Consider the following 72,089-nt stretch of genomic DNA (forward strand, 5'->3'; position numbering starts at 1 on the left):
GTTTCAGCAAAATGCACCAAAAGACCCTTTTTATTTTATTTTATTAAGTTTTAGTCATAATGTGTTCATATTTTAAACAACTAAACATGTTCCTTTTTTTTTAAATAATAAAATAAGGTAAAACTCGAAATAAATTTCAAAACGAGTCGGATTTTGGGAATTTAATTTGACGGATGTTACATTAACAGTCATACAGGTTCAGGGTTTTTGTGTTTATTGATTTACATATGGTGGCTGATGGTTTGTAATCTGAAGATCACCTTTTTTTTAGATATTGAATGATGTGTTTTAACTTTCATATTTGTAGTTTTATGTTTTGTTTATTTAAAATCTTTATGAGAAAACATCAGCCTGTTATATGTGATGTGTTTTAACAGAATGATGTGTGTTAACAGTGATTTGTTTTACCTGTTATGTGTTTTAACAGATATTGAGGTTGTACTCAACGTTTTTTATAGTTTCATTGAATGGTGTGTTTTAACTTGCATTATTTTGTTCTTTCCCATGGCTATTAGTTTTGTAGCATTCAGGTCAGATTTTTTTGTTTTGGTGTGTTATATAAGTTCAATTTTTGTTATTGGTGTTGTGTTTTAACAGTCATATAGGTTCAAGGTTTTTGTGTTTATTGATTTACATATGGTGGCTGATGGTTTGTAATCTGAAGATCACCTTTTTTTTAGATATTGAATGGTGTGTTTTAACTTCCATATTTGTAGTTTTATGTTTTGTTTATTTAAAATCTTTATGAGAAAACATCAGCCTATTATATGTGATGTGTTTTAACAGAATGATGTGTGTTTGTTGGGATTGAACCCTGCCAAAGGAACAGATAATAAAAGCCAAAACTGGATCAGAGCAGTGGATCCAGAATAAGTAGATGTTATGCATGCAAGTCTCTCCCCTTGAAAGTGGTTTCAACATCTGCTGACCTCCTATCCACTGATCATACAAACTGCTGACCTACAACTGCTGATCAAGTCAAAGACTGTTGAAGAACTAAAGCTCTGCTGCTCAATCTACTGCCTTGTTTCAAGCACTGCTGATCATGACAAATACTGCTGGGTTCACAGCAGTGGAAGGATGCAACAGTTGTTTATTTACTTTATGAAATGTATTGTAACATCAGTAGTTAGCATAGCAGTATTTGTATAGGTCAGTTGTTAGAGTTTGTTAGGAGGTTAGATGTCACTTTCATGGTGACGTCAGCTTAGATGCTCAGTGGTTTGTTGCGTGCCTATAAATAGAACAGTGCTCTGTACTGTTCTGTTTAGCTCTTTCACCATCTTCTTCCTGCACGAACAAATCCTGTGAGCTCGGGCTGAGGGGGAGTTTGCAAAGCATACATGCAATTGTAATCAAAGTTTGAAATAAATTTAAGCATTTGGTTCTTTGTTGAAAATGTATGTTTGAAAGCATTTCTTCTGTTTGATTGTGAAAAGTTTGCTTCCACTTAATTTCCGCTACACTACTCTTTCATTATTCATCTTAAATCAAACACAAATCACAATCAATCCAAACTCAGATCCTAACAATTGGTATCAGAGCTTCGACAGTCAAATTTGATTTAACAATCATTTTGTCATAAATAGTTCAGATCGCAATCGTTGATACTGATAGTTTGTTCGTTTCATTGAAAAACAGAGCAAGGTTTAATCACCATTAAAGTTGATTAATCAGTGCCTGTAAAACAACCAGGATGACGTCACAATCACAAGATGATAAAAATAACATTGGCTCTCTTTTCAAACCACCCATTCTTAAACGTAATGAATACAACATCTGGGAGAGAAGGATGGTTCACATCCTTGCTCAATAGAATACTGGATGTTGGAGGTCTGTTGTTTTTGGTCCTCATGTTCCTATGGTGCCAAGTGCTGAGGATGCAAAGAAGTTCGTTCCGAAACCAACTGAAAACTATACTGAAACTGATTTTCAAAAGTTCGAACTCGATGCCAAAGCATTTAGCATCATAGCATCTTGTTAGTGCATGCATCTGTCGACTTCGTCTTGTACCCAGTCTTGTACGAGATAGGATAGATCAGGGCACGTTGTACGAGATAATAGGAAAGTTTTAGGTTGAATTGAAGCTGTTATATCAAAAATCATTTAGATTAGATCTAATGTTTGGAATGTAATGGTTTGTGCCCACTGTTTAGGATTGACGTTGATGTTTATGAAATCCAGATGATGTGTAACTGAAATATTTTGGCATGATTAGGGTTATGCTAGATGTTGTGTGCCCTGATGAATGAGTAGGAATGATCTCTGTATGATTGTATGATTTCCGTATGATGATCGGCGATTTAGGTCTCTGTGTGTAACTGATACACGACGTAACTGACATCTTACAGAATCAGAGAAACAAGATAAGGTGTGAATGGATAAAAAAGATATGCAGATCTGTCAACGAATTGATTGTTGATCGGTGGAAACTGGTGCCTGAATTTAATAACAGCTTTTTTGGTGATTTGTTTGTTATGGGATTTTCTTTGGGTTGAGTAAATAAACACATCACATACATGCCCCTTCTTATTTTTTGTTTTTTGTTTACCAGTGAAATGGTGTTTAGTTGTAATTTGATTTATAGTGAATTGATGCTAATTTGATGTGCCTTGAGTTTGAATTGGTTTATTATTGTTGTTGATGATTTGTGTGTATTTGCTTATGAGAAATAATGAGTTAGGTATTGTTTTAGAACTAATCAGTTAGGTATTTAGTTTTGTTTAGAGGGGTAAAAATGTCATTTTACACAGTCATTCAGAGGTGCAACCAAACAACATTTTACTGGTTCAGCTCTTACTGGTTTAGAGCCTCTTACCTCTTATTCATTTAGAGCCTCTTATTCATTCAGCATTTATTGGTTCAGATGTTACCAAACAGCCCCTAAGTAATGAAGAAGAGTAGAGATGGTATACCTAGATTTTGAATAGTATGGGTCAACATATCACATCAACCTTCATTAAATTAAAACAACTTTAATATATATAAATTTTGCACAAGGAGCCTCCCAACATTTTCTTGCCTCTATTATCTTATACTCCGTAGGTAGGTAGTCAGGATCTCAATCTCCCCCACAAAAGCGTGAGACAAACATGAAAATAATTCTCACCAGAAAAGCACTACTATTATTCTCTCTAATATTCATGTACCTAATAAACTTTCTCATCAATGCCTAACCGCCATACCCATTCATAAAGTGTCAAAACGAGACTACTTATATCGCCAATAGCGCGTACAGTAGGAATCTTGATGCGGCTTTGTCCTCTCTCCAGACCACCAACTCAGGCTTCGATTATTATAACTCTTCAGCCGGTCAAGGAACCGATAGAGCCAACGCAATCTGCCTTTGCCGAGCGAAACATGTGCCAAAGTTGTTTACCGGACGCTATTTTTCGGCTAAGAGTAGTTTGTCATAACCAAACAGAAGCTGTTATATATTATGAATATGAATTTTGTTTATTGAAGTACTCTAATGCCACTATACTTACTGGGAAACAATGATATGGCTAGAGATATATACCGCATGCAAAACATTAATACCTTTTCTGATAAGGAACAATTCAAAGGTGTTCTCCAACCGTTTATGAGATAGTTGAGAGGCGAAGCGGCTGCTGGAAATTCGTTGCTGAAGTTTGCTATGAAGGACACAAGCGGGCCTGGTTCGAACACGCTTTATGGCCTTACGCAGTGTGTTCCAAGTTTGTCGGAGCCCGAGTGCAATGATTGTTTGGAATATGCAATTAATCAGATGTCATTGTGTTGTGTCGGGAGATATGGTGTACTAGTTCTTATGCAGTGGCGGATCCAGGGGTGTTTTGGGGGTTCCCGGGAACCCCCTTAGTTTGGAAAAAAAATGAAAAAATAGTGGAAATTTTGTATGATTTAAAAAAAAATAGTGAGAATTAGTGAAAATATACCAAAAGGAACTTGGTGAGAAAAATTCCTGGATCCGCCACTGTTCTTATGGCAGGTTGTAATGTAAGGTATGAGATTTATGAATTTTCAATTAACTCAGCGGTTCTTCCGCCACCACCAAATTCACAGCCATCTCCGCGGCGTGTTACATCGCAACCAGGTACCGATGTTCAGTTGAAGTTGATATCGGTTTAGTTCGTTTGCGTCCTATGTTTATTTTTTCACCATTGCCATATATATAAACTTTTTTGAAAACTACTATTGTGCCGCTATCGTACCAAACCAACTGAACAATATTTGTATCGGTATTGGTATTTATTTTTATTGTTTTGCTTTCAATAAGCTAAGATCATATCGCAACCATACCGCACCGAACCGAATAATATCAGTATCGTTATTTATTACTTTTTATGGTTTCTTGTATGATAATAGATATCGTAGTGAACCGAATCGAAACCGAATGAACAACATCAGTTCGGTACCTGTATTCATTTTTATTGTTTTTTCTTTCGATGAACTGGCGTACCATCCCAAATCGAAATCGAATGAACAACATCAGTTCGGTACCAATATTTATCTTTATTGTTTTTTCTTTCGATGAACTGATGGCGTACCATCCCAAACAACATTGGAACTGATACGTATATTCATTTTATCGTTTCCGTTTTCAAAATATTTTCATTTTTACAACTCTGTCTGTGACGATAAATGAATATCGGTACCAGTATCATGACAATCTAAATCGATTGATACCGTTCGAACAACACATGTTGATTTCTATACCGAGCACATAAAGCTTACCGGTACTGTAACGAATCAAACCGATACCGATCCAACGCCCGCGGTAAGGTACCATCACAATGCGCTGGCAAATAACTTGCAATCTTAAAAAATAAATAAACATAGATGTAGATTTGCAATTTTACAAAAAGTTAAGGAATAATCAAGTTAACGATGGCGTACCGTCCCAAACAACATTGGGACCGATACCTGTATTCATTTTTATCGTTTCCGTTTTCAAAAGATTTTCATTTTTACAACTCTGTCTGTGACGATAAGTGAATATCGGTACTAGTATCGTGACAATCTGAATCAATTGATACAGTTAGAACAACACATGTTCATTTCTATACCGAGTATATAAATCGTACCGGTACTGCAACAAATCAAACCGATACCGACCCAACGCCTACAGTAACGTACCGTCACAATGCACGGGTAAATAACTTGGAACCTTAAAAAATAAATAGGCATATATGTAGATTTACAATTTTACAAAATGTTAACAAATAATCATATTTAATGCTAAATAAATAAAATACTACCATTTTTTTTTTGAATGGCAAATTTGGATCACTGACGGATAGGGGTGTTCAAAAAAATCCAAATCCGAAACCGAATCCGAAATATCCGAAAACCCGTATCCGAAATATCCGAATTTTCGGATATCCGAATTTTCGGATATCCGAAAATCGGATAATCCGAAAATTCGGATTCGGATTCGGATAGTGATTATGAGAATTTTCGGATAATCGGATTATCCGAAAATATCCGAAAATTTAATTTTTATTTTTTTCGGATATGAATATCCGAAAATATCCGAAGTATCCGAAAAATATCCGAAATATCTGAAAAATATCCGAAGTATCCGAAAAATATCCGAAATATCCGAAAAAAATATCCGAAATATCCGAAATATATATTCGGATATCCGAAACTATCCGAAAAATCTGGTTCCAAATATTAAAAAATAATAAAAATTAAAAATTAAATAAAAAATTAGATATTCGGATATCCGATTAGATATCCGAACCCGAATCCGAATTTCGGATATCCGATCCAAAATTTCGGATTCGGGTTCAGATGTCAATATTTCACTATCCGAAATTTCGGATATCCGATTTTCGGATATCCGAAAACCGGATTATCCGATCTTGAACACCCCTACTGACGGACCACTAGAGTATCATCGTGCCACCAGCGGAACCACCCGATCATACCCATCTCCACTAGGCATAATGTCTATACACCAATTCAGGAGGAAACCCAATAAATATATAAATATGGGAAAACCCCCTTGTGGGAATCGACCTACCTATTGGTCCCAAAGCCTTATCCCATCCCAAAGATGCAACTAGACTATAAAGCAATGAGCTAAAATACTACAATAAAAAACAACTACAAGAATTATAAATTACTATTTATAACTAAAAAATAAATGAATAAGAAATAAATATCACTAAAAAAATACTTAAAAATTAACAATCAGTGTTTATCAAGACTTTGTATTCATATAGATAATAGAACTTTTTATTCGTTCAAATTCAAATGTTTTTAAAAGTTACCTAACTGAAACGTAAATCCACAATATATACTTTGTAATGTTTGATTCCCTAAAAAATACTTGATCATTATTTTAAATAAATATATTAAAATTTAATTACTTACATATTTACACATACGTGAATAACTAAAATGACATGCATTAAACTCATTGAAGACCAAACTACTGTTTAGGTATACTGTTTTTTTTATCGGCGACTGCATCGAACCTAACCATCAAGAACAAGCATCCACTTTTGCAGACGCATAACCATCGAGTATACCGTCATTCCCATCAACCCTCCTCCCCGATCAAGTCCCGGAAAATTTGTTTAGGTGAAACTTCACACTTCCACTGCAAATTTGTTGGTGATTCAACGGTGACCGGCGATCAGCTGCTCGCTCCTCCGCTCGACCTTACCAGGTAACTATAAATAATATCCACCGTCCGTTCTCTTGTTCATTCAAGTCCCGCATACCACCATCGCTTCCCATCTTCATTCATCTCCTCATTCCCGGTTACACCTAATGGCAGATTACCACCACCTAAATCGTCCAATATTTTACTTGGCGATGATTTTCGAGCCAAAGTTTCGGACTTTGGACTGGTGAAACTCGTCCCGGATGGTGGGAAGTCAATTATGACTCGGGTAGCTGGGACTTTTGGATACATTGCCCCTGAATATGCTGGTAACTATCTTTTTTTTTTTTGTTAGTCTTACTTAGTATAGGTTCATGAATTCAGGATTTTGTTTCCATCTCTAGTCAGTGATTCTAGATCTTATTTTCATCTGTGTTATCAGTGACAGGTAAATTGACAACAAAGGTCGATGTCTTCAGCTACGGTGTCATTCTTATGGAGCTACTAACCGGCTTAATGGTGTTAGACAATGACAGACCTGAAGAAAAACGATACCTGGTAGAATGGTTTTCGAGCATTAGAGCCGACAAAGAGAAAGTAATGGCTGCTGTGGATTTCTCTCTTAACGCGAACGAAGAAATATTCGAAACCATCTCCGTCGTAGCTGAGTTGGCAGGCCATTGTACAGCCCGAGAGCCAAGTCAGCGGCCCGATATGGGGCACGCAGTCAACGTGCTGGCTCCACTTGTGGAGAAATGGAAACCCATGGAGAGTGAAGCTGAAGTATCTTGTGGTGGTGTTGATCATAGTCTGCCGTTGACTCAAATGGTCAAAAGGTGGCAAGAAGCAGAAGCAGAAGGGAAAGATTACGTTAGCTATATGGATCTTGATGATGGTAAGAGTATCATTCCTGCTGGATCTGCTAATTCCTTTACATCTGTTGATGATGGTCGATAAATCACTTTTCGGGATTCTGTTGGCTGGCCGGGTCACTAGTGTTCTCAGGCGTGGGTGGCCTTTTGCCATTGGATGATCTGGTTTTGTTTGTAAGCGACTGATTGCGATGTAGAAAATGAAATCGGAGCAGTTTTGTAAGCTGCTGATTTGTGATGTAAAAATAAAAGTTCTATGTGTTAAATTTGTAACCGGCTGATTGTGATGTAAAAAAATAAATGTTTTACATGTTAAATCGGATCAATTTTGTAAGTCGGTTATTGCGTTGTATGGATTTACTTCACCCTATTTATTTAGCTTACCGGTTTAATTACACAATTATTTCAGCTTGATATTGTGTTTTTTTCCCTAAAATTTGTGCGTATATTGTTTGTTTGTTTGTTTTTTTTTATTTAGGAGAAAGAACATGGTTCCAAGAGGATTGATGAAGGCCTTCTGATGGTGATCAGGTTTGAAATTGACTTGTGTTTGTGCATTTGTAATCATGATCTATGTTTTTGTTATTCAGTTTTTTTAGTGCATAGATAGTCCAACTCTTAATTGATAGCTTTAGATGACAATTCTACCAATTTTCGATGCACACCTGTAGTACGTACTGGGATGAATAACTAGTTAAATTCATGTATGCATAGTTTCCTTTTCGGGATGAACAGCTGGTATTCTGTTTCATCGTTGTTATTTGTAGAACGAATAAACTCAAGTTCGAACCATGAAGTTGTCAATTTTGTTAGTCATTTTCTCAATGCTTAACCTAATTGAATGTAATATATATGTTTTAGAAATTGGCGCGAAGCGATCTCAGGTGATGGATGTTGCTGTGGCAGGCGAGCAATGTGTGAAACGAAAAAAATATTTGATATGGACCTAGAAAAGCCCTTAAGGTTCTTATCTTATTAAGTTTTGTATGGCTTGACATACAAAACCATTTTCATTTGTGTATAAGACTTATTTCCTTAAAAAACAATGATGGCTTTTTTATTTGTAATTTGATTCCTTTGTTTCTAAACCTGTTGTCCTAACCTAACAGTTGTTTTATTGTGTCTTAGTCATTCCTTTTAAATTGACCAAAAGGCAATCATGATTAACCAAAAGAATAAAAAATCGTGGTGGTCAAACAAAGAAATTCAATTTCAGTAGCAATGAAATTGGAAGGAAATTTTACTATTCGAATGGGCGGTTTCTGATTTATTACATATGGTAAAAGATTAGTGTTAAGGACTAGTGATTGTTCAGATTCAAATCAAAGTGAATTTTCAAAAGCTATAAAGATGGTAATTTTGACTTTTTGAGGTCAAATACAGAGACATTCAACTCCATTGTTATACTAAGGTCATGAAATATCAAGAAAATCTTTTTGATCACAATCACCTTACAAACATAATAATACGGCTAGGAAAAATATTTCTGTGAGGAACTTGTAACAAAATCTGCATAAATTTGAACTTTTGGAAGTAAAGGTTTGACCTCAGAGTCAAACTGTGACTAATGTGCCCCCTGGAAAAATAACTTTGAATTGTATATTTACCCAAGTCTAATTTAAAATTGCATATTTCCCCTTTCTTCTTATAATGACTAAATTACCCTTTGAAAAGGGAACTCCACTTTTTCAGTTTCTTCTCTTCTCTAGGCGTCTCTCTCAGGCAGCCAGGCTCTTCCACGACCGCCGCCGATTCCAATTTCGGGTAAAGAAGTTTCTATCGTTTGGGGAGCACGTTCATCATTTGGCAAATGCAACATTTTAATTCAGTGACGGAATCGTCGCTGGCTGGACGGTGTACTCATTGAGCTCCATTTGACGCTGAGTGTTAACGAGCTCAAATATGGAATCTTTGGAGATTTCTATGAAGGCTCCTTCAATCGCATTAGTGGGTATTTTTATCAATTCAAGTTTTGATTGGATTGAATGTTAGGTTGAACTTTATCTGCATTGCATTGCATTTGGATTTACAGACTGTTATCGTTAGCACTACTCCGCATTAATTTTAAGTTTAACATTCCGGTTAGGCTTTTGTGGCTTTGCTAGGGTGCTTTACATTTTTAATTAATAATTTTATTATAAGTAATCTGTTTTTATTAAGGGTGTGTTTGTGATTGCTTATCTGATTATTCTCTTTTTTTTTTTAGTATTTTAGCGAACAAGGTTGGGAAGCCCGAAAGCGAAGAAGGTGCAGCATGCAAGTTGAATAATGACAACTTAACAAGTAGGTCGTTGAACTATTTAATGTAAAAACCTTAAGCTTTGTGCAGTAGATATTCTTTTTTTTTTTTTTTTTTTTTTGAAAGGCTTGTGCAGTAAATTATTCATTCATGGGTGGATGCTTCATGTTGTTACAAAGGTGATCTGATATATGACTTATGAAGTTAGGCTCAAAAACCTTATCTTTATTAAGATAGTGTAGCTGATAGTTTTTGATGTGGAACCAATTGTATAAACTGAACGGGTTGAGTTTATTGAAACACAGCACCAACAAAACTAAATATTGTGAAAAAGACACAAAAACTAGTAAAATATGGGTAAATATGCAGTTCTTTTAAATTTTGAGGGTAAAAGAGTCATTATATAATTTACTCTTGTTAAAATAAATCAAAATGGGTATATATGCAATATTAATATTAATTTGGGTAAATATGCAATTAATAAGTTTTACAAGGGGAAATATGCAATTGCCATAAATTTGAAAGTCTATTTATCCATGCATCTCTGGTTCCCTTCGAATTCATCTTCTGCTTTCTTTTTCATCTTCTTCTGCACTAACAATTTACACCCCAAACCAAAATCATTTGTTCTGTTTTTTGCTCAATCTTGTTAAAATGTCATCATTTTGGACTGAAAATTATTTCGGTAATCGCTATTCTAACGACACATGGGGAGCAAATGATGCCAATGAGGAGGAGGAGGTTGTGTCTGGAGTCCCTGTTGATCAAAAAACACAGTTGCCAGGCTTGAACAAGACTCCCACTCCACCAGTTGATGAACCAAATTACCCGGCGCATCAAGTGTATCCGGATTACGGATACGGGTATGAATCTCCGTACGTGCAACAAAGTGGATACGGTGCTGAGAATGCACCTGTTGATGAACCATATTACCCGACGCAGCAATCGTATCCGGGTTACGGGGTATACGGGGGTGAAGGTGGATAAGGAAGTTACAGTGGATACGGGGGTGAAGGTGGATATAGTGGATACGGGGGTGAAGGTGGATACGATAGATATGGGGGTGAAGGTGGTTACAGTGGATACGGGGGTGAAGGTGGATACGATAGATCTGGGTGAAGGTGGATACGGTGGATACGGAGGCTACGGTGGATACGAAGAACATGGTGGATATGGTTATGAGCCCCGTAACACATCACTTTATGAACCATCTACCCCGGGCAATCCGTTTCAAATAAATGAGGTATAACATTAAAATAATTATTATTATTATTGTTAAAAATATCATAATTATAATTATAGTTATTGTTATTATTGTTAAAAATATTATTATTATTATTATTATTATTATTATTGTTATTATTGTTAAAATACTATAATTATAATTGTTATTATTATTATTATTATTATTATTATTATTACTACTATTGTTATTATTGTTGTTGTTGTTGTTGTTGTTGTTGTTGTTGTTGTTGTTGTTGTTGTTGTTGTTGTTGTTGTTGTTGTTATTGTTGTTGTTGTTGTTGTTGTTGTTGTTATTGTTGTTGTTAAAAACTATATTTCAATTTAGTTATTGAACTTGAATATCACTGATTTAAAATAATTATAATAATTATTATTATTATTGTTAAAAACTATATTTCAATTTAATTATGGAATCATTTTAAATAAATAAAATGAATTAAAGTGGTTAAAATAACAATAAATAAGTTTATAACACATCCCAACTGGTAGCCCAGTTTGTTTGTGCGCCTGTTTTGTTTGCGGGAAGGCGCGGGTTCGAGTCCCGTCCTTGTCCGGTTCGATTGGGTTTAAAACCCTTTTTGTTTTCTAAATTTAATCTATACTATATAATAAAAGAAACCTGTTTTGGAACACTTGTCATTCTCTCATTTAATTGATTAAAGTTATTAATAATACTAATCTACTACTGACTTGTGCTTTAAACCAGGTCATTGTGGGCATAATATTGGGGCTTAAGTTTCGTAAATACAAAGAACTATCGGAGACCGATTCAATTGTGGTAGTAGTTGTCATTTGTCTTTTCATGGCGACGTTTGGGTGGTCTTGGGGACCGCTTGGTTGGACGGTGCCGAGTGAGATATTCGTGTTAGAAACACGGTCAGCATGTCAAAGCATTACGGTTGCGATCAACCTCTTTTTCACTTTCATCATAGCACAAAACACATATCTATATATTAGGGGTGTTCAAGATCGGATAATCCGGTTTTCGGATATCCGAAAATCGTATATCCGAAATTTCGGATAGTGAAATATTGACATCCGAACCCGAATCCGAAATTTCGGATATCCGATTTACGGATTTCGGATATCCGAAATTTCGGATTCGGGTTCGGATATCTAATCGGATATCCGAATATCTAATTTTTTATTTAATTTTTATTTTTTTATTATTTTTTAATATTTGGAACCAGATTTTTCGGATAGTTTCGGATATCCGAATATAAATTTCGGATATTTTTCGGATATTTCGGATATTTCGGATATTTTTCGGATACTTCGGATATTTTTCGATTCGGATATTTTTCGGATATTTTCGGATATTCGGATATCGAAAAAAATAAAAATTAAATTTTCGGATATTTTCGGATAATCCGATTATCCGAAAATTCTCAAAATCACTATCCGAATCCGAATCCGAATTTTCGGATTATCCGATTTTCGGATATCCGAAAATTCGGATATCCGAAAATTAGGATATTTTGGATACGGGTTTTCGGATATACAAACATATTCTACAAGCCTACATCCTCCTAAATTAGGATATCCGAAAATTAGGATATTAGGATATTATGTAGTCGTTAAAAGACTATACAAACATATTCTACAAGCCTACATCCTCCTAAATCGTTTTATAAAAATGTTAAATTATTATTATAGTAATATTGTTTTGTGTGATTAAAATCATTGACTTCATTATTACAACAAGAATGGATATGCAATTAATAAGTTTTACAAGGGGAAATATGCAATTGCCCCTTTTATATTTTTTGAATGAATATGTCTAATATGCTTAAACCATATTTTCACTTTTTTGAAAAAAAAAAGTTTTTGAACGATTTGTCCAATCTACCCAATACAACCAGTTTGGCTTGCCGATCTCTGAAAACACAGTTAAAGATTTGGTCCAGGATTTCCCTCAAACCCCGGCCTAACCAGACCATGAACACCTCTAACTTCAATCACTTTTGAGATATGGCACATGTTTTCCCTTTTGAGGTTCAGGAAAGGTAGCATGAACAAAAAAAAAACAAAAATTTATTTAATGGTTTAAGGCAATGTATGCAATCCCGTTATCCCCCTTGAAGTTAAACCATTTGTCTCTCACACCATCTCTCATGCATTGTAATCAAGTCTTCTCTTTTTTTAAACCGGTCTTGTATTTCTATAGACAGACTAATATTATCCTTTTGTTTAATTTATGTGCAGTTGCCACCTCATAAACCTTCTATAGTCAAGAAAGTTGTCAACCATTTTAAGGCCGTTCCAACGGTTTTGAAGGTCCAGAGCGAACTAAAAATTTGAGGCCCTTTTGAATTGGTATAAATGAAAATATCTATTTTGATAGTTGTTACTTGGGTTTTGGTGTGAGTTGCACTAAGATAATTTTGGCCCTAATTGGTATAAAGAAAACATCGAGACCTTTACCAATGTTACGATTCACGAGGTGAATGAAGGTAGACGTCGATGATGGTAACTCTAATTTAGGCCGAACTTGCATTTTACTTACAATCTTAGAGTTGGGTCTTTTTTTCTAAAGCTTATTCTTTAGAGTAGGAGTTGTGTAGAAAGTCTATTTTTTACTAGAAAGTCTAGGAAGCAATAGTAATTGGACATGTGTCATGGATGTATTTTAACTAGAAGGGCAAACATGTAATTGCATATTTTAATTTTATTTTTGGTAATTATATTCAGTAACTAATATTTGCATGATCATGTATGTAACCGATTACATGCATGATTTTCGGGATTATAGTTTTTTTTTGAATCCAAATCTCTTCCAAATATTACTACGAACATGAAACACATATCTATATATAATAATTTCAATCATTGTATTCTTCACCAACATCGTGCATATTAAATATTTTTTCAGAGTGAAAAATCATGGCTTCGAACACACTTGTTGATGGTGGAGATGGTAATTATAGTTTTTTGTTTCTTTACTTTTGTAGTTTTTTGTGTTGATTATTATCAATTTTCTGCAAAATTGTCAGTTTGTTCTTGATGCTGTGTTTTAACAGCCAGAGAGCTTGAGGTTTTTGTGTCTATTTGATTCTATAAGGTGACTGATGGTTTTTAATATGAAGATCATTTTTTTTGTTAAGATATTTCATGGTGTGTTTTAAATTCCATATTTGTCATTTATGTGCCAACCATCATCTTTGTTATTGGTGTTGTGTTTTAACAGTCATACAGGTTCAGGGTTTTTGTGTTTATTGATTTACATATGGTGGCTGATGGTTTGTAATATGAAGATCACCTTTTTTTTAGATATTGAATGATGTGTTTTAACTTTCATATTTGTAGTTTTATGTTTTGTTTATTTAAAATCTTTATGAGAAAACATCAGCCTGTTATATGTGATGTGTTTTAACAGAATGATGTGTGTTAACAGTGATTTGTTTTACCTGTTATGTGTTTTAACATATATTGAGGTTGTACTCAACGTTTTTTATAGTTTCATTAAATGGTGTGTTTTAATTTGCATTATTTTGTTCTTTCCCATGGCTATTAGTTTTGTAGCATTCAGGTCAGATTTTTTTTTGTTTTGGTGTGTTATATAAGTTCAATTTTTTGTTATTGGTGTTGTGTTTTAACAGTCATACAGGTTCAGAGTTTTTGTGTTTATTGATTTACATATGGTGGCTGATGGTTTGTAATCTGAAGATCACCTTTTTTTAGATATTGAATGGTGTGTTTTAACTTCGATATTTGTAGCTTTATGTTTTGTTTATTTAAAATCTTTATGAGAAAACATCAGCCTATTATATGTGATGTGTTTTAATAGAATGATGTGTGTTTGTTGGGATTGAACCCGGCCAAAGGAACAGATAATAAAAGCCAAAACTGGATCAGAGCAGTGGATCCAGAATAAGTAGATGTTATGCATGCAAGTCTCTCCCCTTGAAAGTGGTTTCAACATCTGCTGACCTCCTATCCACTGATCATACAAACTGCTGACCTACAACTGCTGATCAAGTCAAAGACTGTTGAAGAACTAAAGCTCTGCTGCTAAATCTACTGCCTTGTTTCAAGCACTGCTGATCATGACAAGTACTGCTGGGTTCACAGCAGTGGAAGGATGCAGCAGTTGTTTATTTACTTTATGAAATGTATTGTAACATCAGTAGTTAGCATAGCAGTATTTGTATAGGTCAGTTGTTAGAGTTTGTTAGGAGGTTAGATGTCACTTTCATGGTGACGTCAGCTTAGATGCTCAGTGGTTTGTTGCGTGCCTATAAATAGAACAGTGTTCTGTACTATTCTTTTTAGCTCTTTCACCATCATCTTCCTGCACGAACAAATCCTGTGAGCTCAGGCTGAGGGGGAGTTTGCAAAGCATACATGCAATTGTAATCAAAGTTTGAAATAAATTTAAGCATTTGGTTCTTTGTTGAAAATGTATGTTCGAAAGCATTTCTTCTGCTTGATTGGGAAAAGTTTGCTTCCGCTTAATTTCCGCTGCACTACTCTTTCATTATTCATCTTAAATCAAACACAAATCACAATCAATCCAAACTCAGATCCTAACAATTGGTATCAGAGCTTGGACAGTCAAATTTGATTTAATAATCATTTTGTCATAAATAGTTCAGATCGCAATCGTTGATACTGATAGTTTGTTCGTTTCATTGAAAAACAGAGCAAGGTTTAATCACCATTAAAGTTGATTAATCAGTGCCTGTAAAACAACCAGGATGACGTCACAATCACAAGATGATAAAAATAACATTGGCTCTCTTTTCAAACCACCCATTCTTAAACGTAATGAATACAACATCTGGGATAGAAGGATGGTTCACATCCTTGCTCAACAGAATACTGGATGTTGGAGGTCTGTTGTTTTTGGTCCTCATGTTCCTATGGTGCCAAGTGCTGAGGACGCAAAGAAGTTCGTTCCTAAACCAACTGAAAACTATACTGAAACTGATTTTCAAAAGTTCGAACTCGATGCCAAAGCATTTAGCATCATAGCATCTTGTTAGTGCATGCATCTGTCGACTTCGTCTTGTATCGAGTCTTGTACGAGATAGGATAGATCAGGGCACGTTGTACGAGATAATAGGAAAGTTTTAGGTTGAATTGAAGTTGTTATATCATAAATCATTTAGATTAGATCTAATGTTTGGAATGTAATGGTTTGTGCCCACTGTTTAGGATTGACGTTGATGTTTATGAAATCCAGATGATGTGTACTGAAATATTTTGGCATGATTAGGGTTATGCTAGATGTTGTGTGCCCTGATGAATGAGTAGGAATGATCTCTGTATGATTGTATGATTTCCGTATGATGATCGGCGATTTAGGTCTCTGTGTGTAACTGATACACGACGTAACTGACATCTTGGACGAAACGCAAAGCACGGCGAAACGGAGGGTGTTTCGCCGAAGGGATCATGACGAAACGGAGGGTGTTTTGCCGAAGGGATCACGACGAAACAGGGGGTGTTTCGTCGAGGGGTTGCATGACGAAACAAGTGTGTTTCGTCAAGTTGGGTAATTTGCACAGTAACTAAGTTAAATTCTGTTAAGGGTTAACTGGGTTAGTTAACTGTTGTAATATGATAAGCATCACTTATCTGAGTTTGAATACGTGCTATGTGTTATTTGGTGATCACTGATTCATTACCCACTGTGATTATACTTATATGCGAACTTCGTGAAAATAAACAGATTACGTACACGTGCATACCATAGGCCTTGACTGATTAATTGGAGCCAAGCAGTTAACCAAACCGAGCAAACCAAGGTGAGTTCACACTCTATCCAAGGCATGGGATTCCCCGGTGGGTTGGGAATGGGATTTGTATGACTACCCGTACGTTCATCACTACTAGACTACTTAACACCGTCCTCGGTTTGGGAAGGACGCCAGTGCTAAAACCTACGTAAAGCCTACGTACTATTGTCCTCGGATTGGGAAGGACACCAGTGTTAGAACCTACGTAAAACCTACGTACTATTGTCCTCGGATTGGGAAGGACACCAGCGCTAAACCTACGTACTCGCTACGTACTACTGTCCTCGGTTAGGGAAGGGCACTTACGTAAAACCTACGTAAACTCATACTCACAACTGTCCTCGGATAGGGAAGGGCACTTACGTAAAACCCACGTAAACTCATATTACCACTGTCCTCGGATTGGGAAGGACACCTATAGATACACCTAGTCTAGTACATACAACATGGGAAGCCCCCACTTATTATTGTAAAGATTTGGGAACAAGGGTACTGGGTAATGCATGATTATGAAACGAACTTATTAACTGAACAACCAACTGTGAACTCGCTCAACTTTGTTGTTGACTCTCTGTTGCATGCCTTGCAGGTCGTTAGGTACGCATGGAGCTTGCACTGGGAGGCGCAGTCATTGTGGGACATGAACAGTGGATGCCATGTTAAAAACATTATGATATTTTGAACTTAATACTTATGTTTGGGTTTTCACATTTATGCTTCCGCTAAACACTTAACTATGTTTTGTTTTGAACACCTTTTATATTGATGGTTGAACTTTATTTAATACTTGCAATGTTCAATATGATTGGTGGCTTGATCCTGGTCATGTCACGCCTCCAAGCGGTGATACTCCGCATGTGGATTTTGGGGGTGTGACAGATCTTCCGGAGAATCAGAAGTTGATAAAGACGAAGTGGGTCTTCAAATGCAAAAGAGACGATAAAGGAGTCATTGTTCGAAACAAAGCACGATTGGTAGTCCAAGGATTTAGTCAGCAAGAAGGCATTGACTACAATGAAGTTTATGCGCCTGTTGCGAGACTTGAGGCTATTAGGATCTTCCTAGCGTTCGCGTCGTGGAAAGGATTCAAGGTCTACCAACTTGATGTGAAATCTGCATTCCTGTATGGAAAAATCAAAGAAGAAGTGTATGTGGGACAACCACCAGGTTTCACTGATCCACTACACAAGAACAAAGTCTATCTGCTGGATAAGGCGCTCTACGGACTTCACCAGGCCCCGAGAGCCTGGTATGAGACGCTTTCCCAACATCTACTGGCCAACGGGTTCACCAGAGGGACAGTTGATAGCACTCTGTTTACAAAGGAAGTTGCAGGCCATCTCTTGATCGTGCAGATCTATGTCGATGACATCATTTTTGGTTCGACAAATGACGAGTTGTGTAAAGAGTTTGAGAAGGTTATGAAGAAGAAGTTCGAGATAAGTTCGATGGGGGAGATGAAGTTCTTCCTCGGGCTGCAGGTGGAGCAGATGCCCGATGGAATCTTCATTCACCAAACGAAATATGTGAACGACGTACTGGAAAAGTTTGACATGACTCAATCCAGTCCCGCTTCTACCTCCTAGCACAGAATCGTGGGATTTGTCCAGACGAGGGTGGAGTCAAAGTGGAGGAGACTTTGTATAGGTCAATCATCGGATCCTTAATGTATCTCACTGCTTCTCGACCGGACATCATGTATCCGACGTGTCTCTGTGCCAGATATCAGTCAAGCCCGAAGCAGTCACACCTGACAATCGTCAAAAGAATTTTACGGTATTTGAAAGGTTGCCCAAGCATCGGCTTGTGGTATCCTCGATCGGGTGACTTCTCTCTAACAAGTTTTGCTGATTCTGACTTTGGATGCTGCAAGCAGAACGCTAAGTCCACCACTGCTGGGTGTTAGTTCTTCGGAACTCGACTTGTTACCTGGCAGTGCAAGAAACAAACCTCAGTGGCGCTCTCTACGTGTGAGGCTGAATACGTTTCGGCCTCTAGCTGTTGCTCACAGATCCTTTGGATCCAACAGCAGATGCACGACTTTGGATTGCAATTCTTGGATACACCGATATTCGTGGACAATGAAGCAACTATAAGCATAACTAAAAACCCGGTTCACCATTCTAAAATGAAAAATATTGAAATCCGTCATCACTTCATCCGTGATTGTCACGAGAAGAAGTTAATTCGGATTAAACATATACACACCGATGATCAGAAGGCTGATTTCTACACAAAACCGTTTGATAAAAAGAGATTTTATTATCTTTTAAAATTAAATGGGATGAAAAATTTGCGTTTTGGGAGGGTTGAAGAATGTGAAGCCGAGGAGGGCGGCGATCTGATGTGAACTACGTCGTGTTGTCAAATTTTCTGTACAGTTTATTTTCTGCTTTTCGATAAAAACAAAAACACAAAAATATGTTTTTATTTTTAGGGGGAGAAAGTTTGCAGAAAATTACAAAAACATGATAAAATTTGTAAAATCCAAAAACATTAGAAAAACTGAAAAAGAGTTTGTGTATAATAGGGGAAATGATAGTACATCAGCTAGACAGATATAGTACGCTAAAGATATGTAATGTTTAATATGCGTTAAGCAGTCTCGCTGATGATGTGCCGATAGGTTTTTACAAAATTAGTAGATTTGTTTGGGATATAAACATAAAAATTACCTGCTTTTACGTGGGGAACATCTCCAGGATATATGGGTAACCCCCGAAATCTTGTTTGAAAGGTCCCTCTTTCTGAGATACTAGGTCTTTATACTTAGTGATATCTGGGGTATTATCCCGGGACTTCTGCTGAATGGAAATTCTGACCTAGTCCCCGTATAATACTTTACGCAATGCTTTACTTGTAAAGCCTCCCCTCAGCATAAAAAATGATGAAACATTGCAAAATGCTAATCATGTGCTATTGTAAAAAAGATTCTCTAAAGGGAACCCACCGAAAGTCGAGCCGTCATCTCTCTGCTGAACGGAAGTTCTGACCTGAGCTCTCACGGCCTCGCAATTCACCCCATTACAGATATCATCTAGGTATACTCACCTGTAAGACTGAATATTGAGACCTGGATACGGGAGTATATACTGAGGTGGGACACATGTAAAAGTTAAAGTCTTAAAACACTAAATCCGTATCCCAAACAGATTGAAAATTGTGTAAAAATTTAAGTGGATCAGTATATCGACAATCTAAGCGAATTGTTTAAAGATGGGTATGAAATATAAGCTTAACGGTGCTTGTGTCTTGTCGGAAGCTGATATGATCCCCTAACACGCTCACAAAAATATTGTTTGTATAGATTTCTGCTTATCAGTTTCTAAAATCCAAAAAGATTTTATTTTCATCTTATTTTCGACAACGGACGTTGGGGATCAGATGATCAAAGCTTTGTGTGCAGATCATGTCTGTATCATGAGGGTTGGGTAAGCAGGAGATTCTGAAAAGTGACTGGTATGTGTTTGAAAGTTTGAAAAGTTCATAAGTTCATTAATTTGAACTGATTTCAGTTTCAGAAAGTTAGCATACTTCATAAACTGGTCAACCAAGGTCATTAATTGGACTTGGTAGGCTGAACAGTTGACCAAGGTCATTAACTTGGACTTGGTTAACTGGGTGTGTCGGTAAAATCAGAAAAAGTTAAAAAAGTTAAAAAATTTTGAAATTTTATATCTGATTCCGCTTGAAAACATGTTTTCACCAAAAACTGGTGATTCCGCTTGAGTGAGATTTCGCTTGAACTGCTTCATGATCATTTCAAGCGAAATCAGGTGGCTTATAAATAGTCATCTGATTCCGCTTGAACATCATTGTTCTGATCTCGCTCGAAAGGTTTTGCTCTCGACGATTTCAAGCGAAACCCCAATATCTTCGATTTCAAGTCGTTATTCTGCCAATTTGTGGTTAAATTTCTTGATTTTTGTTGGTTGGCACAACACTAATCATGGGAAAGATGAGAATTTTAGCCAATTTAACCCAGATCTATCTATTTTGTGGTTGTCGGAGATGAACTGAAACAAATACTTAGATTTAGGATCTAATTGTTGGGTAAAATGAACAAAATCATGTGTGTGATCGGAATGTATTGTAGATCATTGTTTAGGGTCTTGATTGAACCAGATCTGATGTATTCCACTTGAATGTCGATGACCAGATTGAACATATTTAGATCTAGGTAGATTCTAGTGGTAAAAATGAAATTAAAACATACCAACATGGTCGGAATTCACTGATAAACAATTCACAATGTTTAATTTGATCATCAGAAAGTTTTTGAAGTCTTGATCATGATTCCGCTTGAATTCGGTAATTCCGCTTCAAATTGTCCTAAGTGATTTCGCTTAAAAGACAATTCTGTTTCAATAAGTTGATTTCGCTTCAAACTTAAAACAAATGATTTCGCTTCAACATGCTAATATGATTCCGCTTCAAAATGTCTTAGATGATTCCGCTTCAAAACTGTACATGTGATTCCGCTTGAAATGTTGCTCTTTTTCAAGTGATTTCGCTTGAAAGGTTTTGGTGATGAAATTCAAAGTGTTTGATTATTTTTGTATTGTGTTGTGTTTCAGGCTTCAAATGTACTTTTTGATCCATTGCACAATAGTTGTTGTGATTTTGATGAAGACAAGAATCCAAAGTTATCCGATTTCAGGAGTATTCTGGAGTTTATGAGGAGATTGCCAATTCAAAAGGCGTTGACGGATCAACATCTGGTGTATAAATCTCATGTTAAACGTTTTTGGAAGCACGCAACTTACGATGAAGAGAGCAAAGTAATCAATTCAGTTGTGAAGCAGTATGATGAGAAGACACCAATTATTGTTTCAGAGGCGCTTGTACGTGAAGTGTTGGATTTTCCGGATGATGTAAACTCACCAACGAAATTCCCTGAGAGGATGGTCAAAGGTTGTATGCTACGAATGGGTTATGATGGTGCACTGAACAATGCGAATTACTTGAAGTCAAAGTTTAGAAAGCCATACAAGTTTATTGTTCATTCAGTACTGCAGGCTCTAAGCCATTGCAAAGGAGGATATGACGCTATGCGAGATTATCAAATGAATATGGTGACAGCTCTGGTTTTGAACAAGAAGTACAATTTTTCTCACATTGTGTTTCATTACATGGCCGAGAACATTACGTCGAAGAGTATGACTTGGATTTATCCAAGATTTGTTCAAATGTTGATAGATCATGCTTATCCTGACATTGAAAGAGATGTAAACAATGATCTGTTAGTGTTATCCCACATGAGTAATGATTCTCTGAAACAGCTAGCCAGATATCATCCAAATCATCCTGAGCCAAAGAAAATAGCTGAATTTTTTGGCTTCATCAAGGATAAAGATTATGTTGATCCAGATCCTGTGAATCATCAAAACTGGAGGAATGAGGAAGAGATGAAAGAAGCTGGTTATGCTGATGAATTGAAGATTCTTGAAGAATTTAAAGGAACTCGCAATGATTGGTTTGTGAAAGAACAGAGAAAGAGAGGCAAGAAAGCAACTCCTAAAGCACAAAAAGGAGAGGGTTCATCTTCACAGCCCAAGAAGCGCCAAAAGAAATTTGCTAAAACTTTACTTATTGATGAACCTGATGTAGAAGAACCAGAACCAGAAGCTGAGGTTGAAGTAGAACCTGAAGTTGAAGCTGAAGCTGAAGCTAATATTGAAATTGATGTGTTCGTCTATCACCTGATTCTCAGAGTTTGCTGAAAAAGTTAAATGTTTTTTAATGCACAAAAGGAGAAGGCAGCTGGTGAAAATGAAGGTGACGATGGTGATAAAGATTCTTCGAGTTCATCCGATGAAGAAGTTGATGAGATAGAGCGTGAAAAGCGAATTCAAGCTGAGATTGCGAAAGAAAAACAGTTGAGAAAGAGGAAGAGACAGGAGAAGGATGATGCTACGTATATTCCATCTCCTGAACGTGTATCTGAATCTCAAACACCTCCTTCAGGTGGAAGAAAGAAGGCTGGTGCTAGGAAGAGGATTGTTTCTCCGAAAATCAAAAAGCCAACTAAGATTGTTCTGAAGAAGAAACCTACCAAAGAACCCAGTAAACCAACATCACCACCACCTGAACCTACACCACATTAATCACCCATACATTCACCACTTCATCAATCACCTCCAAGACAACCAACACCACCAAGATAACTATCACCATTACATCTCTCACCTCCACATCAATCACCACCACAAACTCATACCACTACACCACCACAAGAAGAAACTTTACTTACATCTCAACAAATCTTCCAAACACCACCAATTACACAACCTACCATCCAAACAACACCTGGTTCTTCGGGGTATAAATGTTTTCCAAATATTCCTACGAACATGAGTATGAGTCTTGAAGAGATTGGAGATTTTGATTTTGCAAGTAATGTACAAGTCAAGGCTGTAGAGAAGAAAGTTGATGATGTTATGAAAGAAAACAAAAGGTTGGCTGATCGTGAAAAGATTCTAGGGATGCGTCTTAAGAAAGCTGAGTCTGATAACAAAGCATTGCTGAAGAGAATAGAAGCCGATCAGACAGAGATTGATATTTTGAAGGTTAGAGTGGCATAGCTAGAAGAAGAAAAGACACGCAGAGATGAACAAAACAAGTATTTTTAATTGAAAAATAAAGAACTTGAAGCTGCGAAGGCGTTGAAAGAACATGAATTTTATATGATGAACAAAGTTATAGAGAATATGCTTGGAAAGTCGATAGAGCAAAGGTTTGAGGAAATTCAAGTAGAGGAAGTAAGGGCTAAACGTCAAGCAGAGATAGAAGCTCAGATGAGAGATAAAGGGAAGAGTGCTGAAGGCAGTGTTACAGTGTCTGAAAGATCAATCGTGCCATCTCTAGTTGTTGAAAATCCTATTCCTATATCTGCTGTATCCGCTATCTTCGAGGAGGATGTGTTACTTGAAGATACTACTGCTGAGGGTAATGATGTAGACGATAGTGAAGAGGATGAAGATGAAGAGAAAATTGATGATCCAGATGATGTTTTCTCTGTGAGTAGTCATGACGATGGTAATGATGATGATGATGACAATCAGGGTGGTACTGGAGTAAAAGTGACTGAAGCGTCAAATGAAAAGAATGTTGATGATTAGATGAATGATGGTGCAAATGAAGTTTCAGAGGGAGCTGATGGAGAGGGGGAGCATGTAGATGATCAAAATGTTGAACAAGTTGAGAAGCTAATTCTTCGAATTGAGCCTCATGTTGAAGAGGGTGAAATCAGGCATACTTATACGTTGGATGAAGTCCTGAAGATGTTTAATGTAAATGAAGATGAATTTACGTTTGATTTCGAAGAAGAGCTGAATGCGTTTGATATCAATCATCAACCTGAGTATGAATACAAGTATGTTGAAGATGCATATGTGTATGACAGGGTTGAGGTTGAAGACTGTACTGATGAAGAGAGTATGAATGAAGACACGTCTGAATTTCCAACTCTGATGGAGTTTTTCACTCAAGAAAATAGAGATGAACTGAGGAGGAAAGTCGCTGAGATGTTGAAAGACAAGAATTTCGATGGTACTACAAAAGATCCTCAGAAAGAAGAACGAAAGAAGTGGTTCAGAGATAATCATGAAAGGAAGTTCAAACGACCGTTAAAGTTTGATCAAAGAGATAGAAGTATTTCACTGGGAGATATCATTAGCTGGGGTTTTCTACCTCAAGTTAATGCATATGCTATTAGAAGGGAATGCGGAGTGCAATATTTTGAACGCTTGCATGATATTTTGTCCCTACCTTGGTGGGATGTAGAGGAGTTATCACAGGTAAGAACCTTGGGTTATTCGGTGAGAAAGAACGATGCTGCTATGTGTGGTTTAATAAAGTTTGAAGCTCTGAAAAACTTCAAGCACTGGAAGCCTCATTACCCAAAGAAAGTTAGAAGAGTTAATCCTGAAACTGGTGATGTAGAGACGATCTTGAATGTGAAAAAGCCAAGAGTGATGAAGAACATACCAGTGCCAAAGATGGAACAAGAATTCTACAAAGGCTTTATGGGTTGGGTTTATAGCTGCATATCGACTGAGGCGGTGATAACATACAGAGCTGGGAATGAAATCCGAGAGATTTTTGTTTATGACCCGATGTGGTTAGTAAACTGTTTAGCAAAAGATATAGAGTGTTTGTTCATGAACAAGATCCGCTTCCAATCTGAAGATAGAGAGCAGGCGATGCAATTTCAGAAAGTGGTAACTATTTGCTTTCAGAAAGGCATAAATTCTGAAAGTAAATGGAATTCAAAATGGTGGTCGCTTGAAGAAAAAGAAAGGTTGAAAGCTGAAAAAGAAAGAAAGAAACTAGAAGAGAACAAAGGGAAGTGGATGAGAATGCAAGCTGAAGAAGAGCAGAAGGCGAAGAAAGAAAACGAAAAGCTGAGAAACTTGCTAAGGAGGAAGCCTAAGCAAAGAGATGAAAGTTTTAAGTCGCTGTGAAGAGTTGAAGACCTGAAGACCAGACTAAAGACTCCGGTTGTATCCAAGGGGGAGTTTGTTAGTGCACGATGTCTAAAGCGTACGTCTTAAGTCTAGGAGTCTAATGTGTCAAATATGTATAGTACAGGGGCTGAAATGTAAATTTATGTGTTTTTGCATGTAATTCCGCTTGAAATGACAAGGTGTCATTTTAAGAGAAATCAGCAAGCCTATATATAGGTAGTTGTGTTTCTCATTTTGGCACGCATTCCAAAGTTGTAAGCCGAACTGCTGCCGGATTTCCAAGTGAATTTTTAATGAGAAACAAGCGTTAAAGTGATATTCTTATGTTTTCTACTCATTTCTCTCTGATTCAACACTGTTTGTTTGTTTCCGCCACTCAAACAGTGGTATATTGACTTTGATTGACTCACTAGATCGTCAAAATCGATCCTACACCTAACGGGTCTTACTTAAGTTTTAACTTAGACCGGTTAGTTTAAATGAAAGGTTTACGGTTCAAAACACATGATTAAGCGAAGACCGGATTAGAATGTGATTTAGACCCAACAAGTATGAAGACCTGTATAAAATGGGTAAACTAAGGGTATGTTTGGCAAAAGTAGCTGGTGGCTGGTAACTGGAAGCTGGTAGCTAGTGGCTGGAAGCTGCTAGCTATAACTAGTAGCTAGTAGCTGTAGCTTTTTAGATATATTTGGTGTTTGGTAGAGTAGCTGGAGCTTTTAATAAAATGTATAAATGACCAAATGGACATAACTAAAAATTTAGAAAGTTGGTGCATTAAAAAATTCTTTATTTTTAGATGTTAAAATAGTAATTTTTTTCTTAAAAGCTTGTAGCTCCTTCTAAACGCTACTAGTAGTAGCGTTCAACCAAAAGCTTCAAGCTCCTAACCTAAAAGCTTAAAGCTCTTTCAATCAAACAAGACTTTTTATTGAGTATGAGCTTTTTCTTAAAAGCTTAAAGCTTGAAGCTCCTAAAAGCTTCTATAAGCTCCATGCCAAACATACCCTAAATACATTTGGATTTTGAAGTAGAAATGATAAGGTTTGACCCGTTTCGGCTAATTTATGCAAGCTAGTTACATAAACCGTACCGAATGCGTATATGCGTAACGGGTAACCGAAAGAGTCATGTACAAGTTCCATAAGTTATTATGCTTAAATTATGTTGTGATATCAGTAGGATATCTTCCATTATGCCCAAAACGAATTTAAAAACAATTTAAGCCCCGTAGGGGTATTTTGGTCATTTTAAAGTTTCTAAAAGAGGTTAAATAGTAATTTGAGGTTCTGGTCCAAAACAATCAGTAAAAATATTTATTTTAACAAGTTATATCAGTAAGATATCATACATATGTGAATTTTATCATTTATGGCCAAACTATGCACCGTAGGGGTATTTTGGTCATTTCACATATGCTTCAAGGGTCAAATTTGGAAATCTGAGTTCAAGACTTATACTTACTGTTAAAGTATAAAAATTTATTTATAACATCAGTAGGTAACAAGTCTTAGGTGCTAAATATGGTTTTAAACCATACTATGCGCCTAAATCGCATAAAAGTCGGTATTTGACGATATTCGGGTTGTGTAAGGAAATCTGAGATTTTGATTAGTCTCTACTATTTAATATAATTTATCTAATGTATAAAATCAGTAGAAAAAGGTTTGACATGCAAATGATGCATAAAACTCATTTTATTAATGAAAATGGCATTATCGTTAATTACCGAGTCCATGCAAGAACTTTATGTTATGGTTAGTATAAAATTTGACAAAAATTTCCAAAAATCCCTAAATATCATATTACAACAGTTGGTAGAAAGTTTGGGGCCAAAATTAGGGTTTAAATATGAGTTATGCCAAAAATGTCATTTAATTAACAAAAAGCTTTCGTTTTACGATATCGTGCATAACTCTTAGTTCAGACCAGAAACGAACGTCAAATTTTTAGGACATACTAATATATCAGTAATAAAGGTTTTTGTCTTCTCACATTTTCAAAAATCTCATTTTAATGATAAAAGGGCATAATGGTCCATTTTAAGCATTTAACGGGAACATGTATATGAATCAGATTTCTATGGAACCATACAGTATAATCTCAGAGGGTTATACTAATATGTAATGTGGTCCCAAAGGAACCCTAAGGCATAACTAAACTAAGCTAAATCGGGTCAGAACTGAAAGTCAAAGCAAAAATCTACTTTTGCGACTTTCGGTTACGAACCGAGCCTGAACTCAGAATTGTTGGGTCGAACATGCCTAAACACGTTCTTATATTATTTACCAAGTTATTTAAGTGTTAAAATATGTTCCATAACCTTTGCATTATCAGTTATGAATTATTATGTAAAAACTGACCCGCTTGACTTTTTGTTCATAACTTTGACCCGACAATTTACTGAGATAACGTGATAATTATAAGGTGCCCTTTTAAGGGTTTAATGCCTACATAATTACCAACACATAGCCACTTTCAATTCGAATAATGGCTGGACCGTTAGTGATTAATCACCAAATCAAAGCTTAATTATGATATCTTTGACTTTCGGTCATTAAGCTAATAAAATCTTAACTATAGAAGCTAAGAACACTTACAAGAGTCCTTAGCACGAAACTTGAACTAGAGAAAGCTTCCTTGAACAGCAGGAGGCTTCAGAGAAGTGTTTGAGTGAAAATTTTGAAGTGAATAAATGAAGAACACAAGACAAGGCCTTTATATAAGAACTTTGGGTGCCTTAAGATCATTGCAACTGTCCCTAGGATGTTACCAGATGTTCCCAAGTGTCCCTAGGGCAGTAAAAACCAGTTGCACAGTCCCTGGTATCGAAAACAGCCATGCAATGGTGGTGGAAGACGCTGCAACATGCAGTTGTGCAGAAATCTGTCGCTGGTGACTCTGTCGCGGCCCGCGTAGACCATAGAGGGAGTCTACGCGGCCCGCGTAAACCTATAAATCCGGTAAAAAGTTTCCCAGCTTTGCATTTTCAGTCCCTGGTCCATTTTAAGTTTAGATAACCATTGTTTATTGCACTTATGACCCCCATAGTTAACTTTTAAGAGTCTTAGGTCATAAATTAACTCCGTTAAGCTCCCGGTTAGTTGTAAGATCATCCGAAAAGTCTTGTTTTCATCGAAACTCTATGAGATTACTATCTGATATTCGTGAGAGCAAAAATATAAATATTACAATGCTTTTGGGATCGTTAAAAGGTCACTCGGAGGTAACATTAAACATGTTGACACATTTAACACTTATGCTTTGTAAAATTTTCAATTTAAGCACAAACGGCTTCCTATGTTCGTCAATTTATTCATTCATGAATACGAACATCTTATGAGGTCATTCAGAGGCACGAGTTTGGCATGTTGACACATTTGATCCTTCTATACACATACTTTCTTTGTTTGTCAACTTTAGTCCTTCGAAAACAATTCGTTATGCGTTTAAAGTCTATGATACGTGTCTTCAATATATTGGACATGATTTTGCGAGGTGTTACACATAGTGGGTACAAGTGGGTCAAAAGATCCAAATGTTTCACAAGGTACGCTTACTGATTCCACTTTAAGCTTGACAAAACCTGTGAGTTTGGTAGTTGATTCACTCAGTCATTCGGGACATGTTAATGATTTACAAAACACAAAAATTGGATCTGATTTAAAGAAACAAAATTTATTTTGTGATTTGAAGAATAAACAAATAAAAAGTAATATTATTAAATCAAACAAATTCAATACAAAGGTGCAGCCTACTAGTTGTGATGGTACAAACATAAGAAGTGTACAAGTCGGAAAAATCCCATTGAGGTATGAAATAAATGAAACCCGGTTTTCGGGTTTGTTATTGGACTCAAAAAGTCCAATGGTTTATAAGCATAATTCGGTTGAGAATTATGTATCGTTTATTTCTGAATCGTTTATGTACAAGATGATATGCTTGCATGGTGGGTTGACTCGGGTGCTACGAGTCACGTTTGCAAGGATCTCAAATGGTTTGAGAAATTTGAACCAATTGAAGATGGATTTGTACTAAGGATGGGAAATGTTGCAACTGAGCCCATCAAAGGAGTTGGAAAAGTTAGACTTGTATTCACGTCTGGAAAACACTTGTTGTTAGATAATGTGTTGTATGTACCGGGGATTCGAAAGAATCTCTTATCTGGAATTGTATTAAACAATTGTGGCTATGAACAGGTCACTGAGTCGGATAAGTTTATCTTGTCCCGACATGGAACCTTTGTTGGATTTGGATACTTATGTAATGGTATGTTCATGCTTAATATTAATGTCCCGTTTGTTGTTGAATCTGTTTGTATGGCATCCACATCCTCTATTAATGTTAAGAATGATTCACGTATATGGCATGCTAGATAGGCCATGTTAATTATTATAGGATGAAAGATATGTCTAAAATGAGCCTAATACCTGCCTTTGACATGCAAAACTGTAGTAAATGTCATACTTGCAAGTTGACTAAAATTACTAGGAAACCATTTAAAGATGTTAAAAGGGATTCTAAGGTATTAGAATTAATTCATTCTGATTTATGTGACTTTCATAGTACGCCTTCACTTGGAAATAAAAAGTATGTGGTTACTTTTATTGATGATGCCTCTAGGTTTTGTTTTGCCTATCTGTTGCACTCAAAAGATGAAGCTCTTGATAAATTCAAACTTTATAAACAAGAGGTAGAGCGACATCAAAGTTGTTTGATAAAGAACCTTCGTATTGATAGAGGTGGAGAGTATTATGATCCAGTTTACTTTCAGTCTACTGGTATAATACACCAAACCACTGCTCCTTATACACCACAGCAAAATGGTGTATCAGAGAGGAAGAATAGGACTTTGAAAGAAATGGTTAATTCCATGTTATCCTATTATGGGTTAAGTGAAGGATTCTGGGGTGAGGCTATGTTAACAGCCTGTTATTTGTTGAATAGAGTTCCTAATAAAAAATCTAAAGTAACCCCACATGAACTCTGGTACAAAAAGGCACCAAACTTAAGTCATCTTAGAGTTTGGGGTTGTAGAGCTGTTGTAAAGCTAATTGAACCAAAATTGAGAAACATAGGAGAAAGAGGCATTGATTACATCTTTATTGGGTATAGTGAGCATTCCTCTGTTCATAGGTTCTATGTTACAGAACCGAATGACTATATTTCTGTTCACACTGTGATTGAGTCAAGAACTGCTGATTTTCGCAATGAGGATAGATTTTCTTCTGTGCCTAGACTAAAGGACATGCCTTATAGTTTGAAAACATTAGCTGTAACTGAGTTTGGTAGTAGCTCTGCTGGTACCAAAGATGTACCATCTTCTAGTACTGAACCCAGGAAAAGTACTAGGGTCAGGAAAGCCAAGTGTTTTGGCTCTGACTTTCATCTTTATTTAGTGGAAGGAACCAGGAATGGGGTTGAACATCAGTATCAATATTGTTTCAATATTAAGGAGGACCCTAAGACATACAGTCAGGCAATGGCATCTAGGGATGTTGCTTTCTGGAAAGAAGCCATCCAAGATGAGATGGATTCTATCATGCATAATAATACATGGAATTGACTGATTTGCCTTCGGGTTACAAATTTTTGGGTTGCAAATGGATTTTTAAAAGAAAGATGAAAGTTGATGATAGCATAGATAAGTTTAAAGCCAGGTTGGTTATCCAAGACTTTAGACAAAAAGAAGGAATAGATTTCTTTGATACATATGCTCCTGTTGCAAGAATTTCCACCATAAGGTTTCTTTTAGCTCTTGCTTCAACTCATAACTTGGTAATTCACCAAATGGATGTCAAGACGATGTTCTTGAATGGTGAATTAGATGAAGAGGTATACATGAAACAACCTGAGGGTTTTGTATTTCCTGGACAAGAACACAAGGTGTGTAAACTCGTCAAATCATTATATGGTTTGAACAAGCACCTAAGCAGTGGCATCAAAAATTTGATGAGGTGATCTTATCTCATGGTTTTCTTCTAAACCAAGCTGATAAGTGTGTGTACAATCCTCTGGTAAAGGAGTGATTATTTGTCTATATGTAGATGATATATTGATCTTTGGCACTGACCAAGATCAGGTTGATAAGACAAAGAAATTGTTGTCTTCGAATTTTGAAATGAAGGATATGGGGGAGGCGGATGTGATCCTTGGTATAAGGATTAAAAGGAGTAAAAATGGTATAACCATGACACAGTCTCATTACATTGAGAAAGTGTTGAGAAATTCAATCATTATAATTGTTCTCTTGTAAGCACTCCTATAGATCCTAGCATCCGGTTAATGCCCAATTCTGGTGATTCAGTTTCACAATTAGAGTATTCTAAGTTCATTGGATGCTTGATGTCTGCTATGATTAGCACAAGGCCTGACATAGCCTATGTTGTGGGTAAGTTGAGCAGATTTACTAGTAATCCTAGTGCTCAACACTGGCATGCAGTGAACAGACAACTTAAGTACCTAAGAGGAACCATGCACTTTGGTTTATGCTATTCAGGTTTTCCTTCAGTTATAGAAGGCTACTCTGATGCAAGTTGGATAAACAATAAGGAAGATCATTCCTCCACAAGTGGATGGGTGTTCTTACTTGGTGGAGGTGCTATCTCCTGGGCTTCAAAGAAACAAACTTGCATCACTGACTCAACTATGGAATTTGAGTTTGTGGCTTTAGCTGCACATGGTAAAGAAGTGGAGTGGCTCAGAAATTTGATCTATGAGATTCCATTATGGTCGAAACCGATATCACCAACCTTTATCAGGTGCGATAGTGCAGCTACATTGGCTAAGGCATATAGTCAAGTGTACAATGGGAAGTCTAGACACTTAGGTGTTAGACATAGTATGATTAGAGAATTAATCATGAATGGGGTGATATTCGTTGAGTTTGTTAGATCTGAGCTTAATTTAGCTGATCATCTAACCAAAGGGTTAGGAAGAGATCTAGTGAAGAAATCAACTAAAGGGATGGGTTTAAAGTCCATCTTAAATATCTTATGTCAAGACACCCAATTCCCATCTAATACAACGTTAGATGCAGAATTCAATGCGGAAAGCTTGTCATAACGATATTGGAACACATTAGCAAATCATCCCAAGGTATGTGTTCAGACTGCAAGATAAAGTAGGTTGAAGTTGAACTTCTTAATAGTTCATTGATAAATTGCAGTGCATGTGCAAGAGTAAAGAACTACCTATAAGAATATAAAGTTTAGCCACTTCAAGAAGCTTTGGACTTGAGCTTTGATATATTCTTTGAAGGATTAGGACACAGGCTAGTAAAACATTGTGTCAAGTGGAATTTGGATTAGCAAACATTTGTGTATATTACCTACATGTATTTAAATGGATAACATGGGTTCAATCCATAAGAAACCCTGTTATTCTAATATTTGTAACGTGTAATATACTAAGTGAAAATTCAATCCTCAGGACATTTTCATTATGCATGTGTTTGTGTTTCTGTGAGAATGGTTAAGTTAATCATGGATACCACTAAAATAGGGGAGGAATGTTGGTTATTTTAGTGTTATCGACATGTATTTTAGGGTATTGGATTAACTTGTTGATCGAGGAAATAACGTTAGAGATTAAACGGGTTAGGCGACGCGGGAGTGTGGGCCCGTTTAACACGAATGTTATTTGGGTCTATCATTTAATTATTAGTTTGATGAATCTAATAATTATTTAGGCTTAACATATTTAATATTATTATTTTATTAACAATCCACTAAATGGATAATGTCCTTGAAATTGTTAATGTATATTAAATGGTGATTCAGTCCATTAAAATTGTTTTTGTTTTGGGCTGATGATTTAAAGGCCAAAAGAAAAGAACTTTGGCCGATGACTTTATGAGGGATAAAAATAAAAGGCCGCAAATATATGAAGTGAGACATACTTCTGTGCTCTCCAGCAAAAATTTCACACGCACAAAATAAGAAAACAACGGTTACATCTTGGAAGTGCTGTTCATTCAATATCACAGAATCATCATATCCAATTCCAATAAGAGTGATCTCTGTCTAATCCAATAAATCATTGCATGTAACCCGTAAATAGGTTTATCTAATAGTTCTCATACGATTCAGAGATTAATCCAGGTTTATCATAATTTTGCAATCTCAATTCGGGTTCCAGGTTTGTTAATTTCTTTGAAACTACTTGTTCTAGACCAGTTATACAACACTAGCTACGCACAAATGCCATGGTGGTGTGTAGGACCGTTATTGACGATCAATTGAGTCAATCAGAGCTAGAACACAACTGTTTATGCAACGGAAATACACAAACAACTTGAATCAAAGTAGAAAGGAGTAGAAACAGAGTTTTAAACACGTTTTCTCATTAATCTTTCTCAGAAAATTTCGGCAGCAGTTCGGCTACACGGTCGACATTCAGTTACAAATGAGAAAACACAAACAATTAGGGCTGTAAACGAACCGAACGAACACGAACAAGGTCTTGTTCATGTTCGTTCGTTAAGGAAATAAATGTGTTCATGAACGGCTCATGAACACTTACCGAATGAGATTTTATGTTCGTGTTCGTTCATTAAGGAAATAAGCGTGTTCGCGCACGGTTCACGAACACAAACGAACACAAACAAACACAAATAAATTTGGCAATGTGACGAAGGATAAAGATAGATGGCCTAGAGAGTAGCACTCGAAATTGAATCCCTTATTGTGGAGGTCGATCGTATTCGCCGATGTAAATAATGAGGAATGAAAGGGAAATGACGCATAAACAAGGTGAAAGTGAGTTTCCTAGTTTAATTGTTAGGGTAATAAAATAAATAAAAGTTTAAAAATATAAAAAGTACAAATAAAATATAAAAAAGTACAAAGAAATTCAATTAAAACACAAACATACGAAATAAACGAACGCAAATCAACGAATGTTTATGAACATGTTCTCGAACACGTTCACGAACACCTTACCGAACGTTCACGAACACAATCGAACAAACGAAACCTTTGTTAATGTTCGTTCATTTAACTAATCGAACGAAATTTCTTGTTCATGTTCATTCGTTTATTAAATGAACGAACATAAACGAACTTCCCGCCGAACGGTTCACGAACTGTTCGCTGAACGTTCGGTTCGTTTACAGCTCTACAAACAACTATATATAGGAGGCTGATTTCGCTCCAAATGACATAGTGTCATTTCGGGCGAAATCAAAACATTGTGATTTCGCTCCAAATGACACCATGTCATTAGGAGCGGAATCAAAACATTAAACTCTAAACTTTACATTTAGCCCCCTATACAATACATAATTATCATTTCTGACCCCTAGACCCTATACATGATCAACTATGACTAAGACGCAGGCTTTAGACATTCGTGCACCAACAAACTCCTCCTTGGATACAGCCGCAGTCTTCAGTCTTGTCTTCGGGTCTTCAGAGTGACTTGAATGTTTCTTCACGCTGCTTAGGCTTCCTCCTAAGCAAATTCCTCACTCTGTCGTTCTCTTTCTTCCTTTTCTTATCCTCTTCTTCCTGTTGCCTCATCCATTTTCCCCTGTTAGCTTCCAGCTTCTTGCGTTCACGCTCAGCTTTCATTCTTTCCTTTTCTTCAAGCGACCACCATTTAGAGTTCCATTTATTTTCAGAATTGATGCCTTTCTGAAAACAAATAGATACGACTTGTTGAAATTGCATCGCCTGCTCACGATCTTCGGACTGAAAATGGATCTTGTTAATGAATAGACATTCAATATCCTTGGCCGGACAGTTGACTAACCACATCGGGTCATAAACATGTATAACTCGTATTTCACTTCCTGCTCGATATGTGATAATAGCCTCAGTCGAGATGCAACTGAATACCCAGCCCAAGAAGCCTTTATAGAAATCCTGCTCCATTTTTGGCACTGGTATGTTTTTCATCGTCTTCGGCTTTTTAACATTAAGGATATTTTCTTCAACCCCTGTAACTGGATTTACCCTCTGCACTCTCTTTGGGTAATGCGGCTTCCAGTGTCGAAAATCCCTCAATGATTCGAACTTTATATATCCCGACATTGCCACATCATTCTTGCGAACGGGATATCCTAAAGTTCTAACTTTCGACAGCTCTTCCACATCCCACCATGGTAATGACATGATATCATATAGACGTTCAAAGTATTGCACACCAAAATCCCTTCTGATCGCGTAGGCATTAACTTGAGGCAGGAAACCCCAACTAATGATGTCACCCAGTGAAATGCTACGATCCCTCTGATAATACTTCAATGGCCTTTGGAATTTTCTCTCGTGCCTGTCTTTAAACCACTTCTACCGTTCTTCTTTTTGCATATCTTTCGGAGTACCATCGAAATTTTTATCTTTTAAGATCTCTACGACCTTCCTTCTTAACTCATCTCTATTCTCCTCTGTAAAGAACTCCATCAACGTAGGATACTTAGAAGTGTCTTCACTAACACTCTCATCATCTGTCCAATCCTCAACCTCAACCCTGTCGTACATGTCAGCATCCTCAACATACTTATACTCGTATTCAGGTTGGTGGTTGATGTCGAATGCATTTAATTCTTCTTCAAAGTCAAATTTGAAATCCGGATTCACCATACGCGTCATTTCTTTGATCTCTTCCAATGAATACGTATAAAAGTGTTCACCTTCTTCCCTATTAGTATCCAGTCTCAAAATCAACTTTGCAACATGTTCAACATTTTGAGTATCACCTTGCTCCCCCTTTCCTTCAGCTCACACTGACTCTTCATTCACATAATCATTTAGAAAATCATCAACAGTTCTTTCTTTGGAAGCTTCAGTCACTTTTATACCCATACCACCTTGAGCATCGTCATCGTCGTTATCAGAACCATGACTGCTTGCCGAGAAGACTTTCTCATCATCGTCATCTTCTTCATCATCATCCTCTTCATCATCATCCCCATCATCATCTTCATCATCGCCACTAGCAAGCTCCTCTAAAGATACATCCTCTTCAAATACACCAGATATAGAGGATAATGGAATAGGGTTTTCAATCACAAGTGATGGAACAATTGATCTTTCTTCAACTGTCACACTGCCTTCAGTACCCTTACCCTTATCTTTCATCTGTTCATCGATCTCAGCTTGGCGTTTTGCCCTAAACTCTTCAACCTGTATCTCTTCGAATCTTTGTTCAACTGACGTTCCGAGCATACTTTCAACAACTTTGTTCAACATATAGAACTCATGCTCTCTAAATGCTTTTGCTGCTTCAAGCTCTTTGTTTTTCATCTCGAAGTATTTGTTCTGTTCATCTCTTCGAGCTTTTTCTTCTTCCAATTTAGCAACTCGCACTTTCAAGATATCAATCTCTGATTGATCAATGTAAATCTTCTTTAGTAATTCTTTGTTATCAGTCTCCAGTCTCTTCACTCTCATTTCAAGAATCTTTTCACGATCAGACACCTTTTTGCTTTCAGCTGCAATTACTTTGTTATCATTCAACACGTCATCCATCTTCTTTTCCAACTTCTTAACTTGTTCATCATTTGCAAAGCCTAAATCTCCAATGTCTTCAAGATTATCCGGAGGAATGTGAAGACCTCTGTGACCAGAAGAACCAGGAGTTAGTTGAATTTGGGTGAGTGGTGGTGTTTTAAATATATCTTGCGATGTAAGTAAGGTTTGTTGTTGTGGTGGTGAAAGATGTAGTGGTGAAAGGTGTATTGGTGATGGTTGTCTAGGTGGTGTTGGTTGTTTTGGAGGTGAAGGTTGTTGTGGAGGTGTTGGTTGTCTTGGAGGTGAAGGTTGTTGTGGAGGTGTTGGTTGTCGTGGAGGTGATTGTATTAGTGATTGTGGTGTTGGCTCAGGTAGTGGTGTTGCTGATTTCCTAGATTCTTTGGAAGGTTTCTTCTTTAAGACGATCTTCAGCTTTGAAATCTTTGGAGTAACTTTCCGGATCTTTGGAGACAAAACTTTCTTTCTTGCCCCTGCCTTCTTTCTACCACTTGAAGGAGGTGTTTGAGAACCAGAAACATGTTGTGGAGATGGCACATATGGAGCATCTTCTTTTTCTTGCCTCTTCCTCTTTCTCAATAATTTCTCTTTCTCTGTCTCCGCTTGAATTCTTTTCAACCTATAGGATCGCGTGCTGACCCAAACGAGTCAATTGGAGGTGTTCTAATCCGTTTCAGGTGCGGAAAACAAGAAATGGACACGTAAAAAATGCTTGTTCTACTAAATATTGCCTTGTATATTGATTTCACAGCTATTACAAGTCAAACAGCACTTCGGCAGCAATTCGTTACCGGAAACAAGACATGCCCACTGATTTCGCTCAGAGGGGGTATTTATAGGTGAAGAGATTTCGCTCCTAATGGCATTAGGTCATTTCGGGCTAAATCACTACCTTGTGATTTCGCTCCAAATGACATAATGTCATTATGAGAGAAATCAGACACTATGAGCGAAATCATCATTTATACAACCTAAAACTTGACATTTTCTCGTACAACGTGCCCTGATCTAACGTTCTAAGTCTAAGACTCAATACAAGACGAAGTCGACAGATGTATGCACTAACAGACTCCCCCTCAGATGTTGACGAGTCTGACGTGTCGAGTCTTCGCATCTTCAGTCTTGATCAGTCTTCGGCTTCCAGAATCTCTATCTATCTCTTCCATCTTCAAATTCTTTCTCTAACAGACTCCCCCTCAAAATATGCTGGGATCGAAATCTGACTTTAATATTATCAGGATCAGAACCTGGCTCCCTACTCTTAATCAGAGTCTCAGGCATTGGAACCTGACTCACATCCAGCTCAGGTCATCCTGCACATCCTCTACCCAAAACATAAGATTCATAAATGAGATATTAACAGAGTTAACATTGAATGCACCAATCACTGACTTTCCTGCTTTCAAAGTACAATCAGTAAAACTGTGATAACTCATAATCATCATTTTTATGATAAATTTCTTTTCTCTGAAAAACTTGTTCAATCAAACTTTCCAAAACCTGCTCATTATGTTCAGCACTCGGAATTTTGAAAATCAGCTTTTCAATATCAGTCATCGAAAATCTTTTTGATGGGTTTTTTCACATGTTTATCAAAGTAATTTTATCCGAATAAAACTAAAACGCAGCGGAATATCTATTTAAAACATGTTACTTTGCAAGATTTAAAACCATTTTAAATGCAAAACCCAAAATCGGATCCATATATGAAATGCATGCTATCAAAATACAACCATAGGGTGTTTTAGAATACTACCTTTCCAAGAGCAAGGTGATATGAAGAAGATGATATTCTTGAATGGAAATCTTCAAAGGAGAAGACCTCAAGCTTGCATACCCCAAGCTTCCAACGAACACCTTATGTTGCTAGGATTTCTACACTTGAAACTCAAATGAAACACCCTCTTGATCAACCCACCTTGGCCGAAAATTTTTAGAGAGTTATTTGAGCTCTTGCACTTGAAAAACTTGTAAAAATGATAGATGGTTACAAGTCTTGGAACTCCTTTTTCTTAAAAGGATGAGAGAGATAGTTGCCACCCACAATGGCCAATCAAGGAGCATCTATATATGCAAAATGCATGGACTATGATTGGACCAAAAAAAAAAGTGTGAGTTCCCATGAGAGGGGGCGGCCCCTAGCTTTTATTAAAAAAAAACAAAATTACTTTTATAAATTTAAGTCTTGTTTATTTTATAACCTTTTATAAAATATAACATCTCATGTTTACAAGACTTATGTAACCTTTTAAAATTGTTATTTAACCCATTAAATAACAAATAAAATATTTTCTCAAAATAAATTATCCATATAATTTATTAGTTTGTCAAGTGCAATTATTTAGAAAACCGATTTCTAAATATTGTAAGTGTTAATATTTATTTGTTTGATCATATCATAAATAAATATTGTAGGTGTTTGTCTAGCTTGTTATTGGGTATGACCCGACTTGGATCATAACGTACTAGCCACATCAATTTAATATGTGTCTTGGGCATACAGAGTCCAACAATCTCCCACTTGCACAAGATACATAGAAGATTGATGCAAGTAGTAAATAACGCCTAACAACGGTTTACTACCCCTAATACGTATGACGAAGTGCCATTCAATAACATCATCTCCTTCAAGTCCCTTACTTGAACATGATTTGGGTGAATCTATCATTTATCCTTTCGTTACAGATGTCATGTCAAATCCAGAGACACAGTGTGATCATTCTCTGTTGATTTAACTTTAGCAGGCCTAAGACATCTTACTCTCAACGAATAAGAGGAACAAATCCCTTCTTGACTACATACGTCTCTCACAATCACCTCGTACCACACCTGAGCTTAGCCTTATGTACTGTCTTATTACAGACAGCGAAGAACTAAGTCAATGTCACACCCCGACCACGTTAAAACAACAAACCGTGGCGGAAACGTCGGGGAGTGTTGTAACAGAATCATTGTTTCAAAACACACGGAATATTGAAGTTTTGTTTTATTAAACATTAAACGTTTACATCGTCTTGAAATCTAACAAACAAGTTAAACATAGTCTATCATTGTTATTAAGTCACTAAGGCCTCGTCCAGTCCTATATGAGTGTGCATTCTAGCAATCGACATCAATCAACAATACCTGAAACATATGTGAAAACAAAGTCAGCAAAGAAATGCTGGCGAGTACATAGGTTTTATGAGAGTGTCGGATTCATGGCTAGTTTATATGTTGCAGTACCTTATTAGACTACAAGAGTCAAAATACAAACCTTGATTTGAAAAATGTATTGCAACATAAATAACCAACTCAAATCAAATTGGTTATAGTTTGTTATAAAATCTCGTAGCCATGATTCTTAACCCAAAACATTTGTTTTAGTAAAATAATTTGGAAACATCTCGTAAAAGCTCGTTAATAAAACTCGTATGGTTTATATCATTTCAAAAACCTCGTTGTGTGACATCGTTTTAAAATCGTTTCCCCAGTGAACTAAATAATGACACAAAATGTAGTATGATAAGAGCATTTATATATAAGATGTACCAGCGGCGTATCTACCATGCTTCTATCATACTACACCTGTCCCATGATTTATTCACATCCCAAAACCAATCGTTTAACCAAATCGTTTATCTCGTTTAATTTTTTTCAAATCGTGTAACTCATCCCAAAATCGTATTCGTTTTAATAGTGAAAATACTTTTGGTCGCCTCGCTAATAACATTCAAACCTTCGTGACTCGCCTATCTCGCATTAACAAACCACCAAAGGGTAAGTTAACAATCTCGCATTAACTAACCACCAAAGGGTAAGTTAAAAATCATCAGGTTCGGTCGCTACCCACCTAACCCACACATAACCATGGGTGCAGTCTGATAACGGGATTTGTCAGATCCTATGGTACCATAACCTAATACTGGTCGGTTTGGCCAAATTAATGAATGTTATTTGTTATGTAATTACAACCAACAAGTCTTGTTCACCTTATCAAAATCGTTATTAATTTAATATAAACCATTGTTTAAACATCGAAATCATTTAACACATATGGATCACCCCAAAACAATCGGAAACAGTAAAATAGGGGAACTATGTACTCACTTGAGATTGTAGGGTATCCTTGATTTTGTGAACTATCGATGCACGGGCAATCAAGGAATCAAGTGGTACCTAGTATCGGATTGCTAGATAAATAAATCGACACCTAAATCGGGAGATAGGATAGAATGAGGTTCTATAATTCAAATGAGTATTTGAACTCATATGGTATGATTTAATAGTCCCAACATTCTGATTGAAAGGCCTACCTAAGTGCTTTTGACCCGTTTTGACCCATTATGGTAACATAAGCCACTATAATGCGTCGTTAGCGTAAAACTATGTTCGGACGGTAATCTATGTGCTATGCCAAGTCTTACATGCCCAATTATCCCTAAACATGTTACTAAATCAGATTACTTGTCAAAAATATGTTCACATAGTCAAATTACGGATTCTAGCTTCAAAAGGGCATTTTGGTCATTTACTATGGGCATACAAGCTAACTAGCAAATGACTAACCGATCCTACGTGATCATAAGGTTATAACCTCAGTGGTTATTCCCTATGTAATTATGATCACTAACTAAGCTTGGTCGGATCCAAAGATCGACCAAACGGGTCGGGTTCGGAAGTATAAGCGGTTGTTTAGACCGCTTATCTTACGACCCTAAACAAGCACAAACTAATAGTGTCGAGTTAGACATGTCAAAACATGTCTAACCTACTGATTTGGTATCAAAACAAAGTGTTTTGATACCCTAAAGTAGTTCCGTTGCAAAATGCGTGCTAAAACGCATTTTGACCGAAACTTTGACTCGACACTACAACTAGATAACGTGGTAATCAGCGGTTATAATCACGAAGGATTATAACTATCGTGATTACAATCACGTGTCAAAGTTCAATTGAACTTTGACTTGACCAATTGATGGTCAAAACCGAAAGTCAAACTGTTGGCCAAACGTTTGACTTTCTGCACTACAAAAGGAAAAAAAAGGAAACTAAAAGAATGAAAGAAGGCTCACCCAAGTCCTTGCTATCTTTTCTACAAAGAAGACAAGTCCCAAATGCTTAGAAGAGAGCTCCAAAGCAGATTAGAAGAGAGGAATGAGTGAATGAGCAAAGAAATGAGTGAAAGGCCTTGCTATTTATAGTTGTGGTAATGCTCTAGGATCATTACAAGTGGTTTTCTTGGTCATTAAGCATTAAATCACAACCATACATGTGTTTAGGGACAGCTAGCATGCCTTGGAGAGGTGGTAACTTGGTTACCACACAAAGAAATTGCAAGTTTGGCCCCTGAAATTACAAACTGTTGCTGAAAATGATGTTTCTGCCCAGATGAGGCACTCGCGTAGCGCTAGGGCAGAGGCCTTAGGGCTCGCGCTACGCTAGCGTGTATCAGGTTCAGCAAAGTTTTAAAATTGGCAGAAATGGTCCCTGCACGCGTTTAAAGCCTTTTTCGATGCGTTTAAACCCCGTTAACCTCATTTCAAGGCTCCAAAATGAAGTTAAAGCATAGGGGACCTGAAATATGCTCGAAAACATCACGGATGTCGGCTCGTTTGGTCGTACGATCGCGTTGTTCGGTTATTTACGACGAAATTCAAACGGATGCGAAAACGAACCAAAATTAAGCGACGAATGGAATTTTTGCATGGCGATCACTAAAATAAAAATATTTTAGTGTGTACAAAAATTTTGGATGTCCAGATGTGTCCAGAACGTAAGATATGCGCGAAAATGCAAACTTACGCCGTTTTTGACACTTTTAGTCCCTGTAAGATCATATAAGCATGTTTTCGCACACCGAACCTATCAAAGCTTATTTCTAAGCCTTTTTTTTAGGTTATATATGGTATGTTTAACTTATGATCAAGTTCCGGACTGTTCGACACCATACGAATCGGTATAGTTTCGCAGTTTGACGCAAATAGTCCCTGCGATCGAATAAACTTGATTTCGGCATACCAAACCATCCACAACTTATTTCTAAGTTATGTAAAGGTTATTTAAGGTATGTTAAGCCTATGTCACTATTCCGGAGTGTTTGTTGTATTAAACTGGTTATATTTACGCATCAGATTGCGTATAACCTTCCAGAAAGTGATTTAGATCTTGAAATCGAACGAGAATTGATATGTGTAAACGATACACATATTTATACAAATTCCAAGTATGAAATACAATATTTCATTGATTTGGTATTTGTTCGATGGTCTTGGAGGCACAGATGTCACAGTCTCCCCTACTTCAGGAAATTTCGTCCCGAAATTTAATCAGAGGAAACTTGTGAGAGCTCGAAACATGAAGTCGGAAAGATAAGACAATACTGGTTGGGTTCTGAACTTCTAGTAACTTTAATAACATTATGCTTGCAGTGTAAGAGGGACACTTATATACAAGTATATGAAGTGTCATTGGTGCGTCCACCGTACCTCATTACATCGTTCACATTCCGTCATTGTTGCCACTATCAGTTCTTACACATGATAAATCTTACTGTGGTTTCTGTGCACTGAATTTCATAATTATGTACGCGTCCATAATTACGTAATTCCTTGCATAGTCCACACAGTGTATTTGATAATGTGTAGGGAGGAACCAAATGAACGAACCTGTGATGAGCGTGACTAGACCATCATTGAGTCCTTTAGATCAATAAATGATCTTTTAAAACAGACTACCTAGAAGTCTTTCCAGCTATATCACATATCATTCTTGACCAGATGTTGAATCAATCTTTGACTAGACCACTCAAGGGGTCTTTTTTTCGAAATATGAAATGGCACTTATATAATCCAAGGGTCTTAACTACCACGTAGAAGCCCATTAAGGATTTAAGGTAGTACCTTTGAATATCCTACTATGAATCCCTCATATGAAGATATGGAAGATTCTATGAGGATTTCGAAAACAAAATCGAATCACACAAAACACAAAGGAGAACACATAAACACATAATCACAAAATCGCATAATTGATTAATTTGACCTTTAATTTGTTATAGGGTATTTAAAGTACACTAGGAATCCAATCCGTGGATTTTATTTGGCACTTTAAATATTTCCAAGAGTCTAACTATGAAGATAGGAAGATCTTAATAGGAATTCGGTTTGTCCTTATTGAATTTTAATGTACGTATTAAAGCGTACAAAGAATCCAATCAAAGGTTCCGATTAGAGCGATAATCATCCACAAGGATCTAATTGCAAAGATAATAAGATCCTATATGGATTTCGGAATTCGAATAGCAGGGGATGCTTTGAAACCTTGCACTAGACGTGCTTAGGTCGACACACGAGGAAAAATCCTCATGAATTTGAGGTGCTAGCTATGCCAAGGCGACATATGAAGCAGAATTTGGAGGTTGGGTACAAGATTGAAAAAGTAATACCCTTAGTTATCTGACCAAGGATTTAAAGTGATTACTCCAAATGTCACTTGTATCCGGTACTTCGTTTCTTGAAACGAGTATTTAGAATTTTCGAGGAAATCATGAGCGATCACATGAATGGAAGAACTACAAGAGTAGTTTGTAAATAACATAATTCTTTGGTGTAGGTATTATAGGGGTATGCCATACACACGTGTAACTACACTTGTACATCAGAATTGTGATCAACGATTTATTTATAAACCAAACAGGTTGTTTCAGAGTTCAACAAAAGAAACAAAAGCATAAGTTTCTAATTATTTCAAGCATCAGCTTCTTCTAATCAGCCTAGTGCTTATCCGTGGGTCAGATTTGCATTGACAAACTTTGGGTATTCGTCCCTGAAATGACTCGTCTCGTCATAGAAGTAGCAAGTTCCAGGAGGAGAACGAGCTTGTGTTGGATTTGCTTGAAGTTGAATAGGGTTCTGAATAGTTTGGTTTAATGTAGCAACTGAACGACAGTTTCTTGCCAAATGACCAACAAGTCCACACTTGAAGCATATTTGGCATTTGACACTAGCATGGTGATGGAGGTTACACTGATGGCACAAAGGGGCTGTTCCTTTGTATGGTGCTCGTGTAACAGTAGGACCTGCAACAGCTTTGTTTTGGATGACAAAACGGCAAATGTTAACCAAATGTCCCCATCGCCCACAGTGGGTACATTTGAAACAAGGTTCTTGATTCGGATGATGGCTATTGCATTGATTGCAGAAAGGAGCAGTTCCCAAGTACCGCTTCTTGGCTGGTGGTGTTGCCACCTGACCAGGTCCTGCTTGATTTGGTGCAACGGCTGGAGGATTCTTTAAGGTCTTACGCTTCTTTGACCTTTTTGAAGGCTTGGCTTTTGCTTCCTTTGATTCTTCTCGGGTGGTTTCATCCTGGAGACGGGACATGGCAATAGCTAATTCAGCAGTCTTCAAGATTACTTCGCCTACTCGTTGGGCAACTTTAGTAGCCTGTTCGGACATCTGAGCGTCGTTGCGATGAAGTGACATTCTGAAGGAAAGAAAGACAAAAGGGGGGAATGAATGAAAGGCTACCGGGTAATCAAAATAGAATGGCAATGCATAAAAATTGCGATCATTTGTTTGTTACCTAAGGCAAACAAATGAGACGGTGACTAATCAAAGTAAATGGGTCATATTAATGTATCACTGAAGACATGCTCGCCTATAAGTGAACACTCACCCCAAGAGTTCCCAGGTAAGAGTGACTGGTCCGATACTGCGGATTTGTACGAACACTCTAGCCTTAGACAGAAAACTCAGGGTACAGGCATTCACTCTTCCAGTTTGCACGTGTTCACATTATTTAGACCCGAACTTTGACGAGATTTTGAAAACTCGAAAGGCACAAAGCCAAAGATGAATCAAACCGGAAGGGTTCAAAACCGTATAACAGAGGGTTCAAAACCTAGTAATCAATCATCCTAGAACAGATGATTAATTTTCGAAGCGGATTCGAAAGTTATGCTCTTATTGTGGTTGTCACTTAAGGATAAGTGACGGTATTGTTTTATGACTAAACGCAAGTAAACTCGCGTTAGGGTCCTAGGAAGGTTATAGACTAGGTCAAAGCATTACTAATAACCTAATTCCCTATAACCATGAGCTCTGATACCAACTCTTCTGTCACACCCCGACCACGTTAAAACAACAAACCGTGGCGGAAACGTCGGGGAGTGTTGTAACAGAATCATTGTTTCAAAACACACGGAATATTGAAGTTTTGTTTTATTAAACATTAAACGTTTACATCGTCTTGAAATCTAACAAACAAGTTAAACATAGTCTATCATTGTTATTAAGTCACTAAGGCCTCGTCCAGTCCTATATGAGTGTGCATTCTAGCAATCGACATCAATCAACAATACCTGAAACATATGTGAAAACAAAGTCAGCAAAGAAATGCTGGCGAGTACATAGGTTTTATGAGAGTGTCGGATTCATGGCTAGTTTATATGTTGCAGTACCTTATTAGACTACAAGAGTCAAAATACAAACCTTGATTTGAAAAATGTATTGCAACATAAATAACCAACTCAAATCAAATTGGTTATAGTTTGTTATAAAATCTCGTAGCCATGATTCTTAACCCAAAACATTTGTTTTAGTAAAATAATTTGGAAACATCTCGTAAAAGCTCGTTAATAAAACTCGTATGGTTTATATCATTTCAAAAACCTCGTTGTGTGACATCGTTTTAAAATCGTTTCCCCAGTGAACTAAATAATGACACAAAATGTAGTATGATAAGAGCATTTATATATAAGATGTACCAGCGGCGTATCTACCATGCTTCTATCATACTACACCTGTCCCATGATTTATTCACATCCCAAAACCAATCGTTTAACCAAATCGTTTATCTCGTTTAATTTTTTTCAAATCGTGTAACTCATCCCAAAATCGTATTCGTTTTAATAGTGAAAATACTTTTGGTCGCCTCGCTAATAACATTCAAACCTTCGTGACTCGCCTATCTCGCATTAACAAACCACCAAAGGGTAAGTTAACAATCTCGCATTAACTAACCACCAAAGGGTAAGTTAAAAATCATCAGGTTCGGTCGCTACCCACCTAACCCACACATAACCATGGGTGCAGTCTGATAACGGGATTTGTCAGATCCTATGGTACCATAACCTAATACTGGTCGGTTTGGCCAAATTAATGAATGTTATTTGTTATGTAATTACAACCAACAAGTCTTGTTCACCTTATCAAAATCGTTATTAATTTAATATAAACCATTGTTTAAACATCGAAATCATTTAACACATATGGATCACCCCAAAACAATCGGAAACAGTAAAATAGGGGAACTATGTACTCACTTGAGATTGTAGGGTATCCTTGATTTTGTGAACTATCGATGCACGGGCAATCAAGGAATCAAGTGGTACCTAGTATCGGATTGCTAGATAAATAAATCGACACCTAAATCGGGAGATAGGATAGAATGAGGTTCTATAATTCAAATGAGTATTTGAACTCATATGGTATGATTTAATAGTCCCAACATTCTGATTGAAAGGCCTACCTAAGTGCTTTTGACCCGTTTTGACCCATTATGGTAACATAAGCCACTATAATGCGTCGTTAGCGTAAAACTATGTTCGGACGGTAATCTATGTGCTATGCCAAGTCTTACATGCCCAATTATCCCTAAACATGTTACTAAATCAGATTACTTGTCAAAAATATGTTCACATAGTCAAATTACGGATTCTAGCTTCAAAAGGGCATTTTGGTCATTTACTATGGGCATACAAGCTAACTAGCAAATGACTAACCGATCCTACGTGATCATAAGGTTATAACCTCAGTGGTTATTCCCTATGTAATTATGATCACTAACTAAGCTTGGTCGGATCCAAAGATCGACCAAACGGGTCGGGTTCGGAAGTATAAGCGGTTGTTTAGACCGCTTATCTTACGACCCTAAACAAGCACAAACTAATAGTGTCGAGTTAGACATGTCAAAACATGTCTAACCTACTGATTTGGTATCAAAACAAAGTGTTTTGATACCCTAAAGTAGTTCCGTTGCAAAATGCGTGCTAAAACGCATTTTGACCGAAACTTTGACTCGACACTACAACTAGATAACGTGGTAATCAGCGGTTATAATCACGAAGGATTATAACTATCGTGATTACAATCACGTGTCAAAGTTCAATTGAACTTTGACTTGACCAATTGATGGTCAAAACCGAAAGTCAAACTGTTGGCCAAACGTTTGACTTTCTGCACTACAAAAGGAAAAAAAAGGAAACTAAAAGAATGAAAGAAGGCTCACCCAAGTCCTTGCTATCTTTTCTACAAAGAAGACAAGTCCCAAATGCTTAGAAGAGAGCTCCAAAGCAGATTAGAAGAGAGGAATGAGTGAATGAGCAAAGAAATGAGTGAAAGGCCTTGCTATTTATAGTTGTGGTAATGCTCTAGGATCATTACAAGTGGTTTTCTTGGTCATTAAGCATTAAATCACAACCATACATGTGTTTAGGGACAGCTAGCATGCCTTGGAGAGGTGGTAACTTGGTTACCACACAAAGAAATTGCAAGTTTGGCCCCTGAAATTACAAACTGTTGCTGAAAATGATGTTTCTGCCCAGATGAGGCACTCGCGTAGCGCTAGGGCAGAGGCCTTAGGGCTCGCGCTACGCTAGCGTGTATCAGGTTCAGCAAAGTTTTAAAATTGGCAGAAATGGTCCCTGCACGCGTTTAAAGCCTTTTTCGATGCGTTTAAACCCCGTTAACCTCATTTCAAGGCTCCAAAATGAAGTTAAAGCATAGGGGACCTGAAATATGCTCGAAAACATCACGGATGTCGGCTCGTTTGGTCGTACGATCGCGTTGTTCGGTTATTTACGACGAAATTCAAACGGATGCGAAAACGAACCAAAATTAAGCGACGAATGGAATTTTTGCATGGCGATCACTAAAATAAAAATATTTTAGTGTGTACAAAAATTTTGGATGTCCAGATGTGTCCAGAACGTAAGATATGCGCGAAAATGCAAACTTACGCTGTTTTTGACACTTTTAGTCCCTGTAAGATCATATAAGCATGTTTTCGCACACCGAACCTATCAAAGCTTATTTCTAAGCCTTTTTTTTAGGTTATATATGGTATGTTTAACTTATGATCAAGTTCCGGACTGTTCGACACCATACGAATCGGTATAGTTTCGCAGTTTGACGCAAATAGTCCCTGCGATCGAATAAACTTGATTTCGGCATACCAAACCATCCACAACTTATTTCTAAATTATGTAAAGGTTATTTAAGGTATGTTAAGCCTATGTCACTATTCCGGAGTGTTTGTTGTATTAAACTGGTTATATTTACGCATCAGATTGCGTATAACCTTCCAGAAAGCGATTTAGATCTTGAAATCGAACGAGAATTGATATGTGTAAACGATACACATATTTATACAAATTCCAAGTATGAAATACAATATTTCATTGATTTGGTATTTGTTCGATGGTCTTGGAGGCACAGATGTCACAGTCAAGGTATAATATTTGGTGAATATCAAGACCCAATATGTATCTCAGGTCAGAGGATACTATGATATTCGCCTTTGCTCAAATTTACTTATGATCAATCACAAATGATTCCATGCAGTAACATTTGAGAGCGGGTCAGTCCAATATTTGTATCCCACAAATATCTATGAACTTTGGCAGCAACACCTTGCTCTATATTCATACCTAATGAATATCCACCAATCCAAGTTCATAATAGTCTTACATTCATATTGTTCCCACAAGTATGATCGACTACGGACATTTAGAATAATTAATTTATTCACGGATTTAAACATGCTAAAATGGAACATAACTCAAAATACCATAAAAGAGTTAAAATAACAATTGTTCCAATATCCAAATACACAATAGATCAAATCCAATCACTAGAATATCGAAGTCCTAAGGCACAAGTATGACCCTCATGTTTTGGCCGTTCAAGGAGCTTCGTAAGTGGATCCGCAATGTTTTGATCGGTGTGAACTTTGCGAATACATATCTTTCCCTTTTCAACTTCATCCCTTATGTAGTTGAATCTCCGCTCAATGTGCCTAGTCTTTTGATGTGCACGAGGTTCCTTGATTTGAGCAATCGCACCCTCGTTATCACAAAAGATCTCTAGGGGGTCTTGAATGGTAGGGACTACCCCTAGGTCAGCAATGAACTTCTTTAACCACGCAGCTTCTTGTGCTGCCAATGAGGCGGCGATGTATTCTGATTCTGTAGTGGACAATGCTACAACATCCTGCTTCGAGCTCTTCCAAGAGACTGCAGCTCCATTCAAAATGAAGACATACCCAGATTGTGATCGAGAACCATCTCGATCAGTTTGGAAACTCGCATCCGTGTAACCTTTTACAACGAGTTCCTCTTCACCAGATCCATATATTAGAAACATATCCTTAGTCCTCCGAAGGTATTTCAATATGCTCTTAACAGCCATCCAATGACTGTTACCTGGATTTTGCTGGTATCTACTTGTCATGCTTAAAGCGCATGACACGTCCGGTCTAGTACATATCATTGCATACATTATGGATCCTATAGCAGACGCATATGGGATTCCTTTCATTCTTTCTTGCTCATCCTTTGAGCTTGGACATTGAGTTACATTCAATATTGTCCCCTTTTGAATAGGTACCAAACCTTTCTTAGAGTTCTCCATCTTGAACCTTTTCAAGACCTTGTCAATGTATGCACTTTGGTTTAAACCTATCAAGCGCCTTGATCTATCCCTATAGATCTTTATTCCCAAAATATAGGCAGCTTCTCCAAGATCTTTAATGGAAAAACATCTTCCAAGCCATGCTTTTACACCTTCCATGGTTGGAATGTCATTTCCAAATAGTAGAATGTCATCGACATACAATACTAAGAAAGTGACGGTGCTCCCACTAGCTTTCTTATACACACAAGCTTCATCCCCGTTCTTGATGAACCCAAAATTCCTGATCTCTTCATCAAAACGGTGATTCCAACTTCTTGATGCTTGTTTCAATCCATAGATTGATTTCTTTAACTTGCACACTTTGTTAGGATGTTTTGGATCGACAAAACCTTCAGGCTGAACCATATAGACATCTTCATCAAGATATCCATTGAGAAAAGCCGTTTTGACATCCATTTGCCAAATTTCATAGTCATAATATGCAGCTATGGCAAATAATATCCTAATCGACTTTAGCATCGCCACTGGCGAGAAGGTCTCATCATAATCAACCCCTTGAGTTTGAGTGAAACCTTTTGCTACAAGTCTCGCTTTATAAGTATCCAAGTTACCATGCATATCAGTTTTCTTCTTGAAAACCCACTTACTCCCAACTACTTTGGAGTTAAGAGGTGGCACAACCAATTCCCAAACTTGGTTGTCATACATGGATTGCATCTCTACGTTCATGGCTTCAAGCCATTTGTCACAATCAGATTTTGACATTGCATCATGGTATGTGGTTGGTTCATCTGAATCTACCACATAGCATCCATCCATGAAAAATCCATATCTTTCAGGTGGATTACTAATTCTACCAGATCTGCGAACGTTTTGTGTACGTTGATCAACCATTTGATCATTTTCAACAACCTCTTGTTGAGTGCTAGTATCAACCAAACGTGTATCGGGTTGTGGTTCTTGATCCTCATTAAGTTTCACTATTCTATTAGTTCCTTCCATTAGGAACTTATCCTCCAAGAACTTACCCTTTCGAGCAACAAATACCTTTTGCTCTGTTGGATCGTAGAAATAATATCCTATATCATCTTTAGGATATCCTACGAAGATACACTTAATGGATCGTACTTCTAACTTGTTTGGGGTGTATTGCTTTACATAAGCATCACAACCCCATACCTTCAAATATGATAATGATGGAACCATTCCATGCCATATTTCAAAAGGTGTCTTATCCACTTTCTTGGTTGGGGCCATATTTAATATACGAGCCGCGGAGAGCAAAGCGTAACCCCAAAATGATACAGGCAATGTGCTTCTAGCCATCATAGATCGAACCATATCCAATAAAGTTCGATTTCTCCTCTCAGACACACCATTATGTTGTGGTGTTCCAGGTGGAGTAAGTTGTGAGATGATCCCACAACTCCTAAGATGATCTTGAAAGGCATCGCTAAGGTATTCACCTCCTCTATCGGAACGAAGAACTTTGATTGTCTTGGTGAGTTGATTCTCTACTTCGTTTTGGAAGACATTGAACGTTTCAAACACTTCATCTTTGTGTCTTAGCAAGTACACATAACCATAACGACTAAAGTCGTCGGTAAAAGTTACGAAGTATTTTTCACCATTCCTAGTCATTGGCTTAAAAGGACCACATACATCTGAATGTATGATGCCTAATAAATCTTTTGCCCTTTGGTTTGTGCCACTAAAGGGTTTCTTGGTCATTTTTCCTTGTAAACAAGATTCGCATGTATCAAATGAACCAATTTCATTTGTTTCCAAAAGACCATTCTTTTGAAGTGTTTGCATGCGTTTTCTGTTTATATGACCAAGACGACAATGCCAAAGATAGGTCTCACTCAAATCCAGTTTGAGTTTCTTGGTGTTTGCTTGGTACATCGAATTATCAAATGATGTATTATCATGAACCAATTCATAAATACCATTTGAAGGCGTAGCTTTAAAGTAGAACATGTCATTCATCAAAGCATAAATTTCATTGTTCACAAACTTCAAATCAAATCCATATTGTTTTAAAAGGGAAACTGAAATAATGTTCCTAGTTAAACTAGGAGCATACAAAACATTTTTCAAACATATTTCCAAACCACTTGGAAGTTTTAAAATATAGTCTCCTTGGGCTTCAACTTGAACTTTTGCTCCATTGCCCATGAAGAGACTAGTGTCTCCCTTCTTGTAATGCTTATTTCTTTTGAACCCCTGCAACGAATTGCAGATATGAGTTCCACATCCGGTATCTAATACCCATGTGTTAGAAGAAATAACATTTAGATCAATATGTATCATAAAGATTGTACCTGAGGTTTTCCCTGCATCCCTCTTGTTTTTCAACTCTTTGAGATAGGTTGGACAATTCCTTTTCCAATGTCCTATCTCTCCACACTCAAAGCATGGATCGGTTGTAGCAACTTTTGCCTTCTTCTCTTTTGGTTTTGGTGGTTCTGTTTTTGCCTTTCTTTTTCCTTTCCCTTTGACGTGTCCCTTACCCTTGGCAACATTTGCCTTTGAGTCGGGGTGATGCCCTTTCTTGCCTCCCTCATTGATCGTTAGAACGGGTAAAGCCTTTTTACCCATTCCCGCTTCGGCCGTTTTGAGCATTGCATGAAGCTCACCAATGCTCTTGTCCCATCCATTCATGTTATAGTTCATAACAAAACTCTCAAATTTCTTTGTTAAAGAGTTGAGGATCAAATCCGTAGCCAACTCTTTAGAGACGGGACAATTGAGCCTCTCGAGGCGATCAATGTGGCTTTTCATCTTAAGGACGTAAGATGAGACTGATTGGGTTTCCTCCATTCGACATGCATGAAGCGCTCGAACCGTTTCGAAGCGTTCTACCCTTGCTTGTTGTAGGAACATTTCCTTCAATTGGGTAATCATGTCGTATGCCCCATGATGTTCAAAGTCCTTTTGAATCTCGGGAATCATAGTTCCCAACATGAGGCATGAGGCTTGCATGGAGTCTTCGGTATACTTAACCCAATCATTGTAGGCTTCTACATCTTCCTCGTCAGGTTGGTCGGGAATAGGATCGTCCAACACATAGGATATTTTTTCTTGCTTGAGAACAATTCTCAAGTTTCGAAACCAATCCATGAAGTTGTTATGGTTGAGACGATCCTTTTCTAGGATGGTTCTTAGTGATAGGTTACGGACGGTTTGGGTAATCGGGTTTGCATTGTTAGCGGCCATCTACAAAATTTAACAAAGTTCAATTTTAGTATTTTCGATATTATTAAAATTTTAATCATTAATACCCTTTTAATGTCTCATAGACAATTAATAACTAAAATCTAGAATCCAACGTTACATTTAAATATTGGTTAGGTGACCTTTATCCCATTATTTAAATTAACAAGGTAGTCAACGTTTGACGATTGCAACTCTTTGCAACTTCTAGCTATATGGGATCGGTTAAACATCTTTATGTTTAGTTGGCATGTTTAATCCCATCAACACCTTTGTTCCCCATGCTTCGGTGACCCTAAGTTCATGGTTTCCAAATCAAGTCGTCCAACTTATACACACATGTGGGTTTACACACATAAGTGGTTAGGTGACCTTTATCCCACAAACATGGTGAACCCACCTCAAATATACAAGTTTCCTCAAATGTGGTTAGGTGACCTTTATCCCACAAAGAGTTCCCAAGTAATTCGAGTGTTGTATAAAAGGATGGTGTTTGACTTGTTTTATTAAAAGGGATTTTATTTTTCAAAATTCTAGTTTAGAAAAATTTTATGTACCATGTATTTGCATGCATTCAAATCAATGGTACTTTAGTGAAAACCAATTTTTCAAGGTCCTTTTAATAAAACTCATTTTATTATAAAAATCATTAATCTTTAATAAAACCTTTTATTAATCGTTTTAATGATTTTGTAAGAACCAATTTTAAGCTTGTTGTTGATTTTTAGTTTGTTAAGCATGCATATCCAAATATTATCCAAACAACATAAATAAACAACCACACAAGCACAACACACATATCAATAGGTGCATAACCATAGCCAACTATTTTGACCATACTTGTTAGCCGAAACAAGTGTTGTCAAAAAGGTCCTTCCTAAGGGTGAATATAGACACAAATAATGTGTCGTTGAACTCCCACTTGATCCCGCATCCAAATGCTTCAAGTCTTCATCTTGTGTTGTGATTTCTTCACATTCTTTGAGCTTCCAAATGTCTTTAATATTCAGCTCCAAACTCCTTTGGACTTCAAAAATGCGTTTTGGTTATCGGGCTAAAATCCCATTAAGAACTATGAAGTCCTTTATGCCCGAAAATGGCAAAACCCAAAACCGCATTTTTGTGTGCATCTTCTTTTACATAAAAGTATCCTAATACATTTTTTTCTAGTAAAATAAAATGCATCTAATCTATTTACTTACATACCAAATGAAAATAAATAAATTACATATTTTTACAAATGGAAGACAAAATAATAATTATTACAACCCATTGAATAATAAAATCACAAACACAAATATATTCATACAAGGTCATGGCTAGGTTATGAACACCAAAATATATATCCAAATATATATTAATTTCAAGAGCAAAATGGTTTCCTTTTATAACCTATATTTTTCGGCCAAGAATGAAAAACCGAAAAATGTGAGGTTTTGTCCAAACAAAACAAATCATCCATATGACATAATTTTTTCAAGATTCCTTTATGCATGTAGGAAATAAATCTTGAAAAAACAAAAGGAAAACCATGGATAAAATTTCGGCTATTGGGTTTCTCCAAACCCGAAAACCCGAAAATCTTTAAATCCGATGAAGCAAGCACTCATATAAGCGGCTCTAGATGCCATTGATGGGTTTTTTCACATGTTTATCAAAGTAATTTTATCCGAATAAAATTAAAACGCAGAGGAATATCTATTTAAAACATGTTACTTTGCAAGATTTAAAACCATTTTAAATGCAAAACCCAAAATCGGATCCATATATGAAATGCATGCTATCAAAATACAACCATAGGGTGTTTTAGAATACTACCTTTCCAAGAGCAAGGTGATATGAAGAAGATGATATTCTTGAATGGAAATCTTCAAAGGAGAAGACCTCAAGCTTGCATACCCCAAGCTTCCAACGAACACCTTATGTTGCTAGGATTTCTACACTTGAAACTCAAATGAAACACCCTCTTGATCAACCCACCTTGGCCGAAAATTTTTAGAGAGTTATTTGAGCTCTTGCACTTGAAAAACTTGTAAAAATGATAGATGGTTACAAGTCTTGGAACTCCTTTTTCTTAAAAGGATGAGAGAGATAGTTGCCACCCACAATGGCCAATCAAGGAGCATCTATATATGCAAAATGCATGGACTATGATTGGACCAAAAAAAAAGTGTGAGTTCCCATGAGAGGGGGCGGCCCCTAGCTTTTATTAAAAAAAAAAACAAAATTTCTTTTATAAATTTAAGTCTTGTTTATTTTATAACCTTTTATAAAATATAACATCTCATGTTTACAAGACTTATGTAACCTTTTAAAATTTTAGCCCATTAAATAACAAATAAAATATTCTCTCAAAATAAATTATCCATATAATTTATTAGTTTGTCAAGTGCAATTATTTAGAAAACCGATTTCTAAATATTGTAAGTGTTAATATTTATTTGTTTGATCATATCATAAATAAATATTGTAGGTGTTTGTCTAGCTTGTTATTGGGTATGACCCGACTTGGATCATAACGTACTAGCCACATCAATTTAATATGTGTCTTGGGCATACAGAGTCCAACACTTTTTGGATTTTTTTGTGAAATAATCAAAATGAAAAGCAGTAAAGAAATATTTACATACAATATTTTTGTGAGTTTGTGTAAGAGGATCATATCAGTTTCTGAGACAAATCATCAACACCGTTAAGCTTTAATCATTTTAAGTTTTAAACGATTCACTTAGATTGTCAGTATACTGATCCACTTAAATTTTCACACAAAGTTCAACTGTTTCGAGATACGAGATTAATGTCTTAAACACTTAAACTTATTCATGTGTCCCACCTCAGAATATACTCCCGTATCCAGATCCCAATATTCAGTCTTACAGGTGAGTATACCTAGATGATATCTGTAAGGGGTTAGGTGCGAAACCGTGAGAGCTCAGGTCAGAACTTCCGTTCAGTAGAGAGATGACGACTCGACTTTTGGTGGGTCCCCTTTAGAGGATCTTTTTTTTATAACAGCAATGACTATCAATTTTATTGTTTCATCGATTTGCTGAGGGCGGCGCTTTTTCAAGCATTTGCGGAAAGTATTATATAGGGACTAGGTCAGTATTTCCATACAGCAGAAGTCCCGGGATAATACCCCAGATATCACTAAGCATAAAGACCTAGTATCTCAGAAAGAGGGATCCTTCAAACAAGATTTCGGGGGTTACCCATATATCTGAGAGATGTTACCCACAAAAGAAGCAAGTTTGAAATTTAGGTTTATATCGCGCCACAATCTATTAAATGTGCAAAAACCTACTGACACATCATCAGTGAGATCGTTTATCACTATTAAACTTTCCAATTCTTTAGCATGCCGTGATCGTCCACTGATGTACTATCATTTCCTCTTTTATACAACAAAACTCATTTTTGATTTTAACATGTTTTTGGCTTTTTCCAAATTTTCTAATGTTTTTGGATTTTCTTGTGAAATTTTTACTCCCCCTAAAATGCTAACACATTTAAAGGAAAATTTGAAAACAAACTGTACAAGCAAATTGACAACTGATATCAAATCACTTCAAATCGCTATCCACTTAACATAAACAATCAGAACTCCCCCTCACAACAAACTATTTTCCCATTTTGATTTCAAAACACTTAAGTTTGTTTTAATCAAATGGTTTTTCCGGAAAATTAGTTTTGTTGATTTTCAAATCACTTGTAGATTAGGGTATAAACTCATCATTTGTTCTCCAAAATACCACTTGAAAGTATAGTCCAATCAAGTTCAACTTAATGACCTTGATTAACCACTTGTCAATGAAAATCTCTTCAACCACTTGCAGGTTTACTTACCAACCACAAACATTTGTAAAACAAAATATAACAAATTAAGTATACCACCTGTACTTTACCAACTATACCACTTGTAGGATCATTTGCTAAAGGAAATGCCGATTCCTGCTCCACTCTTATCAACCTGAGAGCTCCGGCAAGTCCACAATTAGTAAAATTTAACAAACTTTAAGATTCATTCACATAATCAATTTTAAGAAAGATGCCGATTCCTGATCCACGATTACAAACTTGGGATCTCCGGCAAGTCAGGTGTTTCATCAAACATAACATCCACCCAAGCCTGACCAGCCTTGGGTGATTTTGGAACACATCTTATGACATCTGTGCTTGTGATATTATTTTGCAGAATCTGAACAATAAAATATTAATAAAACAGTGTGCTTTGATCCCAATGTTTGTCATTTATGTTTGGTTTTGTGACCATGTTGATTTTTGATCGATTTTGAACTCTATATCGCTTTCTGGAAAGTTATACGCGAACTGATGCTTTAACACGATCAGTTTAATGTGACAAACACTCCGGAACATCATCATAAACTTAACATACCTTAAATAACCTTTACATAACTTAGAAATAAGTTTTGAAGGCTTTGTTATGGCAAAAACAAGTTTATTCGCTCTCAGGGACTATTTGCGTCAACTTGCAAAAGTCTGCCGTTTCGTAAGGCAACGTATAGTCCGGAACTTGATCATAAGTTAAACATACCATATATAACCTAAACATGGCTTAGAAATAAGCTTTGATAGGTTCGGTGTGCGAAAACATGCTTATATGATCTTACAGGGACTAAAAGTGTCAAAAACGGTGTAAGTTTGCATTTTCGCGCATATCTTACGTTCTGACCACTTCTGGACAACCAAAATTTTTGTACACACTAAAATATTTTTAATTTAGTGATCGGCATGCAAAAATTCTATTCGTTTCGCTATTTGGATCGTTTTCGCGCTCGTTACTATTTCTGTCGTAATTAGCCGAACAACGCAACCGTACGGCCAAACGAACCGACATCCGTGAGTTTTCCAAGCATATTTTGAGTCCCCTAAACTTTATTGACCTTGTGGAGCCTTGAAAATGGGCTTGACGGGTGTTAGAAGTGCCAATACGCGTTGAAACAAGCTCAGGGGCCAAATATGTCATTTTGGGAAACTTGCTGATCTGCAGCAAGGTCCTTACGGACTGTAAGGAGTCCCTTGCGGATCGTAAGGGATGCCCAGCGACCAGAAAATTCATTTTTGCTGCTGTTTAATAATTTAGGGGCTGTTTTGGTAAACTCTTTGTGTGGTAACCAAGTTATCTCTTCTCCAAGGCATGCTAGCTGTCCCTAAACACATGTATGGCTGGATTTAATGCTTAATGACCAAGCAAAACACTTGTAATGATCCTAGTGCATTACTACAACTATAAATAGCCACCCAAGTTCACTCATTTCTTTACTCATACATCATTTCTCTCCTTCTCATTTGCTTGGAAGCTCTCTAAGCTGAATTGGGACTTTGTCTTCTTTGTAGAAAAGATAGCAAGGACCCTAAGTGAGCTTCTTTCATTCTTTTTATTGCCTTTTTCCTTATGTAGTGCAGAAAGTCAAACGTTTGGCCAACAGTTTGACTTTCGGTTTTGACCATCAATTGGTCAAGTCAAAGTTCAATTGAACTTTGAAACGTGATTGTAATCACGATAGTTATGATCCTTCGTGGTTATAACCGCTGATTACCACGTTAGCTAGTTGTAGTGTCGAGTCAAAGTTTCGGTCAAAATGCGTTTTAGCACGCATTTTGCCTCAGAACTACTTTAGGGTATCAAAGCACTTTGTTTTGATACCAAATCAGTAGGTTAAACATGTTTTAACATGTTTAACTCGACACTATTAGTTTAGTGCTTGTTTAGGGTCGTAAGGTAAGCGGTCTAAACAACCGCTTATACTTCCGAACCCGACCCGTTTGGTCGATCTTTAGGATCCGACCAAGCTTAGTTAGTGATCATAGATGCATAGGGAATAACCACTGAGGTTATAACCTTATGATCACATAGGCTTGGTTAGTCATTTGCTAGTTAGCTTGTATGCCCATAGGAAATGACCAAAATGCCCTTTTGAAGCATAAATCCATATTTTGACTATGTGAACATAATTTTTACATATAATTTGATTTAGAAACATGTTTAGGGATAATTGGGCATGTAAGACTTGGCATAGCACATAGTTAACCATCCGAACATAGTTTTACGCTAATGACGCTTTATAGTGACTTATGTTACCATAATGTGTCGAAACGGGTCAAAAGCACATAGGTAGGCTTTCTAATCAGAATGTAGGGTCTATTAAATCATACCATATGAGTTCAGTTACTCATTTGATTTATAGAACCTCATTCTATCCTATCTCCCGATTTAGGAGCCGATTATTAACATAGTTACCTATACTAGGTGCTGGTTGATTCCGTGACCCTTGGAGCTTAAATTAGTCTTATTCTCAAGACTAATTAGCAATCCCAAGTGAGTACATAGTTCCCCTCTTTTACCGTTTTCAAATATTTTGGGGTGATACACATGTACATACATGTTACTTTCGTGCATTTCATGCTTTTATGACATAAACATGCTACTTTCACCTAGTACATATATAGTACATGCTTTCCATTGTGTTTTACTATGTATGTCAAGCATGCTAGCACATTGATTTGTTACACATTTGTTGCATATGTTTACTTTGCATATGTAACACATTGTTTTACATGACGTTTCTGCTATGTATGTTTACTGAGCATGCTAGCACATTGTTTTTACATGAACATTTCTACTAGGCATGTTTACTTAGCATACCTAGTACATGGTTTTCACATGCTACATTGGTTATGACATTTGGTATGTTCAATCGGGACAATAATACATTCATTAACATTGATCACGCCGCTCGGACTTATGTAATGGTACCATAGGAATTGACAACTCCCGTTTCCGACTTCCTAGGTTTGTTTGGAAGTTGGGAATGACAGAATCTGACTACATAACTTTAGATGAACCTTTAATTCGTTTAAGGGTTTGTCGCCACAGTCTCAAGGCTTGAATGTATGCGATTAACATTACTGCATAAATGTTTGTAATCATAAAGCATTGTTTTTCTGCAAAGCATAACATTTGATTTAAACTTAGGTTTATTCAAAAACATGTTTTGTACATTTTCTATGGGGTTGAGTAACTTCTAGTTATTCACCATACATGACATTTGTTTTCACATTAGACATCATTACATAGTTAAGTAGATGATTTCCTACTTGCTATGCATTTCATTGGTTATACATGATACACATGACATTGTACACGGTTTACACATACACATTTTGACATGGAACAAGACATTTTGGTTGGTTATTGATAAGTGACTTATGTAACGAGGCTATGTGTTTTATGATAAAAGCATGGTGGATACGCCGCTGGTACTTCCTATATATAAGTGCTTTTATCGTATTATACATCGTTGCGTTATATAAACCACTTGGGCAAGACGTGAACATTTCATACATAAACATGACATTGATTTACAAATTACATATTTTATCCAAATTCATTTTCACTTGGTTATTCATTTAACCATGCATTATCATTTCATCATCATTTGATTTTCATTGATTTTCACATGGTTTTACAAAGGAAAACATTATACAAGGTTCATGACTACATTTTATTAAACACTTCTTTCAAATACAAGTCATGAATCTGCATAAACAAAACCTATGTATCTCACAGGCATTTTTTATGCTGACGTACCTATTTTTACATGTGTTTCAGGTGCTAATGCATAAGGGTGTTTGTGCTACACTTAGGCGGACTCGGGCCTTAGTGACTTAAAAACAGTTATTATGTTAGTTTAGTTTGAACTCAAAGACAATGTAACTTTAATTTTAACAATACATAACTTTAATTGCCATGTTTGTTGATACAATAATTCTGTCGCCACTCACCTCCCCGGCGTTTCCGCCGCGGTTTGTTGTTTTACGCGGCCGAGGTGTGACAGAAGAGTTGGTATCAGAGCCAATGGTTATAGGGAACTAGGTTATTAGTAATGCTTTGACCTAGACTATAACTTTCTAGGACCCTAACACAAGTTTACTTGTGTTTAGATTTTAAAACAATACACGTCACCTATCCTTAGGTGATTACCAAAACTTGAACACAATATTCCAAAACGATTTTAAAATCAATCATCTATCCTTAGATGATTTCTTTTTGGTCTCATGCCTTCTGAATTTTCAAAATCCCGTCAAAGTTTTGGGTCTAAATAATGTGAACACGTGTAAACTGGAAGAGTGAATGCCTGTACCCTGAGTTTTCTGTCTAAGGCTAGAGTGTTCGTACAAATCCGCAGTATCGGACCAGTCACTCTTACCTGGGAACTCTTGGGGTGAGTGTTCACTTATAGGCGAGCATGTCTTCGCGATATATTATTATGACTCATTTACTTTGATTTGTCACTGTGTGTTGTTTGTTTGCTTTGTGGTAACAAGTAAATGACCACCTTCCTTGCTTTTTGTCGATTTTATTGTTATCTCATTTTATCACATCATCTCACTCGTTTTCTCTCATGTTTCCTCTTTTAGAATGCCTCCTCGACGTAATGTTCCTCAACCTGATGCCGAACTGGCAGCTATTATAGCACAGCAGATGGCTGCTATGCTACCTGGTCTCATAACTCAAATAAACCAAGCCACCAATAACAATGTTAATGCACCTGCTCCGTGCAACTTTAAACAGTTTAACTCGGCTAAACCACTCAAGTTTAGTGGTACTGAAGGAGCAACTGGGCTTCTCCAGTGGTTTGAGAGTCTTGAGAGCACATTTCGCCATGTTCAGTGTCCGAACAACCGTAAAGTCGAGTTTGCTTCGAGTGTATTTCAAAAGAGGGCCCTTACCTGGTGGAATGGGGTAATGAGAGATAGAGGTGCAGATGTTGCTTTGGGTCAGACTTGGGAGGAACTCAGGACTCTCATGATGAGAGAATTTTGTCCTCGACACGAGCAGAGGGCACTCGAAGATGAGTTCAAGGATCTGAAGCAAGTCAGTGGTGAACACCGGGCTTACACCGACAGATATGAGGAGTTAAGCTTGCTCTGTCCGACAATGGTCAGGCCTTTGGATAAGGCTATCGAGAAGTAGATAGACGGTTTGCCAGATCCTGTTCAGGATATTGTCACTGGCAGTCACCCTACTACCGTCCGACAGGCCATTGAGCTAGCTGCTACCCTTACTGAATCGCAGATCAAGAAGGGTAAACTCCACAGGAAAGGTGACAAAAAGCAGAAACAGTCTGATGACACCAAGGAGCAGAAGGGCAAGAAGGCTGCTGAGTCTTCTAAGAAATCAAGGAAGCGTAAGGCTTCCAAGAATTTTGTTGTTACCACTCAGACTAACCAGGCTGCTCCTAACTAGGCAGCACAGAATCAGGTTGCACAACCTGCTGCCAAAAGGCAGTATGCAGGAAATGCACCTCTGTGCAACAGATGTAACAGCCACCACCAGCCACAGATGCAATGCCGTATCTGCACGAATTGTGGCAAGTCTGGTCATCTTGCGAACACCTGCCGTTTTGTTCCTAATCTGAACCCAGCTGCACAGAACCCTGTCCAGAATCCTGCACGACCTCACTTTCCGCCTGGTTCGTGTTTCAACTGTGGGGATCTGACCCACTACAGGAACAACTGCCCGAGGTTGGCAAATGCGAACCAAGCACCGGCTCGTGGTAGAGCTTTCAATTTGAATGCCAACGAGGCTCGCGCAGATAACGAAGTGGTGAACAGTACGTTCCTTGTTAACAACCATCCTGCTTCTGTTCTATTTGATTCGGGTGCCGATAAGAGTTTTGTGTCCTTAGCATTTGAACCCTTGCTTGCGATGACTAGAACGAAACTAGGGAAGCCCTTGACAGTAGAAGTAGCTAGTGGTGAACCTATTGTACTCGACTCTGTTCTTCGAAATTGCCAGTTGAATCTCAATAACCATCTTTTCCCTATCGACCTGACACCGATGCAACTCAGGAGCTTCGATATTATAGTAGGAATGGATTGGTTATCAAAGTACCATGCTGAGGTGGTATGTTTTGAGAAGTTGGTCCGTATACCGCTTTCGACTGGTGAGATCTTAGAAGTTCATGGGGAGAAACCCGTCTGTGGTCTTAAGCTTATGTCTTGTACACATGCCCGTAAGTATCTGCGCAAGAAATATGTTGCTTTCTTAGCACATGTTGTAGAAGATAAAGGCAAGGGTAAGACTATCCAAGATATCCCTGTTGTTCGGGATTATCCAGAGGTATTTCCTGAGGAATTACCTGGTTTACCCCCTGTACGCCAAGTTGAGTTCCGTATTGATCTTGTACCTGGCGCTAATCCCATTGCTAAGTCACCTTATCGTCTTGCACCGTCTGAGATGCAAGAGTTATCTAAGCAGCTTCAGGAGCTATCTGACAAAGGATTCATCCGTCCAAGCTTTTCCCCTTGGGGCGCTCCTGTCCTATTTGTGAAAAAGAAAGATGGATCTTTTAGGATGTGTATCGATTACCATGAGCTTAACAAGCTTACCATCAAGAATCGATATCCCCTACCTCTCATTGATGATCTCTTTGATCAGCAACAGGGTGCTACTTGCTTTTCAAAGATTGATCTACATTCTGGGTATCATCAACTTTGAGTTCTTGAAGAAGATATTCCCAAGACAGCTTTTCGTACGCGTTATGGTCATTATGAGTTCACAGTTATGCCTTTCGGTTTAACAAATGCTCCTGCTGTTTTCATGGACTTGATGAATAGGGTTTGTAAGCCTTACTTGGACAAGCTCATCATCGTCTTCATTGATGATATTCTGATTTATTCTAAGACTCGAGCTGATCACGAACAGCATCTTCGTCTTACAATGGAGCTTCTAAAGAAAGAACAACTTTTCGCCAAATTCTCCAAGTGCGAATTCTGGCTTAAGGAAGTTCAATTTTTGGGGCACATCGTCAACGAACAAGGTATACATGTAGATCCCGCCAAAATCAGTGCGATTAAGGATTGGGATACTCCTACTACTCCTACCGAGGTTCGTTCATTTCTTGGTCTAGCGGGTTACTACCGCCGTTTCATTGAAAACTTCTCCAAGATTGCGGTTCCTCTCACAGCTTTAACTCAGAAAAGCAAACCTTTTGAGTGGGGATCCAAACAGGAAGAGGCTTTCCAGACCTTGAAACAAAAACTCTGTGATGCACCTATTCTATCTTTGCCCGAGGGTAATGACGACTTTGTCGTGTACTGTGATGCATCCAACTTAGGCCTTGGCTGTGTTCTTATGCAAAGAAACAAAGTTATAGCCTATGCATCAAGACAGCTGAAGGTACACGAGAAGAACTACACCACTCATGATCTTGAGTTAGGTGCAATAGTCTTTGCTCTCAAAATCTGGAGACACTACCTTTACGGTACAAAGTGTGTAGTGTTTACTGACCACAAGAGTCTCCAGCACATCTTCAATCAGAAAGAACTAAACATGAGGCAACGACGATGGATTGAACTCCTAAACGACTATGATTGCGAAATTCGCTACCATCCGGGTAAAGCGAATGTCGTGGCTGATGCATTGAGTCGTAAGGAACGTGTCAAGCTTCACTGTGTTCAGGTTCGATCTGACATTCAATCTCGCATAATTCAGGCTCAACATACTTGTGTTGCACAAGACTTGATGGGTAAAGAATTACCGTGTCATACTAATCCTGAGCTTGAACTGAGAGATTTTGGGATTTTCTATTACATGAGCCGTTTGTGGGTCCCAAGTATAGACAATCTTCGCACCTTGCTTATGGATGAAGCTCATAAGTCTCATTATTCTATTCATCCTGGTGCAGACAAAATGTATAAGGATCTTCGAACCCAGTACTGGTGGCCGGGTATGAAGAAAGATATTGCCTTATATGTTTCCAAATGCCTTACTTGTCTCAAGGTTAAGGCAGAACATCAACATCCCTCTGGATTATTGGAGCAACCAGAGATTCCAGTTTGGAAATGGGAAAACATTTCTATGGATCTCATTACCAAGCTGCCGCGCACTAAAAAAGGTCATGACGCCATTTGGGTTGTTGTTGATCGTCTAACAAAGTCAGCACATTTCTTGCCGATCCATGAGGATCTATCTACTGACAAGCTTGCCAAAATCTATGTTGATGAGATTGTATCTCGACATGGTGTTCCTTTGAACATTATATCTGACAGAGATGCTCGTTTCTCGTCTCGCTTTTGGAGAACCATGCAATCTGCCATGGTTACTCAACTTCATTTGAGCTCAGCGTACCATCCGTAGACAGATGGTCAATCTGAGAGAACAATCCAGACACTGGAGGATATGCTTAGAGCGTGTGTGATTGACTTTGGTGGTAGTTGGGATTCGCATCTTCCATTGATCGAATTCTCCTACAACAATAGTTATCACTCTAGCATCAACATGGCTCCTTTCGAAGCTTTATACGGTCGAAAATGTCGTTCACCGGTCTGCTGGAATGAGATAGGTGAAGCTCAGCTTACTGGACCTGAACTCATTCTAGAGACTACAGATAAGGTCAAGAAGATTCGTGAAAACCTTCAGACAGCTAGAAGCCGTCAGAAGTGTTACGCGGATCGACGACGCAAGCCTTTGGAATTCCAAGTTGGTGATCACGTCCTACTCAAGGTATCCCCTTGGAAAGGTGTGATTAGATTTGGGAAGAAAGGAAAACTTGCACCTCGTTATGTTGGACCATTTAAGATCGTTGAAAGAGTCGGAAAAGTAGCCTACAGACTTGAGCTACCTCCTGAACTTGGAAATCTTCATCCAACATTCCACGTGTCCAATCTCAGAAAGTGTTTAGCTAATGAGAACCTCCACATACCACTTGATGAAATTCGTGTTGATAACGCGATGCACTTCGTTGAGAAACCTGTGGAGATAGTGGACCGTTCATTTAAGCAGTTGAAGGGCAAGCGGATTAAGTTGGTCAAAGTTCGCTGGGAATCTAAACGTGGCCCAGAGTTTACTTGGGAACGTGAAGATCAGATGAAAGCGAAATATCTATTCTCACAAGTTTCCTCTAAATAAATTTCGGGACGAAATTTCCTGAAGTAGGGGAGACTGTGACATCTGTGCTTGTGATATCATTTTGCTACTCTGAACAATACAATATTAATAAAACAGTGTGTTTTGATCCCAATGTTTGTCATTTATGTTTGGTTTTGTGACCATGTTGATTTTTGATCGATTTTGAACTCTATATCGCTTTCTAGAAAGTTATACGCGAACTGATGCGTTAACACGATCAGTTTAACGCGACAAACACTCCGGAACATCATCATAAACTTAACATACCTTAAATAACCTTTACATAACTTAGAAATAAGTTTTGAAGGATTTGGTATAGCAAAAACAAGTTTATTCGCTCTCAGGGACTATTTGCGTCAACTTGCAAAAGTCTGCCGTTTCGTAAGGCAACGTACAGTCCGGACCTTGATCATAAGTTAAACATACCATATATAACCTAAACATGGCTTAGAAATAAGCTTTGATAGGTTCGGTGTGCGAAAACATGCTTATATGATCTTACAGGGACTAAAAGTGTCAAAAACGGCGTAAGTTTGCATTTTCGCGCATATCTTACGTTCTGACCACTTCTGGACATCCAAAATTTTTGTACACACTAAAATATTTTTATTTAAGTGATCGGCATGCAAAAATTCCATTCGTTTCGCTATTTGGATCGTTTTCGCGCTCGTTACTATTTCTGTCGTAATTAGCCGAACAACGCAACCGTACGGCCAAACGAACCGACATCCGTGAGTTTTCCAAGCATATTTTGAGTCCCTTAAACTTTATTGACCTTGTGGAGCCTTGAAAATGGGCTTGACGGGTGTTAGAAGTGCCAATACGCGTTGAAACAAGCTCAGGGGCCAAACCTGTCATTTTGGGAAACTTGCTGATCTGCAGCAAGGTCCTTACGGACAGTAAGGAGTCCCTTGCGGATCGTAAGGGATGCCCAGCAACCAGAAAATTCATTTTTGCTACTGTTTAATAATTTAGGGGCTGTTTTGGTAAATTCTTTGTGTGGTAACCAAATTATCTCTTCTCCAAGGCTTGCTAGCTGTCCCTAAACACATGTATGGCTAGGATTTAATGCTTAATGACCAAGCAAAGCACTTGTAATGATCCTAGTGCATTACTACAACTATAAATAGCCACCCAAGTTCACTCATTTCTTTGCTCATACATCATTTCTCTCCTTCTCATCTGCTTGGAAGCTCTCTAAGCTGAATTGGGACTTTGTCTTCTTTGTAGAAAAGATAGCAAGGACCCTAAGTGAGCTTCTTTCATTCTTTTTATTGCCTTTTTCCTTATGTAGTGCAGAAAGTCAAACGTTTGGCCAACAGTTTGACTTTCGGTTTTGACCATCAATTGGTCAAGTCAAAGTTCAATTGAACTTTGAAACGTGATTGTAATCACGATAGTTATAATCCTTCGTGGTTATAACCGCTGATTACCACGTTAGCTAGTTGTAGTGTCGAGTCAAAGTTTCGGTCAAAATGCGTTTTAGGACGCATTTTGCCTCGGAACTACTTTAGGGTATCAAAGCACTTTGTTTTGATACCAAATCAGTAGGTTAAACATGTTTTAACATGTTTAACTCGACACTATTAGTTTAGTGCTTGTTTAGGGTCGTAAGGTAAGCGGTCTAAACAACCGCTTATACTTCCGAACCCGACCCGTTTGGTCGATCTTTAGGATCCGACCACGCTTAGTTAGTGATCATAGATGCATAGGGAATAACCACTGAGGTTATAACCTTATGATCACATAGGATTGGTTAGTCATTTGCTAGTTAGCTTGTATGCCCATAGGAAATGACCAAAATGCCCTTTTGAAGCATAAATCCATATTTTGACTATGTGAACATAATTTTGACATATAATCTGATTTAGAAACATGTTTAGGGATAATTGGGCATGTAAGACTTGGCATAGCACATAGTTAACCATCCGAACATAGTTTTACGCTAATGACGCTTTATAGTGACTTATGTTACCATAATGTGTCGAAACGGGTCAAAAGCACTTAGGTAGGCTTTCTAATCAGAATGTAGGGTCTATTAAATCATACCATATGAGTTCAATTACTCATTTGATTTATAGAACCTCATTCTATCCTATCTCCCGATTTAGGAGCCGATTATTAACATAGTTACCTATACTAGGTGCCGGTTGATTCCGTGACCCTTGGAGCTTAAATTGGTCTTATTCTCAAGACTAATTAGCAATCCCAAGTGAGTACATAGTTCCCCTATTTTACCGTTTTCAAATATTTTGGGGTGATACACATGTACATACATGTTACTTTCGTGCATTTCATGCTTTTATGACATAAACATGCTACTTTCACCTAGTACATATATAGTACATGCTTTCCATTGTGTTTTGCTATGTATGTCAAGCATGCTAGCACATTGATTTGTTACACATTTGTTGCATATGTTTACTTAGCATATGTAACACATTGTTTTACATGACGTTTCTGCTATGTATGTTTACTGAGCATGCTAGCACATTGTTTTTACATGAACATTTCTACTAGGCATGTTTACTTAGCATACCTAGTACATGGTTTTCACATGCTACATTGGTTATGACATTTGGTATGTTCAATCGGGACAATAATACATTCATTAACATTGATCACGCCGCTCGGACTTATGTAATGGTACCATAGGAATTGACAACTTCCGTTTCCGACTTCCTAGGTTTGTTTGGAAGTTGGGAATGACAGAATCTGACTACATAACTTTAGATGAACCTTTAATTCATTTAAGGGTTTCTCGCCACAGTCTCAAGGCTTGAATGTATGCGATTAACATTACTGCATAAATGTTTGTAATCATAAAGCATTGTTTTTCTGCAAAGCATAACATTTGATTTAAACTTAGGTTTATTCAAAAACATGTTTTGTACATTTTCTATGGGGTTGAGTAACTTCTAGTTATTCACCATACATGACATTTGTTTTCACATTAGACATCATTACATAGTTAAGTAGATGATTTCCTACTTGCTATGCATTTCATTGGTTATACATGATACACATGACATTGTACACGGTTTACACATACACATTTTGACATGGAACAAGACATTTTGGTTGGTTATTGATAAGTGACTTATGTAATGAGGCTATGTGTTATATGATAAAAGCATGGTGGATACGCCGCTGGTACTTCCTATATATAAGTGCTTTTATCGTATTATACATCGTTAGATTATATAAACCACTTGGGCAAGACGTGAACATTTCATACATAAACATGACATTGATTTACAAATTACATATTTTATCCAAATTCATTTTCACTTGGTTATTCATTTAACCATGCATTATCATTTCATCATCATTTGATTTTCATTGATTTTCACATGGTTTTACAAAGGAAAACATTATACAAGGTTCATGACTACATTTTATTAAACACTTCTTTCAAATACAAGTCATGAATCTGCATAAACAAAACCTATGTATCTCACAGGCATTTTTTATGCTGACGTACCTATTTTTACATGTGTTTCAGGTGCTAATGCATAAGGGTGTTTGTGCTACACTTAGGCGGACTCGGGCCTTAGTGACTTAAAAGACAGTTATTATGTTAGTTTAGTTTGAACTCAAAGACAATGTAACTTTAATTTTAATAATACATAACTTTAATTGCCATGGTTGTTGAAACAATAATTCTGTCTCCACTCACCTCCCCGGCGTTTCCGCCGCGGTTTGTTGTTTTACGCGGCCGGGGTGTGACACATCTATCCCACCAACATTTTGATTTGTAAAATTGTTTAGCACCCTTAACCTTCCTATCAACCATCTTCCCGAAAATATGTTTGACTTTCCCATTGAAAGCCTTCTCAACATCAAATTCTCCCTTATCAGCAAAGAATTGATTTGAGATCTCAACCTTTCCCACTTTCGACATCAGATTTTCCTTTGACAATTTAGGAAAATTTTCATCGTTCACTTCTGGAACGGAACTCACAATCCTTTTCTCAACCGATGACTCCTCTGATTTTATGGAGTCAGATTCATTGTCAGAACTACTTTCTGTTTTAACAACCCACTTTTGTTTGTTCAAATCACCTTTTATTTTGTAAAACCGTTTTGAACTTTCACCCTCCTCGGAAGTAGAATTTTCAAACTTTTTAACAATTTTTACAGGTTGTTCCTTTTTATCAACACTAGTCAAAACAGAGTTAGAAGAAACTCCCTGTTTTTGGTAGTTGGTCTTGGGGCAATTCCAAGCTATGTGTCCAACTTCCTGGCATTTGAAACAGGTTCTTCTGTTAACTCTTTCAGCAAACTTTCTCACATTCTTCTTCACTTCAGCAACAAACTCTTGATTTGACTGCTTCCAGAACGGTTTCTTCTGTTCATCCTCTGAACTACCTCCTGAAACAAATTTTGTTTTTGATTTATAAGTTTTCTGATTTTTATAATTTTCTGATGAATTAAAACCAAGACCTTTCGTTTTGAAATTACGATTATGGTTTGATTTCTTTTGGAAATTATAACCACAACCGCAACCCATTTTCTTGTTTACTCTTTGTTGAATCCTTGAAGTGTAAGGTTTAGGTTTTTCAGAAAGATTTAAATCTTTTATTTCAGAAATATTAATTTCTGTTAATTTGAAAACCTTTTTGATCATTTCAGTTTTAACACTTCTTATTGGGAATTCCTCATCAGAATATAATTTGTCTGAATCATTCAATGTATATGCTACTTTGATTGATCCGTCATTCAAATTAGATTTTGATAACAGGAATTCTTTATTATAAATCTTTTTAACCGGCGAACTCGGACTCTTCTCAGACGAACTCGAACTAGACTTAGACTCCGACTATGACTCTTCATCCATATCCAACACCTAATCGACAACTCTCTTAACTAACTCAGACTCATGATCAGTGTCAGACACTGTGAATGTGACATCAATATTGTCTGGTAGTGATTTCAGACTTTAATTTGATGTTTAGAGCCTTGTCTACTTGTTCCTCGTTTGGTTTCCTGGGGGAATAACTCTCAAAGATAGGAGGCGGACATCTGTTATACTTGACACTTTGTGGCTTACCAGTATCCTCTTCTTTTTTCTTTCTTCTTCTTAAAAGCTTCAAGACCTGCAACAGTAGGATAAACCCGATCAATCAGATAATCACAAGTAGTATAACTCAAAAGTAATCGGTTAATCCTTTCACTCTCAATTCTCTCAAGTTCCAACTCCTTCTTCAAATTAGCACAGTCTTCAATGTAATCATTGATGACACTTTGCTTTGTCATTAAAGTTGCACTCATTTTGTCATTTGCTTTTTCAACTTCAGAATTTGTCTTTTTCAGGCTATCCACTGTCCTGTTCAACACATCGTACGATTCTTTCACATATTTCACATCAGAAAGTAAATCTTCCTTAATCTTCTCTAAATCAGCAATCTTCTTGTCTTTTTCTTCACAAACTATGCAAGATCCAGAACATTTCTCACAAGGTTTAGTGACTTCAACCATTTTTTCAACTATCTTTTCAACTTCGACAGTCTTTTCAACTTCAACAAGCTTCTCGACTTCAACAATCTTTTCTATTTCAACAATCTTTTCAACAATTTTCTCAACTTCCACGAGTTTCTCGACTTCGACAATTTTCTCCACTACT

At 37.2% G+C, this 72,089-nt stretch overlaps 2 protein-coding genes across 2 annotated transcripts; one reads left to right on the forward strand and one right to left on the reverse strand.

The window, feature by feature from the left end:
* Positions 1 to 4,869: 4,869 nt before the first annotated feature.
* LOC118486489 (receptor-like kinase TMK4) lies at positions 4,870 to 9,897 on the forward strand. The gene is made up of 6 exons (XM_035982972.1): positions 4,870 to 4,907; positions 6,773 to 6,927; positions 7,041 to 7,537; positions 7,949 to 8,001; positions 9,677 to 9,753; positions 9,836 to 9,897. The coding sequence occupies exons 1-6, from the start codon at positions 4,870 to 4,872 to the stop codon at positions 9,895 to 9,897; spliced, it is 882 nt and encodes a 293-aa protein (XP_035838865.1).
* A 25,555-nt stretch (positions 9,898 to 35,452) lies between these two features.
* LOC118486490 (formin-like protein 5) lies at positions 35,453 to 38,079 on the reverse strand. The gene is made up of 4 exons (XM_035982973.1): positions 37,931 to 38,079; positions 36,100 to 37,253; positions 35,889 to 36,045; positions 35,453 to 35,804 (listed from the first exon to the last, which is right to left on the reverse strand). Exons 1-4 carry the CDS (start codon positions 38,077 to 38,079, stop codon positions 35,453 to 35,455), a joined length of 1,812 nt encoding a protein of 603 aa, XP_035838866.1.
* Between the last annotated feature and the right edge of the window lie 34,010 nt (positions 38,080 to 72,089).

Source organism: Helianthus annuus, chromosome 14 (assembly GCF_002127325.2).
Source record: "Helianthus annuus cultivar XRQ/B chromosome 14, HanXRQr2.0-SUNRISE, whole genome shotgun sequence".
Classification (NCBI taxonomy): domain Eukaryota; kingdom Viridiplantae; phylum Streptophyta; class Magnoliopsida; order Asterales; family Asteraceae; genus Helianthus; species Helianthus annuus.

What these genes read in the sequence shown, in the direction of transcription:
- LOC118486489 (XM_035982972.1), top strand. Translation starts at nt 4,870, where the DNA reads ATGGCGTACCGTCCCAAACAACATTGGGACCGATACCT. An exon ending in CATTGCCCCTGAATATGCTG is followed by an intron (nt 6,928 to 7,040) that starts GTAACTATCTTT and finishes CTGTGTTATCAG; the next exon opens with TGACAGGTAAATTGACAACA. An exon ending in GAATAATGACAACTTAACAA is followed by an intron (nt 9,754 to 9,835) that starts GTAGGTCGTTGA and finishes TTTTTTTGAAAG; the next exon opens with GCTTGTGCAGTAAATTATTC.
- LOC118486490 (XM_035982973.1), bottom strand. Translation starts at nt 38,079, where the DNA reads ATGATGATTATGAGTTATCACAGTTTTACTGATTGTACTTTGAAAGCA. An exon ending in ATCTTTAGAGGAGCTTGCTA is followed by an intron (nt 36,046 to 36,099) that starts GTGGCGATGATG and finishes ATGATGATGAAG; the next exon opens with AAGATGACGATGATGAGAAA. An exon ending in TATGTGAATGAAGAGTCAGT is followed by an intron (nt 35,805 to 35,888) that starts GTGAGCTGAAGG and finishes GGATACTAATAG; the next exon opens with GGAAGAAGGTGAACACTTTT.